The sequence below is a fragment of the Alligator mississippiensis genome, chromosome 4, assembly GCF_030867095.1.
Source record: "Alligator mississippiensis isolate rAllMis1 chromosome 4, rAllMis1, whole genome shotgun sequence".
NCBI classification, from domain to species: domain Eukaryota; kingdom Metazoa; phylum Chordata; order Crocodylia; family Alligatoridae; genus Alligator; species Alligator mississippiensis.
Window position 1 is genome coordinate 131435590 of NC_081827.1, and position 56149 is coordinate 131491738.

Genomic DNA, 56149 nt, shown 5'->3' on the forward strand with positions numbered 1-56149 from the left:
ACATCCTGGTATTGGGGCCTGCACTGCCTCTATCTGGCTCCAAACACTGGATCAGGTCTCACGCTGGCTGTGTGCCCAATCTAGTATATAGAGCCATGGCCTGTGGGGCTCACCACACAACTATGGGGAGCCCCATGAGCCAGTGGCACAGGGCCAGAGGATGAGCACCCCTATTCTAATAATTTCCAGTGTGGCAACCACCAGGGGTATGCAGTCACAGAAGGATTTTTTTTTGTATTGTAGCAGGGTATTGAAGGGTATTTGGGTAGCTGCTTCAAAGATACGGTTTATTTCTCTCCTGGAGTGTCTTATTGTATGAAGGCAGATCTTAAGGTGGGTATAACAAGTATTCTCTTCAGAGCTGATGTGGTGGTATCTGAGGGCCTGACTGTAGATTATAGCTTTTTTGGTATGCTTGGGATGATGCTCAGTGCAGATAATGAAAATATCATTTATGTAACATGGGTACAGTGCAGATTTGATGGTGTATTTTTTTTTTCTAGAAATTCCTCCTCCAGTTGCTCATGAAGAATTTGGGGCCATCTGTGTGCCCATAGCTGTGCCCATGGTTTGGAGGAAGTGCCAATTGTTGAAACTGAAGTTGTTGTGGGCAGGTGTGGATTAACACCAGGCCAGTGGTGATGCATAGGGGGTGCATGTGCACCCCCTGAGAGCGCTGATGCACCCCCTGACAACAGCATTCCCGGGCAGGTGGGGAAGGTGAGAGAACCGGCTGGAGAGTGCCCCAGGAGAAGTAGTCCCCCCGTGGCCAATCCCACTGACCTGGAAGTGCCAGTGGTGTGCCTGGAAGTGCCAGCACCGTGCCACTGCCAGTTTCAAGTTGGCAAGATCAACTGCGGGGACCCCCCACCACCCCAGCCTGTGGGATTGGCTGCAGGAGGACCTCCCCTCCAGTTGCTGACTGTCTTCTTGCGGGGGGGGAGGGGGCAAGTGCCCCTCCCACTCATGGGGCCCAGGGGCCTCTGCCAATCAGGGGTCCACAGGGGTGCCAGGAGCAGCATTGCTCAGGAGGGCATTCTGGCTGTGGGCATATGGGGTGGGCAGCAAGCACCTCCTCCTCTCCAGCCGAGCCAGGGCCAGAGGCTAGGGGCAGGCATAGGGCTCCCTGCAGGCAGTGGTGGTTTCCTGGGACCATCTGCTGCCAGCAGGCCCCATGGGCAGCCCCACTTCCACTCCCTGCCATCTGTGGGTGGCCAGCACCAGTGCCATGGGGATAGGATGGGACAGCCTCATCCCACCCTGTCCAGGCCAGCAGAGGGGTGGGTGGGCGGGCAGCCAGGGTTGGAGCTCATACCCCCTCTCCCCTACCCCCACAAGCTGGCCCTGGCCCAAGCCCATTCCATGGTGCTGGGGTACCACAGCTCCAACTGTGCAACACCCACCAGGGGGAGGGGGTGGGTTGGGGCTGGAGGTGCCTTCACCTCGGTGGTATTCGCACCCCCTGGTTCACCCCAGATATGCTAAGGAAGCCAGGTGGGCCCAGCCACAGCCCTCTGGCAGGCACAGAGGGAACCTGCCCTGCTTGGTAGGGGGCCTTTACTTTTCTGTTTGCCTAGGGCCCCAGTAATCTGCCACTGGTTGTGGGTGAGGATGAAGTGAATGATTTGTGCAACATGTTGCAAATCTGTGTGTACTCCATGTTCTTAAAGGTATTTCAGGCAGGCAGCTATAATTTTGTGGTGTGGAATGTTAGAGTACATGCTGGTAACATCCATCACTGGTGTGGGAATGATTTGTTAATGTATTTGTTATATGTGAGGTAAATTTACAATTTGCAATTGGTGTTGTGAAAGCCCAGAGTAAGCTGCTTTGTGCAGTGCACTGTGGAAGTGATGCCATAGGCAGAGGAAGAAAAAATTATTATTTGTGGGGGCTGAGCCAAGTGGTGGTGCCTGGGCTGGGCTTTGGTGCTGGCCAGGTCCGGTCAAGCCCCGTCAGCAAGGCGCCCCAGGAGCTGTGAGCCATTAAGCCGCCTGGCACCAGCACCTGCGGCTGCTGCTCAGAACAGCTGGTGCCCTGCTTCTGGAGCTGCACCTCCCTCGGGAGCAGTGCAATGCCATGTCAATGCAGTCAAGGGGGTCAGTACAGTCAGTGTCTTGGAACATATTCCTATTTGTTATATTGTCAACTGGGTTCCCTTTATGTGAATTCAAGTTATGCTCCATTTTCCAGGAACACATGTACAGCATAAAGCGAGGGAAACCTGTATTTGGTATCATAGACTTGTTTGTTGGCCTCATTGATTTAGTTTTGAAAGCTGAAGATGATTATAATAATGCTCCACTGTTGTTCACTGGTTTGCTTACTATTTCATTGTTGGATTTTAGGGATTGTATGGCTTTTTTCTCAGAGGGGGGGAGGTTATTGTAGTCCTGGCTTTAGTTGAGAATTTCACTGTTAGCTTTCTTTTTGAGCCTGTGTTGTATAATAGTGGTGCATGGGTTATTTGTTTGTTACTGCTGGTGCTGTGGGCATGGCAACCTCCTCTTGTATCCAAGAGAATCGAGAACTTTGGTCCAGCAACACGATCACTATAATCCTGATTCGAGTAAAGAAGAATGAGGAATCATGAGCAAAGAGAAATCACATGGTGTATGGAAGGGGGTACAGGACAAGGGGATGGTGCCACAACATGCAGATTTCATGCTATTTACTATCCATAAAAGCAAGGCACTACAGTTGGTGGCTGGTCTGGTCTCCCAGATTTCCAAGAATAAGATGGAAGGAGGAAGAATTGGAGCAGCATGTCTCCTGGGAGAGTAGCTTTGCAAAAGAACTGTGGGACAGAGTGTGAACCTTTATCTGTAAAGTAACAGGAGCAAAGACTTTAACCAAAGCCACTAGACTGTATGGCCAAAGGGCAAGGTAACAGACTGGTTTTGCTTTCAAATGACTCTAGTAGCTTTTGGATTGACTTATGGAAGACCAGAAACCTGCTGCCTTTTTAAAGTTTGGAATTGAGTTACAGAATGCTTGGGACTAGGCCCTCAATGAACTACACTCGTATTACGCCAGAGACTGCAAGCTTAGGGGAAGAGCAGGCTGAAAGTGTGTGGAAGCAGACAGACTGGTGTTTATTATTTAAGAATAATTAAGACTGTTTTGTGCTTTATTGCAACAGACTGAGGAAATGGTAGCAGACTGGAAAGCAAGAGCATTGTAAATTAAATTGTGCCTTGTCTGTATGAAGGGGAACAGACTAGAAGGAATGTTTAAGGGACAGGTTTGCATTAATACACAGAGCGGGGTGTGAAACAAAGTTTTTTTTTTTGTTTGTTTTTTTTTCAGTCATGTAATTGGTGGGGGATGACAAATACATGAAATGTTTTCTGTTTTTATACTTTTATAATAATAATAATAATAGGATGGTATTGCATCTCACCATCCAACCAAAAAGAGGTAAGACAAATCCCTTTAGTGGGTTCAGTTTGAGCCTTTTACTCAAGCCAAGGAGCAGATAAATTAAAATAAGAAATATACTTGTCTTATGGGAGGGAATACATTTCAGATCCATTCCTTCTAGCCAGCTTCCATATAGGATAAAACAATCTCTCTCCTGTCTTCTCTGAGAAGGAAGAACCAATCAATAGCAGAAGGTTTTGAATAAGTTGCCCAAACCTTGGGAGAAGAGGTGGAGCTGTGGCACCAGGCTTGCTGGGCTCCCCATGGATTCACAAATTTCAGTGTAAGTCCCAATGCAGGCATGCGGGGCTGGGCCCGAATGGTGCAGGGCCCAATTTGGGTGCCTGATCTGGGCACAGGGGGCCTAATCCAGTGCCAACCCCACAGGTGATGTGGCCCAGACTTGGCCCCGTGCCACTCACCAGGCCTGAGAGGCTGAGGAGTTGAGCACCACTGCTGGCAGCAATAAGTAATAATGAGTGACTTGCCACATGCAGATCTTGTCCTTTCTCTACCTCCGGAATTGTGGTGAAATGCTCTCCTTTCTTCCATGTTTTTGTTCTTAGATGGGGTCCAGGTGGTTTTTCCTCCCAGTCACAATCCAGCTTTTAAAAACATCCTAACTAATCCCTCACCACAGAATGTATTGGGTACAAAGGCATATGGAGCAGGATGAGTGTGAATGCAGAGTATGTATATGGAGCAGTGTGTGTGTGTGTGTGTGTGTGTGTGTGCATGCAAGTTTTCATGTGAATGCAGAGCGTGTATATGCAGCAGCGTCCGCGAATGCAGAGCATGTGAGAATGTAGCAGTGTGTGTGTGAATGCAGCGGTGTATGTATAGGTACATGGCTGGGTGCGGGACGAGATGCACAGCACAGACCATCTTGGCCGCCCCCGCCGGCCTGGCACTCCCCCGCCACCCGCATGCGCACTCTCCCCTCCCCCCGCCCCCCTTCCGCTGGCCTCTCGCTCTTGATGTTGATTTACATGTAGCTGACGATTGGCGGAGGCGGCTGGTGCCATCACAGTGTTGGGGGGGGGAACGCTCCGCCTTCGCTCCTCGGTGCTTGGGGCTACCTGAGCGGTGTCTTCGTTGTTGCCCGGCTGCTGGCCTCACCCGCCCGGCGCCGGGATGCTGGACTACGAGTGCGGCTGGAGCTTGTCCTTCGCGGGCTGTGGCTTCCTAGGCGTTTACCACATCGGGGCGGCCACCTGCTTGCAGGAGCGGGCCCCGCGCATCCTCCGCGACGCCCGCCGCATCTACGGCGCCTCTGCCGGGGCCCTCACCGGCGCAGTCCTGGTGGGCGGCGGCTCCCTCGGTGCGTCTCCCCTGGTGCCGCCCCTCCAGGACCTCGCGCCGGGCTGGGGGCTCCCGTGCGGGGGACCTGGTTGTTCGCCGACCCCACCCGAGTCCCCAAGGGCTGTCGGGGGCCCTGCAGACGCTTTCCTTGAAACCTTGCCTGCGCCTATGTGTTCAGAGCTGGGAAAAGCCTTAAGTTGGCTTTCATGGGTTCTTCTGCACTAGCCTCTGAGCCCGGTGGCTCAGGGCTTCCTGGAGGAGAAGCCAGGGTTGGATGTAAATGGCCCTGTTTACAGTTTTTTCCTTGCTGCTAGTCCTGTCCCCTGCTGCCATGGAGAAACGTGGCCTCCGTCCTCTTTGGAACAGGTAGGAACGCAGTCTCCATCCTCTCTGGAACTGGAACTGGCAGCGGCATCTGTGGATGGTCACCAACTGCTGGTCAGTACTCGCCACCCCCCCACTACCAACACCCCTGTGGCAGCCTGCAGGAACTTCCTGCTGACCGTCACCTGCAGGCAGTTGCCATGCCTCCCCCAGTCTCTGGGGGCACACATAATTTATGTCCCCAAGTCTTGCCTCCCAGGCTCTAAGCATTTTTGTTGTTCTGCTCTGGGCTCTTTCCAATGTGTTCATGTCTCTGAAGCATGGGGCCCAAAATTGGACACAGTGCTCCAGGTGGAGGCCTAACAAATGCTAACTAGAATGGAAGAATCGCTTCCCTTGATTGGCTGTTCATGCAACCCAGTATGTTACTGGATTCTTTTGCAACGAGCACAGTATTGGCTCATTCAGCTTATGGTAACTCCCGGGGGCCTTCTCTGCACTATTGCAGCCTAGCTGGTCACTCCTCAGTCTGTATTTGTGCATGCAATTATTCCATCCCAGGTGCAGGACTTTGCACTTGTCCTGGTTGGATCTCATCTGATTGATTGTGGATGATTTTTCCCTTATAGCTGGGTCATTCTGGATCCTAGCCCCCACCCTCTGGGGTGTCCTGTGGTCCCACTCAGTTTGGTGTCATCCAAAAATTTGTTAAGCGTGCACTCAGTCCCATAATCCAAATCATTAATGGGGACCTTATTTTATACCTCCTCCCAACTAGACATTGAGCCACTGATGGCTGCTTGTTGAGCATGGTGATCCAACCAGTTATGTATCCAACTTACACCGTATTTTTGTATACTCTATATTTCCTTTGCTTGTTAATGACAGTGTTGTAGGAGGCAGTGTTAGAGACTTTACTGAAGTCAAGTTATATCACATCCACTGCTCTCAGCTTGTCATCTCATCATTAGAAATCAGGTTGATCACGCATGACTTGATCTTGTTCTGCTTGTTCCTGATGATCTTGTTTTCTGGATGATTCATAGTGGATTCCTTGAGGACCTGCTCCGTGATCTTTCTGGATATTGAGGCCATTCTGACTAATTGCTAGGATCCTCCTTGTTTCCTTTCTTAAAGATGGGCACGATATTTGCCCTTTTCTCAAACATCTGGGACCTCACCTACCCTCTACAAGTTCTCAGAGAGGGTACGTCCCATTTGGCCCTGCCAAGCTGAAATCATCTGATTTCTCGAAGTAATTCCTTATTTGTTCTTTTGTTCTGGCTGTTTATTTCCTTCCTTGTTTTTGCTGCCAGCTGTGCTTGTCATCTGGTTGCTGTCCTTGTTTGTGGAGACTGGAGTAAAAAGCATTAAATACTGCAGACTTTCCTTCATCATCTGTATCTAAACTGCTTTTTCATTCCATAAGGGACCTATAGTTCCTCCTACTTCTTGCATACTTGTAGAATTCCCTCCTCCTTTTCTTTTGACTCTTATATCCCTTGTCAGTTGCATCTGAAATTGTGCTTCAGCCTTCTTAATTTTCTTCTTGCATACCTGTGTGATGCACTTATGCTCTTCCCTAGTAGTATGATCAAGTTTCCACTTTTTTTGATTGGATTCCATTTTGAGTTTTAGCTTATTGAAGTGATTGCTGTTTTGTCAAGCTGACCTCCTTTTGCACTTCCCATTCTTCTATTTCATCAGGATTGCTTGCTTTTATAACCTTAAAAGAGCCTCCTTAAAGTACAGCCAGCTCTCCTGGACTCCTTTGTCTCTTAGACTTGCTTCTTGGGGGACCCTGCCCAACAGTTAGTTCCCTGAATTTCCTGAAGTCTGCTTTTCTGAAATTCATTGTCTTTTTATTCTACTGCTGTGCTTTCTTCCTTCCCGTAGGATCTTGAACTCCATCAGTTTGTGGTCACTGTCACCTGAGTTGGCTTCCATCTTCACATTCTCAACCAATTCATCTCTGTTGGAGAGCAGCAAGTCAAGAAAAGCTTCCCTCTTAGTTGGCCTTTCTGCTATCTATATTAAAGTTATCCCTAACACACTCCAAGAATTTGCTGGACTGCTTGTGCATTGCTGTGTTTCCCTTCCAGCAAATGTCTTGGTTCTCATGGGGGACTTAAATTATCAAGTCCTGCCATCTGGAAACTTCCATCAGTTATTTAAAGAAGGACTCATCTACCTCCTTCTCATTTGGTGACCTGGAGCAAATGCCCACCATGACATCCCCCTGTTTCTCTCTCCTCTGACCTTTACCCAGAGGCTTTAAATAGGTCTAATCTTCCACTTCATACTGCACCTCTGAACACATGTATGTCACTTCTATGTCAGGCAGTATCTCCTCCTTTTCTCCTCTGCCCATCCTTCCTGAACAAGTACACTCATCCATTACTGTAATCTAGTTATCAGCAGTAAAAGAGGGGTGTACAACCAGTGGAAGGGAGGAGCTATCACCAAGGAGGAGTACTGCTTCTTAGCCCATGAGTGTAGGAGGGCTATTAGGAAGGCCAAGGTAGAGATGGAACTCAGACTAATGTCTAGGATTAAGGACAACAAAAAGTCCTTTTTCAAGTACATTGGGAGCAAGAAAAGGGCATCAGGCAATATAGGGCCCCTGCAAGATGCAAATGGTCATCTTGTGGGTATGCCAGATAAGAGAGCTGATATTTTTAACAGTTTCTTTGCCTCTGTTTTCTTGAACAGGGACCGGGACATCCCATCTACCAGAGGTAGGGACAATCTCGGGGATAGCTCTGTCAGGCCTTCAGTCAGTGCAGATGTAGTTACGGATCTTCTGGAAGGGCTAGACATTTTTAAATCTGCAGATCCAGATGCCCTCCACCCAAGGGTGTTGAGGGAGCTGGCAGGGGTCATTGCTGAGCTCTTGGCCCAGCTGTAGGAGCATTTGTGGTCATCTGGCCAGGTGCCAGGGGATTGAAAACTGGCTAATGTGGTCCCAGTTTTCAAGAAAGGGAGGAAGGAGGACCCAAGTAACTATAGGCTTGTAAGCCTTACCTCGGTACTCGGGAAGATCTTGGAGAGAATCATCAAGGAGCACATCTGTGGGGGGCCTGCAGGGGAGATCATGCTCAAGGGCAATCAGCATGGGTTCATCAAAGGCAGGTCCTGCCTGACCAACCTGACTGTCTTTTATGACCAAGTAACTAAATCCTTGGATTATAGTGTCACCGTGGACGTAGTCTTTCTAGACTTTAAGAAGGCCTTTGACACTGTCTCTCACCCCATCCTCATCAATAAATTAAGCGACTGCGGCATTGATGCCTGCACAGTTGGATGGATAAAAAATTGGCTGATGGGGCGCACCCAGAGAGTAGTGGTGGATGGGTTGTACTCAACCTGGCGAGATGTGAACAGTGGGGTACCCCAGGGCTTGGTCCTCGGAGGCCCGCATTGTTTAACATCTTCATCAGCGACTTGGACGAGGGGGTGGAAAGCATGCTGTCCAAATTTGCTGATGACACTAAGATGTGGGGTGAGGTGGACATACTTGAAGGGAGAGAGAGGCTGCAACTAGATTTAGACAGACTACAAAAGTGGGCAGATGAGAATAGGATGGGGTTCAACGTAGACAAATGTAGGGTACTGCACCTTGGGAGAAAGAATCCACAGCATACATACAGGCTGGGGAGTTCCCTTCTTGAAAGCAGAGAGGCAGAAAGGGATCTTGGAGTCTTTATTGACTCCAAGATGAACATGAGCTGCCAATGCCAGACTGCAGCCAGCAAGGCCAGCCATACCTTGTCATGCATCCAAAGGTGAATCTCAAGCCGGTCCAAAGAGGCGATACTCCCCCTCTATGTGACTTTGCTCAGGCTGCAGTTGGAGTACTGCATCCAGTACTGGGTGCTGCACTTCAAAAGGGATGTGGCCAGCCTGGAGAAGATTCAGAGGAGGGCCACCCACTTGGTGAGAGGGCAGCAGGACAGGGCCTATGAGGAGAGACTGAGGGACCTAAACCTGTTCAGCCTCACTCAGCAAGAGGAGGCTGAGGTGGGGACCTGGTGGCTACCTACAAACTCATCAGGAGAGATCAACAGCACATAGGCAGAGCCCTTTTCTCCCCAGCATCACCTGGGGTGACAAGGAACCATGGTAGTAAGCTGATGGTGAATAGGTTTAGGTTAGAGATCAGAAGGCAATATTTTACAGTTAGGGTGGCCAAAATCTGGAACCAACTTTCTAGGGAAGTGGTCCTCGCCCCTACCTTGGGCAAATTCAAGAGAAGGTTGGATGATCACCTGTCTGGGGTCTTGTGAACCCAGCATTCATTCCTGCCTGTGGCAGGGGTTCAGGCTAGATGATCTGTTCAGGTCCCTCCTGACCATAGCTACTATGAAACTATCCCACCATGTTTTTGTAATCTCAATTATGTCATAATTCTGTGCTTGTCCTAGGACCTCCAGTTTTTTTCTGTTTTGTTCCCTATGCTTCTTGCATTAGTTCATAAACACATATCTAATTGTTTCTTACATTTAAGCAGTTATGTATTTCAATAGGTATTAAGTCTCTTAGCTTTACATTATACTAGAAAATGTAGAAGTCACATTTCTAACTTAATAAATTAATACTGTATTTTCTCACATATTACCCACACCTTTTTCTCCAAACCCAGCTTCTGAAAATTGGGATGAGCATTATATGTGAGAAAATGGGTCCAGAGATTTGGTACTGTGAGTGGTGGCAGTGTTAATTGCTCATCCTTGGGGGAGACAGCTATCTGTTCTCTGCTGTCAAGTTTTCAGACTCATAGGGAGCTGGATGATATGGCTCTGCAGGCTGAATCAGATCAGGGTATGAGGTTGGTCCATTGTCAGACCTTGCATGTGGCCCCAGATCCAGCCTGCAAGGTCTGACCTGGCACATGGATCCAGAACCAAAGCATGGCCCTAGACCTGGCACACAGGGTCAAACTCAGCATGTGGCCCTGGACCTGGCATGTGGGGGGGGGGGGGGGGTCTGACTCTGCATGTGGTTATCATCCTACTGTGCCAAATCAGGCTGTGGCCCTGGATTTGCTGAATGTGTGGTTAGTCCACAGGCTCCATCTAGCATACAGGGCTGAAGCAGGCTCAAGAACAGCTGATGATACTTAGATCAGCAAGGTGACATCTTCCCCCCCCCCGTGCAAACTTTAAAAAACAGGGTTCTTGTAGACTGTGAATAATTTTGAGGGGAAAACTTTCAAAGAGTCCATTTTTCCAGGTGCCTGTTACTCTTGTGGAGTAGGATGGGAATTATACTTCTTGTATAGTACTGCAGCATGTTGGAAAGAAAGTGAGAAGCAGCTCAGGCTGGGAGCAAAATAGCATGTGGGGAATGATTGACAAGCAGGGTGGCAAGATCTGGCCTTAGAGTAAAGCAGCAAGTGGGGAAGGGAGTAATATCCTTATGTAAGAAGACCCAGTGAGGGTCCTCATTTACTCTTAAGATCTTTTTCTTCCACACAGCAAATAAGGCCTACATTTTATGCACAGTTTTTGTAGTCTAATATATTTAGTTTTTCACAAAACTGGGAGTTTTCACTCTTTTTCTTCATGATGTCTCCTGAAACTTTTTTTCCCCCTGTGAGCTTCCATAGATATTGGCCTATGGAAGATTCATAGGTTTGTTAGGCACTGTATTCCAGTTCTGCTTCCTGAAGATGATGGAGTGTTCTTAACTTCCATTAACTTCAAAGAAACTAGCATGCACAATTGGGAATCTAACGGATAAACAGCCCCTGTTGTGTCAGCCAAGTTAGATTTTCTGTATCTGTCCAATCACAAGAGCATATTATTCCTGCCCCGTTTTGATGCACAGGGTGAGGAGGTTTCGAGAGCTTTTTCCATTCCTTGTCTATTTTCATCACTCACACAAACTACTTTTTGAAATCTAGAGACTGATCTCTGATATTTCCTTTAAAAGAAGTAGAGAAAAGTAGGGCAATGACTAGCTAAGAAGGAAGCACGGCTAATACTGTACATGCTTAACTTTTCAGATACTTAATTACAGCATGGACCCTGTGTACCAGGAAGCTTTAGGAGTTCTTTTTTTTTCAAATCCAGTCTGTGACTGCCCCTGCGGTGCTCTGCATGAGGCTGATCTCCACCTGCTCCCACCTGGGGCAGCCTGCATCATGCTCCCACCTGTACCTGCCCTGCATCCACTGAAAGCACCATCCCAACCCCAGCCTTGGCCAGTGTGCACAACTTCCTGGCAGGGCTGCCTTCCACACAGTTGCCTGCAGGTGGCTGTTCATCATGCCGGGTGGGTGGAAGACAGCTGGAGCTGGAAGTCCATGTGCTGGGCCAGGAGCCACCCCTCCCTAGCTGGCTGGGCATGTGCCTGGCGTGCATCTCCACGGCTGCTGCTGCTGCTTCCCTGTGCTACCTGCAGCCCAGAGCAGCACAGCAGGGGCAGGAGAAGGAGGAGGAACCACTGGAGGTAGGGGGAGCTGAGCAGTACCCAGGTGGTTGCAGGAGCAGCCCTGCTGGGAAGCAGTGCGTGATGGCTGGGGTGGTGCTGTTGGGTGTGGGGTGGATATAGGTGGGAGTGGGTGGGGCTCAGCCCCATGCAGTGTGTCATGGGGGCAGCTGGATGGGTGGGCAGGCCACACCTGCACCTGCAGGACTGCAAGGGTGAGCTCTGTTGTACACGCCCCTGCCCCCAGCGGACTCCTCGAACCTAGCATGTGGGCAAGCCCTCCCTCCCCTTCCTGTCCATTTTCCCCACATATTTCTCAGAGACCCACTCACAATTGCTGGGTCTAACAGCTATATCATTATAGCTTAAGCTAACTAGCTCTCTCCCCAGCACCTGCCACTTACTCTGCATGTGTGTCCTGGGAGGGTGGGAGGTTTCTCCATCCACCTCTTCTCCTGCTCCTGGCTTGTCATACAGCTGCTGGTTCTCAACACTGCTCATGTCCTTTGACAAAGGTCTTCTGTAGAATTTTGAGCCCCTTCCCTGCCATGTCTGGAGAGGAGATATGCAATGAGGAGGCAGTTAGGAGATATGCAATGAGGTGGTTGTTTCTTGCTCAGCATATTCATCAGACAATCTCGAGAGAGAAACTTAAATTTGTTTTCGAGTTCTCTGTTTATAGCTAGCTTTTCTGCCTTGAAACCATGGAAGCCAAAGCAAGTTAGGAATCTTGAAGCCCACAAAGCTTTGTTGCTTAAAGTGTACCAGAACTTGCACAGTGAAGTAGGGGTGGGCAAAATACGGCCCACAGGCTGGATATGATCCATTAAGGGATTTTATCCAGCTTGCGGTGGGTCCTTCAGCCTAGGCACAGGGGACAGCCAAGGCCATGGTGCATGTAGCTGGTCCTGCCACCCCTGGCCGTGCAGCAAAGTGGGGGTGGTATGGTGGCCGGACTTGCTTTCTGGCAGCCCCTGCAGCAGCCAATCCTTCCAGCTGCCACTGCCAGTTTCTACTGCCACCATTGGACTCATCCCTCTTGCTCATGCACTCCAACCCGTCTGCCCGCCGGCGGTGACACAGGACAGAGCAGGTGGACAGAGTCTCCATGGAAGACGGCAGGGAGCAGCATCTGGGAGCAAGATGGGTGAGGGGCCAGGGTTGGGAGAGATTGTGGGACGGTGACAGCATGGGGCTGGGCCTGGACCTGGGGCAAAGCCATAATCTGCTGCCCACACGTCCCTGCAATGGGTGCTGGTTCTGTGGGTAGGGGTGTGCCAGGGAGCTGATTGCAGTTCTGACCCGGGCCCTGGTCCCGTGCTGTCACAGTTCTGCGATCCCAATCCTGGCCTCACCTGCCTGTCCTACTCCTGGTTGCTGCTCCCCACCTGCCCATGGCTCCATCCCATTCCTCTGACTGAGCGTGCCTTGCCTGCATGGGTCCCAAACTGGTCTCCACAGAGACTCCAGGATCGCACGGTGGTGACAGCGTGGGGCCAGGACCCAGGGCACAGCTGTGATCTGATCCCTGTATGTCCCTGCCCACCCTGCCTGTTGCTGGGGCATATGGGGATTGGATTGCACTTTGCCCTAGGCCCTAGCCCCACACTGTCACTGCCTCCCCATCACCCTGGCAGAGCATGGAGCAGAGCTACTTAGGGGGTTTTGGTGAGCTGTTGTGGGCCAGGAGGGGGGGAGGGAGAGGTGCTGACTCACTCCTCCAGCCCAAATAATTGCCCACCCCTTCTCTAAAGGTATATTAGCTGCATTATTCACTTACTGCAGAAATCCACAGGTTGACAGATTCACCTGTGGATGCAAAGGAAAAGTTGCTATGAAAGAAGTTTGCCATTGAGCATCAGCAATTTTTTTAGAAGCTGTTTTTTTAGAATGCCTTAATGGCTATTTTAATATCTTCCCTATAGAGTTATAGTTCCTTCATGAATACTTTTCACTGATCATATTATATTAAAAGAAACAGAATAAAGCACTAGTGATCAACCTTTCCTGCCCAGAGCAGGGGAGCTGGACCCAACTATCTCATGAGGTCCCTTCTAGCCCTAAACGTCTGTGAATCTGTCCACCTGTGGCACGGGCAGTCAGGGAGGAGAAGAGAATCAGAGTGATATTTGGGGTGGCTACATGTCTGCCGAAAAGGTTTGGCCACTACTGCCTTACATATTCTGTAGACTAAAACATGAGGTAAACATCTAGGTGACCAGAATAGAGCGTTGACAAGCATACTAGCCAATTTCAAAATTATTGCATGACTTACTGAAAGAAATTTGGGTTAAGCAAAAATGGAATGGTGGGGATTTTCAGAAGGTCTCAGTTGCTGTAACTTCTCTCCCATTTAAATTGATAATAAAAATACCTAATAACTTTATTAAGACTAAGCTTAGACCAATATTGAGTACTTTCAGAAATCTCTTATGAGCCTTATTACTCATTCTCCTCTAAGTAGTAACAGTTGCGTTGACTTTATTGTACTCAAATAAGAATAACTTTGTTCTTGAAGCAAGTACATTATAGTTTTAGCACAGTAAAAGGTGCATGAAAATCTCAGCTTTAAGTGTCTTAGAAGATTAAAGTTTTACCTGCTAAAAAGTTGTCTTCACTTTTTAATCAGTGTACCAACAAAGGAAGATCCTTTCCAAATGACAAAAATACATGTATACTCTGTCTTTAGACTAAAATTAGCTTCTTAAATTTCACTTTCTAAAATAAGAAATTGTAAATGTATGCAACCTGAGAGTGGTTTTGTTAAATTCTTTGTTTCACACTTAGAATTGGCCTTTCCTATGTTTTAGCCACATAAGCAACTTTAAAATGGTCTCTCCAATTTTTAATAAGTAAACTCTACCCACCTTAGCAGAAGTAATGAACCTTTACTCTCCTCCTTAAAGGCCTGGGAATATAAGAAATTTCTGTCTGCCTTGAGAGCTTAACCCCTTCCCCCCCCCCTTCCTCTCTTTCCTCACCCCCAAAAACTGCTGACCCATGTTTTTTAATTTTGAGCTGTGAGGCTACTTCTGTGTAATAGGGGTTTGCAAAACGGGCTGTATTTGATTCAGATTCGACCCAAATTGGGGACAGTGATTTGATTTGCTGATTCGGATCACTGTCCCCGATTCGGATTTGGCCAAATTGAATCTGAAGATTCGATGCTGATTCAGAGAATCAGCGATTTGGCCGTAGACACAGCTTTAGATGTTTTTTCTACATACTTTGAGGTACCAGACATGGCTCGTGAAAGCTGCGATGCTAGGGGTGGTTGGAGTGTCTCACAGGAGCTCAGGGAGGCCCCACCCCCCGTGTGCTTGGCAGCGAACCTGTAAGTGGACCGGAAGTACTTCTGGTCCACTTCTGGGTCTGCTGTTGAGCATACTGGGGGTTCCCCTGTACCCCAGTGATTGGCTATGGGGGGGCCTGGTTTCCCCCCAGACCCAGGAGGTACCAGTCACTGAGCCACGGGGGTTAGGGGACCCCCTGCATACTCCCTGGCGAACGCAGAAGTGCACAAGAAGTGCTTCTGGCCCACTTCTGGGTGTGCTGCTGAACATGCTGGGGAGCCCCCCTGCACTCCTGTAGGATGCTCCATCTGCCCCACCATCACAGCATTCACGAACCACCTGGTGCCTTGGAGTATGTAGAAAAAACATTTAAAGCTCTGTATGTGTCCGAATCGTCAAATCTCTCCGAATCGATTTCGAAGGTTCCAGTTCGATTTGGAGAAATTAAAGGGTCTCCTGATTTGATTCAGATTTGGAGATTTGGCTGCTGAATCAGGCCGAATCTCCACCAAATTGAATCAGGGACCAAAGCTTCACGCAGCCCTACTATTTAAACCAAGACATTTCTATGTTATGAGGTAATGCAACACTGCTGTAGGGGAATAATAAATGTCTGGGAAGTTGGTAGGGAGGGGGGCTAGAAAATAGTATAGGGGCCCAGTTACTTCAACCCAATGATTTTAACTCTGATTTAGAGTTAGAGAGCTCAGCCTTCTGATCCATTATGCCAGGAACAAATCCCACTTTCCAACAGAACAATCTATAGGAATGTCCATATTGCTTCTCTTTCTTAATCTTGGATGTTTTTTAGCTTAGAATAAGGGAAAAGGTAGAAACAACTTTGAAGACTTCTTTTAGTAGCAGGATCTTAGTGGTAAATAAATCGAAGTATTTGGAGTTTTTACAGGGAAAAGTTCATTGTCATTCTCTGAAACTGAAGGTATCTACCAAGGACTGCCAGGATTTAAAAAGAATATACAGAATTTTGAATTAACTCTTTGATTTTTTTCCACTTCAAAAACCTCTTTTTATCATGGGGCATAATTCATAAAATTAATCATAGTTTTTCATTTTGTACTACTGGGTGGAGAGGAGTGGCAGCAAAACACAATAGCCGGTATTAATGATTAAATGGTGAGATACTTGCTAATAGGTTTCCATTCTTCCTCTTCTGCATGGGACTCAGTTTTTACAAATTTCATGGAAGAGTTGAGTAAACTTTTGATTTACTTCTAGGTCAAATTCCTTTTTGATGAGAGATTTTTAGCTTCCTTTTTGGAAGTAAAGCAAGGGAGAAGGGCAAATTTCACATTGGTGTTGATAAACTTTGAAGTTATTAGCTTGAAGCCCTGTAATTGAGCAAGGAAGGTGAGCTGGTAGTCAGCCGCCTTGTGATAGGCTTAGTTATCTCCTGCAGTAGACAAGACGGGGTTACTGTAGGACATTAACCTGCTTCATCTTATCTCCTATACTAATAATGTGGTAACGGAGGCTAAAACCGAAGGTACTAGCAGATTTCAAAAGTAAGGATTTAAAAAAAAAAAAAGTTTTTTGAATAATGCCTTGATTAAAATAGTCCAGCAAGAATGCAACCAGAAATCAAACTTAAACTTGCTAATTGGCAGAGGCTCCCTTTGTTTTCTCCCTTTCATGCTACCTTCAAAATCTTATTTCTGTCACTGGAAAAACAGAATTTATTTTTTATAACCTCCAGATTGGATTTTCTTCTTGTATAAAACAATTCAATATTCAGTTAACTGAAAGAATGTTATTACTGGTTAAATGGGAAGTCTCGTGCACTTAGGATAAGATTTTCAGAAATAACTAGGCACTTTTGGTGCCCTAAAGTGGGTCTGCATTTCAGATAGTGCAGAAGACTCAATTTTTATCAAATTAGACTTCAGGAAAATTGAGGGGTCTGAAGTTGAGTGTACACAAAATGAGTTACCTAAAAAAAACTTTACTTTTGAAAAATCTCAGCCAGAACGCAAATCTTAGAGCTTTTAACTGCTTAATTTTCACTGTACTAATGTACAGAGAATGGGAGTAATGCTGTAGCATATGTTACATCTGCTGATGAAAGTAAAGTTGAATCACAGCTCTCTCTGTTCTGTTGCCAGTTTAGTTGTGGGTTCCTGTGTGCTCATTGACAGGTCATTTAGAATATAATTTTCATGGGCATTGAGCAGTACAAGTTCTATGAAATATGTGGAGCAGCATTTGACCAGCACCTCTGAAAAATCAGACCTCAACCTTATTGTATGTTTTTTTTCCTTTCTTGCAAAATGGTGTTTACTTTTCCCCCCCCTACCTTTAATGGGATAGTAGTTGATCAGTGTGCACATCCTGCTAATCAGACTAGTAGAAGGCAATTAATGTATTTGGATTGCAGCTTTTGTGATCAGAAACATCAGTCAAGTATTTCTTATAACATGGTTTCAAATCCTAATGTCTATTGGAGGAAAGTGTGCAATTGATTTTATATTAAAGTTTGTGTAATTTGTTTTTTCTTTATGGTCAAGAACGCTTTCAGTTGCTGAGAGAACTTTCTTCTTGTTTGTTTTGCTTAGGAGCCTACGTTTTATAGAGGCCATATAGGCAAAGTAGGCATTTACTGCCCTGAAACTATACTGTTTGACATTTGATGCAACTTCCTTGGTGGACAAAATGACTGGTCACACTTGTATTCATGTGACATTTATCAACTCGTTGTTTAGTTTGTAATATTGCAAGTAAAACTGTTTGCTAGAAACTTAAAAAAAGCATATTTCTTTGGCTTTGACATCTTTGTAATTTTACCTTAAAATAAGCACATAGAAATGCTTTTCTCAAGTATTTATTTCCTGAAAACAGTATTTTAAAATGACGGTGCCTCTTCATCTGAACTTGTATCAGACAGTTACTGCACCATGATTAGTATAACTGACACCTTACCATGATCAAAAATGAATAATTTATATTTTTTAAATAAAATTTATCTGCAACTGTATACATGACTCAGCAGTTCCTGGAACCCAACAGTAGAAGCAGGTACAATTATACTAAACATTTTGAGGTTAGAACTATTCAGATTTTAGTGATTGTTTAAGGATATCTTAAAATTTCATTTTATGTAGACAATCTTTGTAGAACGGCAGTCTTCTGTGACAGATGCATCAGAAGTGGTGTGAGCTGGTTGGTCCAAACTAACTTGTTACTGGTATTTGGCTTGTGAGCCAGAATAAATAGTTAAAATTGTTGCATTTCAGGCACAAAGAATATATATGAAAATTTGTAACTTTTTCTCATAAATTTACTTGATCATCAGGGTTGGGTGCAGAATGCCATCAGTGCCCATTTACTTCAGTGAGCCAAGGCTAATACAGTTTTGTAAGTTCTGAAAAATATTTTCAGATGACCTTGCATCCTATCAGTTTGAACACATCATGTTACTCAAATTTATCATTCTTCTTTTTTCCTTTTGAACAAATCTATCTTAAGCACTAGGAAGCTCCTTTACACAATTGAAGAACTTTAAACATTTACCATAAAGCATAGCTAAACTTGTTTGTCGTAGCTCCTAGCTAGTTTTATTTGTTAGGATTATTATGTTACTAAAGGGTAACTTTTTTGCTGTAGTTTGATCTAATTGATGTACCTGAATGTTGTCTTACACTTCTAGTATGGGGACATCAAAGTCAGTTGGCCCTGTGGGCTGAATCTGGACTCTGGGTTTTCACTGGGCCAGATGGCCTGTGTGCAGTGCTGGTGGTATTAATTCTTGCAGCAGCCAGAGCTGCTGTTTCAGCAAGTGTCAAAGTCAGTTAACTAGGGAGTTAATGCTGTGGCCACCCCCCTCCCTCCTTTCCCTTGCTGTTGATTTTTTTTTTTTTTTTTTTTTAGTTGGCAGGGGTGAGTAGAAATCTTGATTGATTGATTTTGGCAGCAGATTGGTGGGGGAGGCAAGTAGTGTTATCTGCCAGCCCTGGGTTCCAGGACCGTATTGAAACAGCAGCTCCAGCAGACTAAGCACATGGGCTGAATCTAACTTGTAGAGGTGCGTGGTCCAGCCCACAGGTGGCTCTGTGGGCGGAAGGGCCCACCTCCATGGGCCATACGTTTGACACCTCTGGTTTAGTATATATATGATTAGTGCTTGAAATTTTTGTGGGTGTAAGATTAATCAGCTGGAAGAAATTCAGAGTAAAAGAAATTGAATTTCAGTTGAATATTTGTGAACTACATCTTTTTTGGATATGAAGATTCTATACATAAATATTTCCCAAACGGATTAGCATACAGCTGCTCCTCCCATCTACCTGTTAAAGAAAATCAGGTTTCCTAAAATTCTGTAGTATAGACAAGCCCTTATTTTTGGTGCATCTCTTTCATCCATGAGGATGTGTGTGAACTAAAATAAATAGTTGCTAACACTTTTTAAAACTTTAGTGCATATAAGGCAAGTTGTATTTTAACAAGTGTTAGCTGCTTAAGGTGAACTCAGATTTCCTATTATTTTCAGCATCCCTAATATTGTAAACTGACATTAAAATGGGTGCCCAATCTGTGCTACAAACCTTCATTAATAATGCATAGCAGTACACAAACAGAAGGCTCTATTAATCACTTTTTCCTAATTGCTCAAAGATGAGTTAGAAATATTGACTGTCATAGATTTTTGTAATGAAAACATCCTAGCATTTAAGTACGCTCAGCATTTTTAAATGACTGAAAATAATTGCCAGTGGTTTCGAATGCAGTGATTTTTTTTGTTTTTATTTTTCAGCTGAATCTTGTGCAGATGTTTTGGCATTAGCCAAGGAAGCCAGAAAACGAAATCTTGGTCCTCTTCATCCTTCATTTAATATAATGAAGATTATAAGAGATGGGCTCATAAAAAACCTTCCAGAAAACACTCATCAGTTGGTGTCAGGCAAACTGTATATTTCCCTAACCAGAGTGTCAGATGGTAGCAATGTGCTGGTGTCTGATTTTAATTCTAAGGAAGAAATAATTCAGGTAAGTATTGCTGCAATTTAGCTTTCTAACTTTTTGAAATCTATTTTTACATTGAATTTCTGGTGCTTAGTCTTTTACTAGCTGTAGGATAACCTCAGTAATGGTCAGTCAAATTTCTTATGACCTGGTTTGTGCTATTGTTTGTTAGGGAAACTAATTGCAAAGTTGGGTATATGGTTTGCTTACGTACGTTGGTATGAAAATTAACATTGTAAGGGTGGCCATTACTTGAAAACGCTGCATATCCTATGAAGTTGCAGGCTGTTTCATTTTAAAACCTGTATGTTAATTATGTAATGAGCAAAATGACTGACAAATTATTAAGGAGTAATGCTTCTGTTTTGACCTCTTAATACTGTCCCCAGTGAGAGAGGACAAACATACAACAACTGGATTTTCAGGATTTGTACCTAATGCTGTAACTAAAGTGTGAACAGATGTCACATTTGAAGCCCTAGAAGTGCTTCCAAGGAGCCCTGATAATGGGACAAGACAGTGTGGAGGCCTGATGCCTGGCTCCAACCCCTACAGGCAGAGGCTAGCTTCTGCTGGTCCCACAGAGGATGCTAGGCAGAAGCAACCCTGCCCTCCCTGTGTCAAGTGGCAGCTGGAGCTGCCCAGGCCCAAGCACAGTTTGCCCAGGGCCTGTCACGTGGTGCTGGGCAAGCAGGAGGGGCTGCTTCTATCCAGCATCCCCTGCAGTTCCTGGGAGATGCAGTCTGAGCCTGTAGGCCTTGAGTGCCATCGGCCAGCAGGGGCCAAGGCCCAAGCCTAGCTCTCCTACAGCCTGCGAGTCCATACTGCATTTTCCAGGTGCCATGGGGAACACTTGGTGGAAGCAGCCCAGCCTACCTTCCTGGCATTTCTTGGTAGGTCCTAGCCAAGCCACTTTTGGACCCTAGCAGGGGCGATGCGTAGGGGGGGCATGGGGGGGGGGGCAGGCAGGAGCACCAGTGTCCTCCCTGCGAGCACTGGTCTGGGAGCGGGGCTACCAGCAAAAGCAGGAGTTCCGGAAGCGGCGCAGCAGCTCTTCGGTGAGAGAGATTGGGCGGGAGGACCCCCACCCTAGTATCCCCCCTGACTCAAGAGGCACCAAACAGCCATGGGCCCTAGCCTCTGCCGGCACCATGTGGTGCCGGGTGGGTGGGCAGGGCTGCTCTCTCCTAGCATCTCCCACAGCATCTGGGAGATGGAATCTAGCCCTGCAGCCCACTAGCAGAGGCTGGGGCCCAAGCATGCCTCACCCTGTGGCAACTCCTACCTGCAGGCCAGATAAAATCAGTTGTCAGGCCATATCTGACCTGCTGGCTGTATTTTGCCCACCTCTGCTCTACAGAGTGTGACAGAGGAGTGTAGAGTCCTCCAGCATCTCAGAATTCTTTGCTCTACACCTCCTTATAGATAGAAGGGAGATGAACCAAGGGAAGACTGTAAGTGAACACTATCCTGTGAGTGTTCCTTCGCTTGCCCAGGGACTTTTAAGAAAGAAAATATTACTATGAAAATTCAAATTTGGAAACAAACTGGGGGATTGGGTAGGGAGGTGATTGCCTAAAACCTTTTTTTTTTTTTTTTTTTTTTTTAAATGGACTGTGTTGCCAGAGTCCTTGAATATTGTCTCTCACTGTTGTAGTAGAGTATTGGTGCATCATCATACAATAGTTTTCAATACTAGAGAAACTGACACAATTTACCTGTATAATCTGCTTTCTTTCTCTAGGCTTTAGTTTGTAGTGCATTTGTCCCTATTTATTGTGGCCTAATTCCACCGTCATTTAGAGGTGTGGTAAGTCTGCATTGTTTTGTGCTAAATGCTAACAATACGTTTGATTGTGTAAAATGTTGAAAGACTGTGTATAAACTTTTTGAGAATCCAAATTTAAAATGAACAGAGCTTTCATCAGAGGTCATGTAATTGGAGCTATATTTGACTTCAACTTTTGAAATTAATAAGAAACATTACATATGAAATAGGAGACAATAGCTACAGAAAATACTTCCCTCTAAATTGAGTTAGGTGACAAGCTCTGGTGCCTAACCTAAAATGCCATGTAAGCCAGTGGTTCCCAATCTTAGATTCAAGACACCCCTCCCTAACTTTTTTGAATTGAATGGCACCCATTTCAAAAACAAATTTATTACAGTGCTTACCTCCATGCAGAGGGGCTGACCAGTGGGTGCAGGGGAAATGGCCAGACAGGAACTGAGCCTGAGCCTGCATTAACGACTTATTTCCTCACATCTTGGGGCATCCTTCAGAGGATCTTGCATCCCCCAAGGGCACCCCAGCACCCTGGTTGAGAATCCTTGACTTAAAGGTAGGAGGTTACGAAGGAAAATGTTTTACCGACAATGTCTACACTGAACTACCCGCTTGACTGGTGGAAGACTAGTCCCTTAGGCTCTTGCTTTGAAAAATATCTCCTAACAACAGACTACATTTCCACATCTGTATATTTTACAGCACATATGTCTCCTTTAAATGCAGATGAATTAACACAGGTTTAAACTGCATGTTTAAGAATATATGCATTGAAAAGACTCGATCCTGTTTCTCTTTGCACTTTAACGTTTTAATAGAGGGAGGTTTTTAGCCACTTTGAGCAAATCTTGAAAGTAAAGATTGCAAAGTGTTTGTCTTAAAACAGCATATTTTATTACGATAGTCTAGAAATGTGAGACTTCCCACTGAAGTATGTTTACACTAAAGCATTGTGAGTAACCATTATTTGGACTTCATAGGGAAACGTGCAGCTTTGTCAGGCTGTGGTTTGATAGAAATTGGAGGGTGTGGGTACATTCTGGCAGAGTTGATGCTACTACTTTATTTTTGTGTGTTAAACTATAATGATGCATTAGATTAGTTTTGTGTTCAGCTGCTTTTTTACTGGAAGTGGAGGGGTTGAGAAAAGGGGAAGACACTGAAAGAAAACTCAAGCCAGTCCAAGTAATGGTCCATTGCAACATTTGTAAACATATGTTTAATGGAAGATCTCTCATTTCTAAGAATGGCCTTGAAATATGTTGCCTTACAGTAGTTGTTCCTTGAAACTTGCTTAAAGGCTGAGGATACCTACCATTGAAACATTTTTTCCCTTTAATACTGAAGTTAAAATAGCAGAGAACGTTTGTGTTTATTTTGAATCACAGAAGCACATTCCAAAACTGTCTTATTTTTGTTTCTTAAACTCTTCTGTATCTTATCTTGAAAATATATCTGGAACAATGTATTATGAAAACAAGATAGACAAAATCCAAAATTTGGGTGGATCCAGGTTAGTTTGACTAATTAGTCCTTGTGCTGGGGCGCTACAGGTATTGAAAAGGGTCTAGTTTGGATTAGAAAACATGAGTGTAAGTGCTCTATTTGTATTATCTGCCCTATGTTCAAAAAGTTTGCCACCTTTTCACCTTCCCTGCCCAATAAACTGAACTAGTTCTAAAGTAGTACTAGATTTCTTGTTTGCAGGGAAACAATCGAGAAGTCATAGTAAATGACTCGGAATGAAAACTCTTGGGGGGTTGGCTTCAAATGTTTTCATTCTTTTTCTGTATATAGACTGAGATTAGTTTGTCTCTCTTTCCCCATGATGGAGGGGGACTAGCCAGATCACTTAGGAACCTGGATGTTATAAAAAGCCCCAATCCTGCAAATGCACACGTACCTCTGTGTTTGCAAGATTGGGCCCTGAGGCTTTAAATCAGGCTGGTTATATGGCTCATTTAACACAAAACCTGACATTCTTCTCTGCTTGGAACTTTATACATGTGCTTTCTTGTGGGAAGGTGCCTAAAAGAGATTAGGTGGGGGAGGTTTTCCATGTATTGAAGATCTGGGTAATAATTTATCAGCAAAATTTAAATGCTGTATACATTCCAGAATAATTCTAAAATTTTGTGCATTGGACTCTGTGAGAGGAGCTTAGTGGTTATTTGTGTTGCCATTTGTTATGAATATTTGGTTCTTAGTAGAAATAGTTAGATTTTGGCAGATCTTAAATATGAACACCATGGGCCTTGTATTGTCTTAGTTTTGCAGCATCATATATACCTGAAAGGCCAAACCAATACATAGAATTTATTTTTAAAATGATTAAGATAAAATTTTAGTATTTGTAATTAATGTATTCAGTAATTTGAAATAACACAATAATGTAATATTTTAGAAAATGTAAGTGTGAAGGTAGGTATTTACAGCAGTGTTTGCTTGAACATATTACACTTTCCATTAGTAATTTATTCTAAGTGTATTATGAATCTCCTTTTTCCACCTTAAATGTGTGCAACCTGGCTAAACAAAAGAATTTCACATCAATGTAATGTTATGTACCTCCTTCATGTAGAGGGCAGTCATCCTTTGATCACTCTCCAGCACAGATATTGGAGGTGGAGAATGAAAAGGCACTCCCTTAAACATCAGTCAAGTCATCCTTGGCACACATATCTAAGCTTGGCTGAATATAGTGGATATTGGTTACCGCAAATCTGGTGGGGATATTCCTCCTCAAGTAAAACTGCCAACAATGTCTAAAGAATTTGGGAGGGACAAAAGAAAAGAGATGAGACTTTAATAATGAAAAGTCTACTAACTTTTGGCAGAATGACAATGTGGAACTCCAAAAATTGGTGGTTGGGTTTACTGTGGATACAAGTGGAATCTGAAACTACTTAAATGCATTATGAAATTAGCTGGATCTCAGGTGTCTGATAAGCCTTTTCAAACTTCCAAGAGCAGCATTAAGGTTCACTTGTAAATGTTTGTGAGTTTTTATAATTAATATCTTGAAACAGACTTGCAGAAGAAACTAATGCCTCTTCCTTAGTTACAAAGACCAGGGAATTCAACTTAAGCTTCCAGTATGCACCATTTTTCTTCTATAGTTGGTTTTCATTTTGTGTTTCCTTTTGGGTATGACAGCCCCAGTAAGTAGCTTTTTAAGAATATTGTTTCCTCTTCAACACAGGGGAAACAAAGGAGAGAGAATATCATTAATAGTATCACACGTGGTCACAACATCTTATATCAAAATATTTGTCTTTGAGACACTTTAAAAAATGTAAATTCAAAAGTGTCGTTCTTAAGTGCATGTGCAGAGAAAAACTATTTTTATGTTCGGTGGTAATGTCTCAGATGGTTCTCAATAAGACAAGTCTTTTTTATAAATTGTCTGATGATGTACATCTCTCTCTCTCTCTTTTCAGCGATATGTGGATGGAGGAATCAGTGATAACCTACCTCACCATGCATCTAAGAATACCATCACAGTCTCTCCTTTCTCTGGGGAGTGTGATATCTGCCCAAAGAGTAACTCTGCAAATTTTCATGAAGTGAATCTTACTAACACAAGCATTCAGTTCAGCTTAGGGAACCTATATCGTTTAACACAAGCACTTTTTCCACCAGAACCCAAGGTAATGTGTTACCCTTGTGCATGGTTCTTAACGTAATGTTTTCTATGTAAATGCTAATTCTTGGAGAAGCAGTTGGGGTGACTTGGTTCTAGCCAAATAAACTTTTTTTCCTGATGGTATCTGGTGGTGGTTTCTTCATTTGGACAAATAGTTTTTTATTTTAGTCTTGAAGTACAAGATTAAAATAAAATGCATATTGTTCTGTTTTTGTGTTCCTATGACAATACCTTTAGCACTTTGAATTGTTTTGTGCAATCAGCACTAAAAACTGTATTCAAAATGTAGCTACTTTATGTCCCATCACTCTCCAGCACAGATTTTGGAGGTGGGGAGTGAAAAGGCACTCCCTTAATCATCAATCAAGTCATCCTTGGCACGCATATCTAAGATTGGCTGAATATAGTGGGTATTGGTTCCCACAAAACTGGTGGGGATATTCCTCCTCAAGTGAAACTGCCAACAGTGACTAAAGAATTTGGAAGGGACAAAAGGAAAGAGATGAGACTTTAATAATGAAATGCTTACTAACTTTGGCTGCTTCAGAGGGTTTTTTTTTCTTTTTGGTTTGTTGCAAACAATTTTGATGAGTGTTTTTACACTTTCATCCTGTATAAAAATTCTATTTCTTTTTTTGTTTGTTTGTCCAGGACTTTGAAAATGTACAATATTGGGTGACTTGGTGGTGTACCTGGTAACTCTGGTTGTCCTGTGGGAGACCCAAGTTTGGGATTAATATTGAATCAGCCTCCCTAGAAAAATGATACATTTGGTGCTGCTTAATTTTGGGAAGTGGCAAGGAAGAGGGGTCAGAATGCACTCAGCTAAACTTTCTGCTTCAGTGTTGCTCACTGATCTGTTTATCTGTGTCTGTTAAAAAGCCAGTTAGGGAAACAAATTCCTACAAGCTTACTATTGTTTGATCTTTGGTTTAGTTAGAAGAACATTATCCTAAGATTAGAGATAGCTCAGCAATAACTTGATGCACAGCATTTGTTTGAAAGATCTTCATTTAAGTATCATCACATTAAGACTGAGTTAATCACTTCAAAACTTTTACTCTTGGTAACAGCACTTTCTCCCTTAGAATTAGTGTAAGTGAATAAAGTGGTCATTCTTTCTGTAAACTTTGTTTTCAGTTAGAATCTTCCTCCTTGTGGCTTGCTGACACGCTGTCCCATATGTTTTCAGGTTTTAGGAGAGCTCTGTGAACAAGGATATTCAGATGCTCTTCGATTCTTGAAAGAAAATGGTATGTTGATATTTATTGTGACCTTAACTTGAAAAAGGGTGTAAGAATAAGCAAGGATCCATTGAGGCAAAGCATATGGAATCATGGACATCTGTAAGATTAGTTCTACATGTCAGTAGCTAGAAAACAGTACTTTAGTAACAACTTACTGTATTTGCTTGAAGATGAGATCTAACCCCCCATCAGGATGGGGAAAACAGGTCCTCGTCTTACATTTGCATACAAGGAAACCTCATTAAATACATTTGTCTATCATTAAACTGCTGCCAAAAGCAGCATATGCTCAGTAATGGAAACCAACCATGAAGTTGATTAAATGCAGTCAACAGTGAGCATGACTATAAAAACAAGTGGCCCATATTGAGCAAATATGCTGATGGGAACTGTTGTTGTTGGGGTTTTTTTTTTTTTGGGGGGGGGGGGGGTTGACCTTTAAAAAAAAAAAAAATCCAGGCGTGGGTGTTCCCTCCACAGGGAACTGGCACTGAGGCCTGGAGGTACTGCAATACTATGCTGGCACTGGGAAGGTTAGAGAATTTGGGAGGGACAAGAAAAAAGATGAGGCTTTAATAATGAAATGTCTCCTAACTGGCTGCTTCAGCCCTGTCACTCTCCCCTTAGTGCCAAAGATGCTTGTTCTTAGTTGAAAGGCCAAATTACTGATGGGAACCTCCCACTTCTTGCAAATATGTAACTGTACCTCTAACAACCTGTCAGGTGACTATTGTGTTTCACTTGGCAGATCAAAACATACTTTGATAGTTTAACTATTGTAATCCCGTGACACAGTTCACACCACGCATCTATCACCATTCGGGTGCTATCACTCATTGTTCTTTCAGAGGGCTTGCCTCTGAAAAAGTCTATGCCAGTCTCTTCTTCACCATTTGAGGTCTGCCATTTCTTTCCCATCTTCCTCTTCTGTCTTTCTGTAGTACCAGTACATTTTACTCAGCCCCATCTTAATGCAGTCCTTGACTGTGGGGTTCAAGTATCTGTTTATGAGCAGGTTCCTGGGTTTCCACAGGGCATACCAGAAGCAGACGGGAACTTCCCAAAAGGATAGATTACTATAGTCCCTCTGGATAAGATATGGTAGTGCCCATTGTACAGTCCCCCAGCTCCTCTCAGTTCCTCTCGACTCTCTCAGCTGAGCAGCACATTTTTTTTTTTTTCCCCCCCATTTCCATTCATTTCTATTTCTTTACCAGCCTTAAATGTCTGGCAAACATCACCAAATGGGTCCCAGAACAGTTCACCCATAATCCCTCTGTCAGCCCCTCTCTCAGCTTGGTGAATACAATTCGTGTAGCCCACCCTCTATGAAGTGAAGCTGGACAAGATTGCCCTGTGTGTTATCTGTATATACATTTTTGGAGGATCCCAGGACTCGTGACAAGAACACCTGGTTGCAGTCATGAGTTGGGGGCTAATTAGCACATGGATCCTTTGCGGTGTGTATCTGGAGTACACACACATGCTGAACAGTGCTGAACTGTGGGGTCACCATGGTTTGAAATGCTGCTGAGGCCCAGTCCAATGAACTATATGGTAAATTGTGAGTCCTTTGGCTTTGGAGACATCATGACTCTCACATAAAGTGTAGTCCCTATTTTTATGAGCCTTTTGGCTTTAGACTACCATGCAAAAGGCCTACTATAGCCATCCAATGGAAGGATCTCAGCTACATGCTTATTTTTTATGGAGATGAGGGTTTCCTTCCTAACTTGCTCCTTTGGCCTTTTGGCTAAGGGCAGGAGAGATTTGGGGGCATCCGAACTCCAAGCTCTCCTGGACTTGTACACCATGAAATGCAGTAATTATTGAGGGGTCATCTTATTTTGGGGTTGTCTTATATTTGAGTAAATGTAGTACCAGTTTCACTAACTAAAAATATTACCATGTGCAGGAATTTGGACTTCAGGTAGGACCTATGTAGATAGGGGTCTGGTTTCTCACTTTTGCTTGTGAGAAATGAGTGTATAAATGGTGTCAAACAAGACAGTAGATTTTTGCATCCACTTTACAGAGGGGTAAACAACAACCAGCATGTCTGTGGTAGAGCATTACCTTTCCAGGAGTCGGTTAAAATAACAGGAGCCTTTAATAGATTGTGTCTCCCTGAAAAAATGTCTCACTTTTTTGACTGAGTTATGGAATTGTTGGAATCTGTTTTTTTTGAAAGCTGGATTGAAATATTTGCATATAAAACCTTCTTATGCCCTTCTAGCAGGTGATTAAAAATGGGTGAGTGATCAGAAAGATTTAAAAGTTAATAGTATATGGAAATGGTTTGGAAGGCGGCTTTCACAAGTAAAAGTGCTGGGTGTTAAAACTGAATCTATACTGCACTTCAAGAATTGCTTAAGCACTCTTTTTTTAAAGCGGATATAACCCACCAGAGAGGCTTAACAGGGGCCAAAATATGATATAATAGTTGAGTTCAGGTTATAAAATAATTTAAGAAAATACCATGTTTTCTCATATACATCATGCCCCAGAATATAATTCATACCTCATTTTTTTTAAAGGCAGAATAAAGAAAATAAAATAGTTTTTTTTTTTGTATTATGGGTAGAGTTAATTGAGCAGGGAAGAGCCTAATCTTCAGCTGACTCCACCCTCCCTTTCCTGCTAAACTAAAGCTGAAGCCCTACCTGTTGCTGAACTCTGGTCTCCATAGATGGACTTACGATTTGAAGAGAGCTAAAGAGTCTCCAAGGCTGTGAGCTAGGAGAGAGAGGCCAGGAGCAGCTAGCAGACAGCAAAATTGCCATAAGATAGGTTAACGCCTCTAGAGTGAAGATCAATGAGCTGTTAAGTTAATTGACTTCTTCAGCTACTTGAATAGTAATGCAACAGATACTGTATTATTGAGTAGGTAAGACAACAAAACAAGCTGCTTCTGTTTTGGTCAGAAAATCAACTTCCATGCTTAATACACATACCCCAATTTTGGGGTGGGAAAGTGCATATTATATGTTGAAAAAATGTTATACAGTAGTCCTGAATGAATTATATACTTCCACACTTTCCATATCCCTTCCCTCTTTTCTACAGCTCTTGGGAGTTATGGAGGATAAAAAAAAAATCCCAGTATATGTTAGGGTACACTAGGGAGATCATTGAGTTATTGGGAGGCAGTAACAACAAAGGGATTGGCCTTTGTAGCTTTCAGGGGAATTTGAAGATGTATCTGAAGGTTGTAGAGTAGAGCTTGTGGTACTCCTCAAGGTGTAGGACAATGGGTTCACTATAATATTCTTATATTCATTTGTTATAGACTTAATTCTTGCAGTCTGCAGGATGAACAGTGTCACCTGGGAAAGGTTTTGTAACTGAATGGCCCAGATGAAGCCAAGTACAGTAAAATCTGTTGATTTCCATGTCATGTAGAGACTGTAAAGAATGGCATTTTTATTATGAAGAAAAAAATTACAAAAATTCAGTGTGTAAATTATACCCACTCTATCTTACTATATGAAGCTTGTGTGATTTTATAGATGAATGCTTAATACACAATTTCTACTTCAAAAATTCCAAGTGCTCACTCGGTAGTTACATGATTACACTGGAATGAAACGATTAGACAAAACTTTTGCTTTGTATTCTTATCCGCCCTCTTTTCCAACATAGAAGATACCGTACTTACCCAAATCTAAGTCAACTTTGAATTTAAGGTGCCCCTCCCCCAAGTGAAATTTTAGATTAAAAAAAAAATGATAAATTTTCTAATAATTTTCCATTTGGAGAATCAAATTATTGGAGGGTCATCTTCAATTAATTCCCCACACTGCTGCAGCAGGACAAGCAGTGGTAGGGGGGGCAGATGGTGGGGAAGTCAAGTGTCCTGACCTCTGCTCCCCAACTATGCCTGTACCCCATGGGGCCTGCCTCTCCCTTCCCTCCCCTCCCCCGCTGCTGCCTCTGCCCCACTGCCTCTACCTCTGTCCCTTACTTACCCCCCCCCACCCTACTGCTTGTCCCCTCCCCTCACCACTGCTTACCTTCTGGTCCTGGCCTCAGCTGTACAGGGCACAGAGCATGTGGTTGCTCCAGCCCTGGCCTGGTCATGTAGCAGTGGTTGCAGACCCCGGGCCAGGGCTGGAGTGAGAGCTACAGCAGTTGCTTGCCCTCCACTGCCTTGTTCATGAGTCTAAGATGTTAAATGGCAGGGGGGGGAGCTTTGTCTAGGACTGGAGTAAATCTGGTAATTCTGTAATATGATACAAATAATCCTCTATCTTGTTGAACCAAGAAAAGTTGAGGATTATCCAGTGCTTTATGCATCAGCTAGCTTGGCAAGTACAATAGACTGTGCACATTTAAACTAAGGGGTTAGCTTAATTAGTTAAGCCAATTACTTAGCAGAAACTTCCTGATTTTGGCCTCCCAGGGATTTTGCAGTTCCCTTTTCCCTAGGACAAATAGATATTCATTTGGACATGTTCACTTTCTTGTTACCTACTGTCCACCTTCAGGCACCTCTGGTACCATTTGGCTCGCACTTGATCGGAACAAGGATAAATAATCATATTATTAACTGGCATGACTGTTCTTTGCTGGTATGTCATTGACACACCTATCAGGAGTTAGTATACTTTCTGCACTAGTACAGCTGGATCTCCCCTTATAGTCTTGCAGAATTAAGCCAATGCAGTTCTGTAGCATAGACATAGCCCAATACACTTATGTATACTTGCAACTTGCTTATATGTAACTGTTCAGTTTCCTCGAATTGTTTTTAGTTCGCTGTTTCTGAAAGGCTTTAAATTGCTCTGCTTCCCATTGTTCTTTCAGTGATCCAATTATTTTATTACACACCTTCCCATAAAAAAAAAGAAAGAAAAACAAGACTGACTTCAAGAATCAGCACCCTCCACCCCAATCCCAAATCCCAGTTTATTAAAGCATGAGACTTCCTTTAATTTATTTTACTTTTTTTTTTCCCCCCACTTATTTTTATTTCATCCTTCAAGTGGCTCACTGACTTCATTTCACCACCCTCCCCACACCCCCACTTCCTTTCCACCTCCCAGCTTCATGTTCCTGTTCTATGCCCCCCTGCCACTCTCAACCCATTTCTTATGCATCTTCATCTAAAGCAGGGATAGAAGCCTGTCCTGGCTCACCAGCCCTGTGGTGGCAACTCACAACTACAGCTCCTAGTCAGCCAGCCCTCTAGTGGCAAGCCACAGCTGTGCAGCTAAGGGACATTCAGAAAAGGTTTGTTTTTTTTTTAGCCTTAAGGTACAGCTGCTTCAAACTTGAGCTAGCACTAGCACCAATCAGCATTTGAGTAGCTCAAAGTACAGCATGTAACAAGTCCCTTATGGTAACTCATCAGTTTTGTAAGATGAAGTTGGGCTGGCAAAATACTTGGATACCTCTTAGAAACACTCTCCTCCAAGTGTTTGTTTGCCACTCGATGCTTTGAGCCAGCATGCCAAAACAAAATTGACTTGCTTTAGCTGTTTTCTTTTAGATGACATGTTAAATTTAAGTCTTGTCTCCTCACTAGTGACTGCTTCACATGATAGTTACTCTAAGCTCAAATTGTACAGGTATATTTTGGAGAGCTAAAGCTCCAGAAATCAAACCACTTAAGTACACAGGAACTCTCAGCCCCACCATTTACTTGGTAATATAACTATGCTCACTTTAACTGGGCCAGAAACAGTGAAGGGGAAGCAACTGTCCAAGCGTTGCTGGTAGAACCCTTGAAAATGGGGGGAACTGCATCCATAAAAACATTAAAACAGTCTTTTAAAAAGTATAATATACTTAGTCTTATACCCCTTGCCAGGTTACAGCTTTTCAGGAGCAAATCCTTGTTTATTGTCTATCTATAGTTTGGTTCTTTATGAAGTGTGAATAACATTTTCGTTGCTTGTGGACCAATTATTAAAGAACTTGGAGTTCTGTTATAAAAGTTGTCAGAAATCTAAAGTCTTGGTTTCCCCCCCTCAGGTATTCTAAATGAGTCAATTTATGTTGACTTACCATTATTAGCAAAGAGAAACCCTCAGGATCTTATAAAGTACCCTAAATGCACAAAGAAGAAAAATATGCCAGGTAATAATACTGAAGAGAAGATGGCAAACATGGAAACATTTAATGACCAGCTGAAGCAAAACATATGGCCACTGGATGAAAGAATTGTTGAGACCCTACCCCCTAAACTTCGCAAAGGTATAGTCTCAAGCAGACTTGCTGTTAATCAAATATACCAGTTGTGTTTTATAAATGACCTCAGGTATATTTCACCTATCAGTAAGTTCTGGTAAGAGAAAATATCAAATTTTCATGTCACACAAATATTTTAGTATAAAATCTAAAGTATATTTTCCAGTTGAAATAACCCATAGAAGCATTTTAAATTAAATTAGAAGGCACACTTATTGCTGCAGAAATTGGCCTTCCCAAGTACCCCCAGGGGTATGCGTACCCCCATTTGACAACCCCTATCCTATGGATTAAATCTTTAATCATAAATATGGTGAATTATAATTTACTAACAAAACCTCAGCAAATATGAGTTTGGTTGAATCATCAGAACAAACCTTTTTATTCAGTAATTAAAACACTGTTGTAAAAGAAAACACGTTTTCAGGTTTATAGAAAAGGTTTTAGGAAAGCTTTCTAAATTTACCTTCTTTTAGCTAGGTGCTTATAAATCACAAATGGTATTTCAAAGGCTTAAGATTTACTACAATACAGGCAAATAAGTTACATTAAGAAGCATGGGAATTGTGAAAGGCAATACAGCTGGATTTTTTAGAAATCTGGGTTTTATTCCCAGCTCTGCTGTGGACTTCAGGTCACCTGCCCAAGGTCACGTAACCTCTCACAGAAGACAAAAAACTTAACTTTGTTTTGTAGGATGATGGGGAATAAGACGGTGGTCACCTACCTCTGGAAAGTATTTTGTTATCTGGTGTGAAAATCATTGGGGAGGGCTATAGTGCAGTGTTTCTTTATAATGCAGTAGTGCAGTATTTCTTTATAATGTGGAAAACTACTAGCTATATTTGATTATGGAAAGGGTTTGTTCTACTATTATTGTTTTGTGACTTAATATCGCTAGTCAATTCTGTTTCTGTTTTTGGCACTGTAACAGAAGCCAAGAAAGACCGTGTATCCTTATTATGTCAAAGTTTTGTAACGGGCATCTGTGTGTCCTCTAACAAAGGCTCTGTTGTTTCACCTTTAGCAGTTTGATATTCAATGACTCTTCCTTCATTGTCATACTGTATAGGTGCATCTACATGTGCAGTCAATGCAAAACAATAAACTTTGCTAGAGTTTGTTGCTTCCAGGTGCCACATTTACATGTGTGCCTGGGACCACAGCACGTTGAGCCAGGTGGGAGCAGCCCTGGATAGCAGGGGCCCCAGAAAGGTCAGCCTGCTAGCCCATGGCTGTGCCAACCCGGCTCAGTGTGCTGCAGAGGTACTGGCTTGGGCATGAGGGTGCTTCAGTGTAGGGCTAGCCAGCAGGCAGCCCCTGTACTGAAGCACCCTTCATGCCCCAGCCAGCTCTGTCAGCATCTGAGTTATTTATAGCAGCGGCACTAAATAATGCTGCTGCAGGATTGTACTTGTATTTTTATGAGAGAAGGCATGTGAGGAAGTTTTGGAAGCTGAGGTGGAGGGTATTAGACCTCAAATACACCAAAACAACAATGGGAAGATGACATAAAAACTGATCTGGAAGGGATAGGGAAAGATGCAACATGGTGGAAGCAGTTTGCATAACATAGGAAGAGATGGAGGGCTTTAGTTAAGGTGGCTACAGGCCATTGAAGCCTGTGAAACTAGACAGATAGAGAAAAGAAACTAAGGATGTTATCAACCCTAGGTGACTCTTAGGGGTTTTTTTCAGTTTAATCTGCAAATAAACATAAGACTGTTTACAAAGTATGTTTATTTTTCAGCATTACAGGAAGCTTGTAAAGAGAAGTGTGGGTTCTATGCTCAGCTCTCTAAACTCTTACCAATGCGAGTGATGTCTTACCTGATGCTGCCGTATACATTGCCAGTGGAGTCTGCCTATTCTGTTGCTGTGAGGTAAGGTTCTGTTTTGGACCTCTGTAGAAGTCTTATTTCTGAATAATTAAGTATTTTCTTTATTCTTTTTGATGAGTTCTTTTTGAGATGATGTGCTTGCTGGGTGTGTGCTTAGTTTAAATGATTTTAAGATTACTAGACCTTGGGACCAAGGGTATCACTAGCACAGTGAGTCTCAACCACATTAGACTCAAGGCACCCGTCATTAGACTTGAGGCATGGCTCAGAACATGCCAGCTTTTAGCTTTCACTAATTTTTTCCTCTTATTATTTTCCATAGTCAGTATTTTGTTGCAAAGAACTGAGAAAGACTACAACAGGACACAGTTGTTTTGACACTATGGATTCCTTTTTTAAATCTTTGGGTTTATTTTGTGAGTCATGTTCACAGCTAACAGTGCTAGCATTGCACGGTACTGCGCAGTAGCCCTAAAAAGAAAATCATGACACTAGCACATATTCAAATGATGTAGGTTCCCAGCTAAACTGTTGCTTCATGTTGCAAACTGACACACCCTTCTAAAAAACTCTTAGCTGATCCACCCTTTTTAAAAAGCTTCCAGATTGAAAGCTGGATTGATTAGGAGAAATTTTGCCAAAATTCCATTCAGTTTAAGTTGATGTGACATTGGTTTCTAATAAACAGCATCATAAAAAGATTGAGATCTGTAATTATATGCATCTTTTTTCCAGTGTTTATTTGTAGATAGTCAGTTCCTCTCTAAAACCAAAAATAGTAGTTGACGTTTTGATGGTGGTAATCTTGTCTGTTATAAGTAACCATAACTTCTTGAGGCAAGTAATCATAACACTTCAAAGACAATCCTTTTAGCATGCTATCCATAAACAGTCTCATATATGTAGCTTCATTCTCTGGTAATGTTTCACCAGTTGGTAGGTATCATCTTTTTTTTTTTTCAAGTGATTACAATATAAAGAATGTTAACTTTATAGTGACTTCACACTAGATTCTGCATCAGTTTACTTACCTGCAATCTGCATTCTTGCTTTGCTTCTGGGGAGAATAAAGGGCACAATTCTATCCTTGAGAATCAAAATGGGTTCTATAACTTACAGTATTAGACTAACTTGAAGTATGTACCACTTCATGAACAGCTAAATGTAGTCATAATAATGCTGTACGCAAAATTTGGGAAGGAAAAATATCACCCCTAACATAACTAGCTTTCATAAACAAAGAAAGGAATTATTTTTAGTTTGCATTCTAGAACTCTCAACAGAAAACCAGTTCCATTTTATAACTCATGTTAGATCTTTTATTTTTCCTGATTGCAGAGTAGTAGACTGGTTTCCTGATATTCCCCATGATGTTCGATGGATGCGGGGACAGGTATATCGGATTGTTGGTACAGTTTGTTCTCAAGCAAGAAATAAGCTGCTCCATGCATGCAGGTAAATTTTTGTACAAACAGATGCATCTTTTCTACGTCTGTTATTATCAGTCAAAACCTAATCCATTTTTTCAAAAGGATGCAGTTATCTTGAGGATGAGTTCTAGTAGTGAAAACAAGTATCAAGCCTTCCATCTGCCTCTCTGTTTATATACTGGTTAAAAGGTAGTTGTCCTACTCCTAATCATACCTGATATAGTAAAAGCTCTGGTATTCCCCAGGAATGGGGGATGCCGGATAACAAAATATGCCAGTTAATTGAACAGCCTGAACAGGCATCCTTGCCTGTTTGGGCTGCCACTTCTTCCGCTGCGTTGGGGCATTGCCGCCCCTCCCACAGCATCACTGGCCCCACGCAACATGTTATGCCCCCAGGCCATGGGGGCTCAGCAGCACAAGCTGCTTTGCCCCGGGCCGTGGGGGCTCAGAGAAACCGGAAGTGCCACGGTGGGCACTTCCAGTTTCACTTTACCTTATAAGCTGGCATGCTGGTTAACAGAGCATGCTGGCTTGTAAGGTGCCGGATAGTGGAGCTTTTCCTGTAGTAAGCACAATTTTAAGTAAGAGGTTTGTTTTGTAAACTGGTTCATGCTGTGTTTTCAAGATTGATAGTAACTCAGACAGTTGCAGCTGAAACATTGTGCGCCTTTCTCCTCCCCCTTTTCTCCCATCTTTTTATCCCCAGTCTTTGCTCTGTTTCTGAATATAGAGTCCTTCAGAAGACATTCATTCCATTTTTTTTCTTGTACTCTGCAGGTACTATTGTAATGCAGGGAGTATTTTGAACTCTTCTTCATATTGTCTTTAGTAGGGTAGAAATTTCTGTCTGGTTGGCTCTCCTATGGAGAGCTACATGGAGAGCTGTTCTCAGTCCTTTTCCCAGAAGAACTAGAATCTACCTAGAAATTAACAACTGAAGTAGTAAAATGCATTCTAATGTTTGGTATCCAGGTTGTAGCTGTATTGGTCTCGAGGCAAAAGAAATCAGAACTTGTGGTAGAGGTGATATCTTTTATTAGACCAACTAGATTTTTGCAAAAAATATATATTTAATTGCAAGCTTTTGGGCACAAGCACCCTTCCTCGGGCATAGGAGAAAACATTGGAAAAGTTCTCACAGGTAGAAATGAAAGTTCATATTTCATAGCGGAGCTAAAGGTGTGGTAAAATTTCCTGTTTGGCACAGTTCATTTTATGCGTGTTAGGCTCAGAGAAAAGTTGGAATAGTCTATTTACCTTGAAGTTGTTTGGTGACAAGCGGGATGTAGTCACATTTCCTTCTGGTTATGATGTTTCGTATTTCACAGAAGAGAAAACAAAGGATGGAATCCTCTTCTGGGCAGGAATTGCTTATGTAGTGTGGCTGAGCTTTGTGGTGATGCAAATTACCTCAAACAAAGGCAGGAGCAGGGTCTCAGGTTTCAGATGGTAAAACTTGCTTTCTCCTTGTAAAATTATGAAGATTTCATGTAAAAAATCAGCTGAAATTTGATATCTTCCATATGTCAGGTTTTACCACCTGAGAGCCCTGTTCCTGCCTTTGTCCGAGGTAATTTGCATCATCACAGAGCCCGGAGATACCTCACCACATAAGAAATTACTGCCCAGAAGAGCATTCCATCTTTTTACTCTTCTGTGAAATATGAAACATCATAACCAGAAGGAAATATGACTCTATATCCTGCTTGCCACCAAACAACTTTGAGGTGAATAGACTATTCCATCTTTTTTGAGCCTAACCTGCATAAAATTAACTGTGCCAAACAGGAGATTTTACCACACCTTTAACTCTCCTGTGAAATATGAACTTTCATTTCTACTTGGGTGAACTTTTACAATCTTTTTTCCTATGCCTGAGGAAGGGTACTTGTGCCCAAAAGCATGCAATTAAAGATGGTTTTTGCAAAAATCTAGTCAGTCTAATAAAAGATCTCACCTCTACCATGAGTTCTAATGTTTGGAGCTTTCTTGTAAGGCAGCCCATGGCAGACCATCTTCAGAGCTGTTGGTCATGACAATTTGAGGCTGTTTTGAAGGATTTACTTACAAATAACTTGCTTGTTGTTTTGACACGCCTGCAAACAGAACAGCAGCTTAGGCAGGGAGCATAAAGCCCTGCTTTGGGCATGGAAAAAGGATCAGAGTGGCACTTGGCTATCAGAGTGCAGGGCTAATTTGTGGCACATCTGCCAAAATGGTTACTCTCCACCGATCTATCCAAGTAAAGGTTGCAAGGGTGGGCTGACAAAAACGGGATGCGTTTCAATACGGACAAGTGCAGGGTGCTGCACTTGGGCAGTAGTAACCGGCAACACACTTATAAGATGGGAAACTCCCTTCTTGAGAGCACAGAGGCAGAAAGGGATCTTGGAGTCATCATTGACTCCAAGATGAACATGGGCCGGCAATGCGAGGTCACGGTCGGCAAGGCTAACCGGACCCTATTGTGCATCCACACATGCATCTTGAGTAGGGCCAAGGAGGTGATCCTCCCCCTCTACGCGACGCTGGTCAGGCCACAGCTAGAGTACTGTGTCCAGTTCTGGGCACCCCACTTCAAGAGGGATGTGGACAACATTGAGAGGGTCCAGAGGAAGGCCATCCGCATGATCCAGGGACAGCAGGGCAGACCCTACAGTGAGAGGCTACGGGACCTGAACCTGTTCAGCCTTCACAAGAGAAGGTTGAGGGGGGACCTTGTGACCGTCTATAAACTCACTAGGGGGGACCAGAAGGGTTTGGGGGAGACCTTGTTTCCCCTAGTGCCCCCTGGGATAACAAGGAATAATGGCCACAAGTTGTTGGAGAGTAGGTTTAGATTAGACATCCATAGGAACTACTTCACAGTTAGGGCGGCTAGGATCTGGAACCAACTTCCAAGGGAAGTGGTGCTGGCTCCTACCCTGGGGGTCTTTAAGAAGCGGCTTGATGCCTACCTGGCTGGGGTCACTTGAGCCCAGTTTCTCTCCTGCCCAGGCAGGGGGTCGGACTTGAAGATCTACAAGGTCCCTTCCGACCTTACTTCTATGAAAAAAGATTTGTATATTCATTCACTGTTGCCTTGGCTAGAATCTTTAGTTTGCCTTCCCACCGTTCCCACTCTTGCACAGATCCGAAGGAAGATTGGGAGGGTGACTTTGGTTATGCTGTGGCTTGGTTTAGAATACACGTTGCCCCACCTCTTCCAGCTAACTTCATGCCTAAATTTGCAGGTTTTCTCCCAGCATCAGAATTTGTGCACACCAGACCTCTGATATAAGGATTTTTAATTAATGGGGTTGTTCCAGAAAGCAGCTGGTAGCACTGGCACTTTTTGGACTAAAGAGGACCAAATTTATCATTAGTTTGGTTTAAAACCTACATCCTAATATTTGTGGGAGTTCCAAAAAGATGTCTAGACATCTCTCTTGTGAGGAATTAACTAAAGGGACACTTCATTTTTCCCATCCTACCAATAGTGGGTCCTAAAAAAAAATAATTTCTTCATGTCTGTTCCCTTCATTTTATCCTTCTTGAAACAGTTTTTTTTAGGATCTCTGTCCGTTATTAACTTTGGAGAGTCACTTAGGGGTAGCTCTTACTTCAGTCAGGAGAAAAAGAACTGGCCCCAAGATCTAACTCTTTTTTTTCCTTTTTTTTTGGAGAAGCATTGTCCGAACTCTCCCTTTCCCTATATAAAGGTTTCTAACTCCTTTCTTAGTAAGTAGTCACAGTCCTCTTCAGCTTCTGCTTTTGTCTAGAGGACTGTACCAATATCCTCAAATTCTAACGTGTCAAAAGATTCTAAGAATACGCTTGCTGAGGAAGGAAAAAAAGGATGCATAATCAGAAAGTTATGTCAACTTTCTGTTATGTTTTTTTCTACAGCTTCATAAGGGGATTATCCTGTCATTGGACTCCGTTTTCTGGTCGCTTTTTCTTCCTAGGTAGAAAAGGACAAAATGTTAAATCTAAATCTGTATGGCGCCACTGATACTGTAACTGAAGTGGAAACCTCATTGAAAAATTGCTAACCTTTTTTTTGTTTTCTTCACAGCAAAGAGGGCTTTGGTTCACTAAGAAAATGTTACGCTGTCCTACCTATTGCAGAGTTGCATTCCACTTGCTGCTATCCTAAAATCCCACACTCTTCTGCAGACCTAGAAAGTTGGCTTTGGGATTTTCCATTTTGCACAGACTTAACTGGGAAGCAAGTTTCTGGCAGCAAAGAGAAGCTTTCAGAGTCAGATTCCCATCTTAATTGTTTCACAAATTCTGAAGAATCTGGACTGGAAATGGATTTTGACTCTTCCTCAGAAAACAGTTTCCAGACTGCCTCAGAAGACTAATTCTGAAGATGAAAATCTTGAATGTTCTGGATTCTCTGTCAAAGAAACTTGAAACCTGAGGAATTAATTTTCCTCACCTCCTGCCAACAAATATAGAAAGATTTTTATTTTGTTTACATCAGAATGACAGATTTGCCTTTGCGGACTATACAGTGTTAAGGATTAAAAAAAAAAAGTTACTGTACAAAGTAACTATCCAGATCCTGGTTAATGAGTTAAATCACCAGTTTAATGCACTGTGGTTAAGATATAGCTAAAAAGAGATTTAACTTCAATCTACTTGTACATACCAATTTAAAATAAAATGAACACCAATAAATGGCTTGTATGCTATTGAAACAAGCCTTTAAAGCAAACATGGCGTTTAAAAACCCAGTCTTTTTATAAATAGTTCTTACATTTTTAGCACTTGGGTGGAATCAAGCAGCTTGTACTTTGTAAGGGGAAAATGTTATGTAGGACTTTTTTAAGGACCTCCAATGTCTGTGTGTTTGCTTTATGTTTAAATGTATTACTGAAATTGTGGGGAAATGTTACCAATAGGGGTGTGTGAAACAGGCCATATTCGATTTGGATTCGGCCCAAATCAGGGACCGTGATTAGATTTATTGATTCAGATTACTGCCCCAATTTTGGATTTGGCTGAATCCGAATCTGAAGACTCGGTGCTGATTCAGAGAATCAGTGATTGGGCCATAGACACAGCTTTAAATGGTTTTTTTTCTACATACCTCAAGGAACCAGGCACAGCTTGTACCAACAGTACTTCCGGGTGCACCACCGAGCACATGGCCGCCCCCCCCCCCCCCCCCCCAACGCTCCTGTGGGATGCTCCATCCACCCCACCATCTCGGCATTTATGACCCACCTTGAGGCATGTAGAAAAAACATTTAAAGCTGTGTCTATGTCCAAATCGTCGAATCTTTCTGAATCTCTCCAAATCAATTTGGAGGGTTCTGATTTGATTCGGAGAGATTAAAGGGTCTCCTGATTTTGATTCAGAGATTTGGCCACCGAATTGGACTGAATCTCCGCCAAATCGAATTAGTGACCAAAGCTTTGCATAGCCCTAGTTGCCAGCTTGGATTACAGTACATACTATAACAGAGTTTATACTATAATCGGGTTCTACATTATCCCTGATGATTATCTAGAGATGATTCATTGTGAAGGTGCATCTTTTTCCTTAATTATCAAGAAGAAAATTGGATAACTGGGCAAAATTTACCCAAAATGTAAACAGGCATAACTTTATTGACTTTGATGGAGCAAGGCACATTTTGCAAGGGTTTGATTCAGGCCCTTCATCTTTAAACAGATTATTTAAAAATGACTAATAGTTGCAGAAGTTGTTTTGAAGAGTTGCACTGAATGGTGCTAAAGAGAGCAACTTAATATCATCTCAGAACTTTGTGCTGTGTTAATATGCCATAAAATAGAACAGTGTTGTGTCTTTGCACTGTGATTTGTTACTCAGTGACTCTTGCTTACTGTATCTTCTGTATAATGAAAGGGAAGCATGTTTTGTTTTTTGTTTTTTGTTTTTTTTTTTCTTCCTTGTTGTGTAAGGGACCATTGGGGTGGGATAATTTCTTCAGACATGCTTTTTTCCAGGTCAGAAAGAACAAAGCAGAGCTCTAGACAAATGCATCTTGGACACTAACCTGTCTCTCTCTTTTTTTGTGCTAAAGAGCTGCATGCGTGTCTAACTGCGTTGTATTTAAAGATATGGGGATGGAGAGTAAGTCCTCTCTACTTTGACATTCTGTAACTGTTCTCCATAAGGGTGTCAGTGCGGTTTCAAATCTTAGATAGACAGCTTATGAGCACATCTGATAAAACTGATAAGATAATAAAGCCATGTATTATGGCACAAATCCTTACTTTAGCAATATACTTTGGACAAGTAAAAAATCAGCAATCAGATGGATGTAACCTCTTGAGACTTTTGAGAGACAAAGTTTGTTTGGGAAAGATTTGGCAGCAAAGAGGCACTGTAGTAGTGTTTGAATTTGGGGTAGCTCGGCTGAACATCCAGGAGATTGTAACCCTAGAACTCTGAAAAATGTTTGCTGGGAGAAAATTAATAGTGTAGGTCAAAGATTGACTGAAAATGTTTTCGAGATGGAAAAGAAGAAAGGTTCTACAGATTGGTAAAAGTATAGTGTAAACTTTAAATGTGTGTAGGTCTTTTGAGAAGGCAAAACCTTCACTTGCCTGATTTGGATTAAATGTTAAGCTGTTCCCCTTCCCCCCTCCCCTGAAAATCTAAACATGTGCTATATTTTTATTCTTCAAATTAATTTAAGATGCTTTAAAAACATTATTTAAAATGAAAAAATTATAATTCACTAGGATATTGAAGGACTTTTATATTGTAATTACTCTTTGGTGCTATTTCACTTCAAATGGTACTTAACTTTTTTATTGGGGTCTTTACATGTATGCCTTTCGATTCTGCAGAATAAACAGGTAAAAGAAAAATACTGAGAACTACTAATTTTTAAATAAAAGGTACAAAATATGATTTTAAGCTGTCTTCATTTGTAAGGTACAAATTAACGTTATACGGGGCCTGAGCTCTCATGCAAGGAAAAATACTGCTGTGGTGTGGCTTTATGTCCTCATGAAAGGATATATATTTAGGCCACAATCTCGCTCTCTCTCACCCCCCTCCCCCCCCCCCCCCCCCCCCCCGGCCCCCTGCTTATTTTTTATACATCTGAGTAGTCTAATTGAATTCAGTGGGATTAATTCACATTCACAAGTCTGCAGGAATATTGTCTGAATTTCCTATAAATCACTTTCTATCACAAGTATTTGCCTCATTCTATGAACTTCCTTTTCATAATCATAATGCAGGCTTCAAATTGGCAAGGATGGAATTTACACTTGTGTAAAATCCAGCAATTTGAAATTAGTCACACTCGTTAGGTTTAAGTCGGGTGTCTTGTATTGTGAGAGATGCTAAATAATAACTCCCTACTTCTTTTCCCTTTGCCACTTAGTATTTTGTAAACCCTTATCATTACCCTCAAGCATCTCTCTTCTGAACCAAATAGACCTAGCCTCTTTGGTCTTTCCTTATATGAAAGCCCTTCTATACCACTAATCATCCTTGTTGCCCACTTCTGTACCTTCTCTAGTTCTATATATTTTTTGAGGTGGGGGAAAAGAACTGGGCACAGTATTCAAGGTGTGGACGTATCATGGATTTATAAAGGAGCATGATGATACTTTCCATTTTGTTCACAATTCCCTTCTTAATTGTCCCTAACGTTTGTTTGCTTTTTGACAGCTGCTGAGCTCTGAGCTGCCCACAGTGACTCCCAGAGCTACATCATTGTTATTTACTGCTAAGCATTCAAGGTCCCTCACCTTTGATCTTAGACTTCTAGCATTAGTATAAAAAGGTGTACTTTTTATAGAAGTAATGAACCAGGCAACAATGTGATGGTTTACTCAGTAAAGGTATTTGTTCGTGCTTGTCTTCACCCTTGTTCTTATCCCCATTTTTTTTCAGTTTCATCCCTATAAGGTGTCAATCTGAACTGTGTACTATTCTGCACCTGTCAGCTTTCCCTCTGTTTTTAGTTTAAAAGCTGCTCTACCACCTTTTTAATGTTACATGCCAGCAATTTGGTACCATTTTCGCTGAGGTAGAGCCCATGCTTTCTGTACAGGCTCCCCATTCTAAAAGGTCCCCCAGTTCCTAATAAACTTAAATCCCTGTACCATTATGAGCTAGCTTCAATCCTTATATAAACCACACACAGTACAGACATCCAAAAGAAGTGCTGCGTTTGATGTATTTGTTACTTGGTCTTGGTATTGGCTCTCTATGGTCAATAACCTGCTATGAACATTAAGCTACATATTTGGACTACTTAGGTAGTAAATCCTCACTTTTGCAAAAGGGTGAAGGTGGCTAGTACATAGTTTTTGTCTCACCAAAAGTTCAGAAATCCTAGAACAGAGCCCAGAAGAGAATCTGCCTGCCTTAATTTCAGTCTCAGAAACTCCTTTTCTTTGATACATATTGTAGCACAGATCTTGTGGGGATGCTTCAGAAAACAAATTAAGGGTACTAGTTTGTAAGCTTTTGCGGAACTTCCAGGATAGCATTTTTAGGCTGTTATGAGAACTTTTAAGTTTGTAAGACTGGCACCCTAACAGCTTTTTTAGCCAGTTAAAAAACATGTCATCCTATACAGCAGGGGTTGACAACCCCCAGCATGCATGGCACACGAAGCCATTTTGCTTGGCACACCATGGCCAACCCCGGCTCTGGGTAGCTGCTGCTAGCGACGGAGCCCAGGCTGCTCCCAGCAGGGCTTGCAGTGTCCCAGCTGCCTGCTGTGAGCAGCCCGGGCTCCCGGCTGGCAGCAGCTCCCCAGAGCCAGGAGGCTCGAAACAGCTGTGCCGGGCTCCAGCATCAGCTCTGCACTGGCTTGTGCACCCGCACGTCAGAGTGGGTGATGAAGGAGGGGCCTGAGGCAGCGCAGCCCCAGTCTCTCCCCTGCTCCCAGCACAGAGGTGATATCAGGGTTCCAGAGCTCAGCGCAGCTGTTTGTAGCCAGCCTGTGCTCTGGGCAGCTGCAACAAGCAGCAGGTAGGCTGCAAACAGCTGCGCCGGGCTCTACAGCTCCGGTATCAGCTCCGTGCTGGCGGCAACTGCAGCGCACCTCAGGGTGGGCTGCGCTGCCCCGCTGTCTGCCCCAAGGTGCCCATGCAGTTGCCACCAGCATGGAGCTGATGCCGGAGCTGTAGAGCCTGGCGCAGCTGTTTGCAGCCTGCTTGCTGCAGGTGCCCAGAGCCCGGGCTGGCTACAAACAGCTGTGCCAAGCTCTGGAACCCTGATATCACCTCCATGCCAGGAGCAGGGGAGAGACCGGGGCTGCGCTGCCTCAGGCCCCTCCCTCACCGCCTGCTGTGATGCTCAGGTGCACAAGCCGGTGCAGAGCTGATGCCAGAGCCCAGCACAACTGTTTGGAGCCTCCTGGCTCTGAGGAGCTGCTACCAGGATCTGTTGGCTTGGTTGAGTCACCTTATTTTCTCCCATAATGTATGTTACTTAACCTTACTCCAAGTAAAATTGATTTGATATGAACTTATTGGATCATTTTACAACCTGAAAAATTATGATTGCGTAAAGCTCTAAATGTGTGCTCCCCTAAAGCATCTGCTTGGCTACAATGCAGCATATACTACAAGAGCAGAATCCTGTTCCTATTACTTCTTTCTGACTTCTGTTTTGTATTACCTTAGGTTGTAATATTCCAATCTAGTCCATTCTACTGTAAGACTAAATGATTTGAGAAGCACTGGTACAGCACTGGTTTCTGATGAGTGGAAATATTTTCTGTGCTCGAAGTTCAAAATTTGTAAGTTGAATTCAAGTTTCTTAGGTAACTAGATTGGAAGTACTGTTTTTACATGAATCCAAGACAAGTTTTTTTCCCCCCTCAGTTGACATGGAGAAAAACAAGCCTTATCTTGGATATATGTACCAGTGCTCTGTTGTCTTCCCAGGGCAGCAGCTAAAGCTGCTGATGGTTGGAGTTAGAAGCCATTGAGTCCATGAATGATGTGTGCCTCCAGCGCTTGGTAGGGCACAGTAGCGGCTGGAGCATGGCAGTGGCAGTGGGAACACAGCAGAGGTAACTGGGAGCTCCCGCAGACAGCGGAGGTATTTGGCAGCGTTGGCGGCAGCCGCAGATGCTGCTGGCAGTCTCAGCAGCAGGAGGTGGTGAGCTGCGACCGCCCACAGGCACTGCTGACTGTTGGCACTGCCTTTTTGTAGGGAGTGCACCCGCCTGCACCTCCTACACATCGCCACATGCCTGGCCATGTGGGGCAGGCAGCGTGCCAGCCGCAGGGAGCTGGACCTGGGCTCCTGCTGGTAAGAAGTGGGTAGGGGGGGCTGGGGGAGGGGACTATGGGGGGACCCCTGCTGGCCCTGTCTGCTCCCTCAGTCCCCTGATCATTGCCCCACCCAGCCCCAGCCCCCACCTGCCCCCTGAACCCTCTGATTGCTTCTCCACCTGGCTTCATCCCCTGTCTGCCCCCTGATGGCTGTCCCGCCCGTTCCCATCCTCTGCCTGTCCCCTGAGCCCCCCAGCAGTTAAAAAAAAAGCATGCACTCACTGGCAGTAGCAGCTGCTGTTGGGGTCATTGGAGTCTTGTGGCAGAGCCTCCCCCCCCCCCCCCCCCCGCACAGTGTGGGGCCTGGGTGACGGCCGCAACAGCTGCAGCTGCCCGACAGTGCATGGAGCTGCATGATGCCCTGCTAATCCCGGCCGCACCCACCTGATGGGGCAGTGGCAGTGCAGGTGCCATGCAGCTGGGGCTGGGCCCTGCTGCCCCCCACTATGCTGTGAAGGGGGGCTCTGCCATGAGGCCCCATAGCCCCTGCTACTGCCAGTGAGTATAAGGCTTTTTTTTTTTTTTTTTTTTTTTTTTTAAGTGCTGGGAGGCTGGGGCCAGGGGGGCAGCCATCAGGGGGCTGGGGGTGCAAGTGGGGGTTGGGGCTGGGTGGGGCAGCCATGAGGGAGCTGCAGGAACTGGCAGGGGATGGGGCCAAGTGGAGCAGCCATTAGGGCTGCTGCAGGAGCTGGCAGGGGATGGGGCCAGGCAGGGCAGCCATCGGAGGGGGCTGGGGGAGCAAGCAGGGGTGCGGCATGTGGCCCCTGCAGGGTGGCTGTGGCCCCTGTTGGGGGGGCTGTAACCCCTGTTGAGGGCAGTCCTTGAGCTGTGCAAGGGGGCTGCGCCCTGCAGGGGGCAGGGGACCCGCTCTTCCTGAGCAGCCCCCCTTCACAGTCCCTTCACAATCCACCCACATTCCCCACATCCCCCCAGCACACACCCTGCATGCCCAGCTGCCAGACAGCATGAGACCTGCTGGCAGGAGCTGTGGCTGCAGGGGCAGATGTCCCCACATCCTAGTTATTGAAGGGGTCACAGGGAGCTCTAACTGCTCTATGTTAAGAAAACAAAAGGCAAACAGTGTCGTGGGAGAAAACTCCCTGGAGTCCATTGTCTAGCTGCATAGAAACCAGGGAACATGGGTAAAGGGTTAACTGCAGTTTATTTGCTTGAGCAAAGACCATAAACCAGCAAAGAGGCAAAATGGCCCCAACTTAAGGGTGGGGCTGTATTTTATACCTTTTCTAACACAGAAAACTACAAGGTCATTAAATATGCAATACTTATGGTCATCATCTCCTTATATGGTGCATTACAAATTTCCATAGTAACACTACATTAATCTATTATAGCTAGTACTTTTCCAAAAGCAGAAATTAAGTAATGGTTACATGTTATCTTTTGCATTTCAATCTGTTCTCTGTTCCCAGCGGTGTCATCTTCCCTCCTTCTGGCCCCTCTAATCTTATCTCGCACCATGCTGTAGCTGGTCCTCAGTGCAAAGACCTAGACAGATTTACGTTCGTTGTCTTTTCTCTCAGAAAATGGTTGACACAGTTAAAATAATTACTTAACATAAACAAAGGCTTAGCTATCATTCTGCCTTGCGGTCAGCAGCATTGCTAGGCCACAGGTCATGCCTTGTATTCAGCTGCAAAGCTAATACTTCTTAATAATCTAAATTATTGTTAAACTAACAGCATGCTATCAAAAAACTATTATTTCAGGGTAATAACAAACTTGCTAATCACAACAGCAAAACATATAGATATTTAGAATTAATTTTATTATGATGATAGAGACACTGGTAGGCTTCCAAATTTCTTTAACACTGTAGATATATCAATAAAACATTGCCCAACTGATCATTGTCTCTCTGTCTCTCCATATATAGTGGTCTTTTGTTTTAATTGTGGAAGAACATGGATCTCAGGGTATTTTACACAGTGCTTTGGAATTTTTTTATCAGAGATTTTTTAGTTTTCAAGTAAGGAACACCAGCATTCCTGCTAGGGAGGCAAGTGGCAGGACCCAGGCAGAGGAGCCTGCTCAGAGCTGACACCTTGAACCCAGCTGGAGGTGGCTGACATCCTGGCCAACTGGGGCCAGGAGAACATGCTTTGACAGTTCAAAGCAGGCCACCGCACCCAGAACATCTTCCAGGCGATAGCTACTCAGATAGCTGGGCAGGGGGCACACATGGCAGTACTGCTGCACAAAAGCCAACTCTGCAGCCACAGCCCATTGGCGGCTGGCCCAGAGGGGCAGATGCCTCTACTGGCTGTGCAGTCCCCATCTGGGTCTGGCAGGTGCACAGCAGGTCACAGCCAGACAGCATCCCTCACTGCCAGACTGTTGCAGTGGGTAGAGCGTGCAGGGAACTCTCAGGGCTGCTTCAGCAGTCCAGCTGGCACAAGGGGTAGTGTCCCCAGGTACCAATTGGTTGGGGCCCAGAAGCTCCTGAGAGCTAGTAGCCCTGAGCTACTTGACAGGGCAGCTTTTTGTACTGATGGGGCCAGCACAGGGCAGCTTTTTACACTGCTGGAGACAGCACAGGTGCTGGCCTCAGGCTCTAGCTCCTGGTTGCAGATCCAGGAGGAGCCAGGTAGGGTTATTTTGCCCCAAGTGCCACAACTTGCCCCACACCAAAGAGCACGTCTGGGCACATGTGCTGAGGCAAAAAGCCCCCGCTTAAATTTGCACTGCTTCTATTTGAGCTTCTACAAGCACACATGCTTGCATGTGTGGATGCGCCCAGGGGGGCAAGTGGTACAGGGGGACAGGTGTAAGACCAGAACTTAGTTGTCCTTTAAGTGACCCTGCAGCCGGTAAAGTAGGTCAGCAGCAGGCAGTGTTAATAATTTTGAGTCACTGCGTGCAGTGATAAGTGCCACATGCAAAGAAGGAATATGAGGAACTGTGTGGGTGGAGTTCTGTGTGTGTGTGTATGTGTGTGCGTGTGTGACTGGGAGTCTGTGTGAGGCACAGGAAAGGAGAGGTGTGAAGGAGAGTATGTGCATGTGTGTGTGGTGAATCCTTACGTGTCTATGTGCCTGGAAGGTAGTGAGATTGGTAGATGTTTTAATGTGTGATAGAGGAAGATTTGTTTGTGAACTCTGTGGACTGAGACGGATTGAGTTGATTTGTGGTTGCATTCTGATTGTATGGTCTACATTATGCCTTTTGGTATATATATTGTCTGTGGATCAGCCAAACGCTGAATGAGAGTGAAGTCTGAGAAGTGAACAATGTGCTTCAGTGCCTAGGAGGCAGTTATTGGAGATCTCTCCCCACTGATACATACATAGGATTTTGGAAGACAGATTACTGAGCGGAACCCAGGGTCAGAGTCTCCACTGACTTGTTGCCTTACCCAGTGTGCGATTCTGCAGGTGTTCTGAGGTGAATATTGCCCCCCTTTCCTTTTGTGTCAGTCTGTGTACCCCTGTCATTGTGCATTGTATATAGTATAGTATAGAGTTGTAGTATAAGAGAGTATACTATAGAGCAGGGGTGTCCAACCTTTTTGAATGTAGGGCCGGATCATGAATTTTTTTATCACCCAGTGAGCCGGCAGGAGCGGACGCTCACGCAGCCTGTCCAGTCCAGCTGCGGCCTGGGGGTGCAGGGGTCAAGGGGTGCTGCCTGACCCTGCCGTGTCCTCCCTGCCACCTGGCCGGCCTCGAGGATGCTCCCACACCTGCATACCTGGGCTCAGCAGCCAGGGGGACATGTGGGGACTCCATAGGGGGGTGGGGAATGTGCAGGGACACCCCCCATCTCCCTCTTCCCCAGAGCAGACTGAGCCCAAGTGGCAGGGGTCCCTCCCTCCCCAGGCCCCACGACTCACCACCCCCAGTGTGCTGTTTGCAGGCACGGGGGGATGCGGGGAGGTGGGAGTGATGGGAGTGGCATCAGCTTCCCGCGCTGACAGCCACAGCAGCAGCGGCAGCAGCATCCCTCTGAGCCGGCATCCACACCCCCTGCACCTGCCCGTCTGCTGTTGCGCGACCTGCTCCAGCCCATGTGGCTGGCAGGGACTGGCGCAGGGTGGAGCTGGCATGCAAATGAGGAAGGGAAGGGTGGGGCGAGGAAGGGACACTGAAATGAGGGAGGAGGGGAGGAGCCGCACTGCGTTGGCAACATCAAGCTGACGCGGTGCATGTGGGAACCTTGTCCCTTCCCCAGTCCTTCAGCAGCCATTAGGAAGCTGCTGAGGGGCTGGGGGAGGGACAAGGGGTGGGACTAAAAGTAAACAGTGTTTAGTTTAGTTTCCCGTCACAGCACCACGGGCCTCAGAAAATGGCTTGGCGGCCCACGGGCTGTATGTTGGACAAGCCTGCTATAGAATTATAGTATAGGATTATAGGATCATAAGATAGGATAATAGATAGCTGATAGTGTTATGGTTGGTTGTTGTTATTAATTAACTGAGCATTTGTAAATTTAATTTGTGTGTCTCGTCTCAGGATTATTCAGGGTCCAGGTGCTGTATGATAGACAACAGTGTCTGGGTCCTTCCTCACTCTCTGCCTGCCCATCGTCTGGCGTGGTGTCACTAATTATTGAGTGGTTTATTAATTTGGCCCCAACACAAGACTGGCAGCAGGAGCAGAGGCATGAGGCACCAAGTGACCAGGGAGCAAGTCACGGGGATCAGCCTGCCTTTCCCACCCTTCAATGATTAGGTTCTATACATAGAAAACTATAATACCTTTATCATTTGCCATGTATCGAATTTAATTATTGTTGGGAGGTCATCTTAAATTCAAATCTGTGTTGGATTTTGGTAAATATGTTAAATTCTCCTTGAGACATTTTTTGTGTTTCCAGCATTTAACAATGTTAAGTGTTTATAACATGTGGAGAGTCGCTCTTATCAGTTGTGAAGAGCATGTCATGGTAACCTTTTGAATAGAGAATGTTCAGTAACTTGCTAATTTAAAAAAAACTGCTCTAGGAATGTTTCAGCATGTTATTTTGGGAAAAGCTTACAAGGTTAAAATGAACAACCCTGGGACAAATTAGTAGAACTCAGGATACCAAGACTGACAATAGATGCTACTAGCAAAATGGGAGCATCCTAAGTGGCTTGGTGGTCCTCAAGTGGAACTGATTAGGTAGTCTATGACTTCTGCAATCTGCGTGCATATAATATTGTGAATAAATTGGAGAGGAACAATTGAAGATGAAAGCCATATTTGGCTCCAATTGTCCTTGAAATAAAAAGGTTGCCAAGATTGTGAAATGACTGGTTTTCATGCAACCATTTCTTTGAAGAACACTATTAGCACTATTTTTAGAATGTTTTGGAAGAATAACACCCCTCCCCCCCACCAGCCCACCCAGATATACTCTCTGCTGTTTCATCCAAAAGCGCAGAATGGAATTACCCTATCATATGTATTCAGCCAAAAATAGAAAACAACAAAGTTTACAAGGTTCTTGGAACATCATAAACTGTTACGTCAATGAATCTCACTGAAGCCATTTTTCCCTGATTTTTAGAGGATGCCTGGTTAAAATATGGGTATACATCTTGCAAAGGGTGAGATTAGTATGGAACAAGGCCTTTTTCTTTTCTCTTTTTTGCTTAACATCAGATATAATTATATCTTTGATCACAGCAGGTGTGGATACCTGTAGACATGGTGGGATATGAAGCAATGAAATACCAAACTGCAGTCTAAAACCCCTGCTCAGCAGCAGGTTAACCCAGAAAGTGCCTAAAACGCACTGGGCACCATAAGTCTTGCTTCTGTGCATGCCTGGAACTTGCTCCATCTGAACAGTGAGGCACCTGTCTCTTTGAAAACCTAATTAGGATCCAGAAACAAGGCTGTCCCCTGCTGATCTCCCTTGCGGAATCTGATGTGGAAGGTGTACTAAAAGGTCAACGGTGACCACTTTGTAGAGGTGCTGGTGGTGTACTTCTCTGATGGAACAACTATGGGTTAGTGCATTTATCAAGGAAGTGGGAGTGCTGGATGTAAGACTTTCATGAGGGCATTCAAACCCACATCTCCCATGCCTTGAGGGTTTGTCCTAACAACCAAATCTGTAGCTAGTGGCAGGGTACTCACCTGGGAAGGTGTGGATGGAAAATCTTAGTCTTAGTCCCCACATTGTGCAATGACTGTATTAAAGAACAACAGGAAGAGGGACCTCAGACCTAACCCCACTTCTTCCAGGTGAGCCCCCAACCACTAAGCAGCGTAGTCACATTCCTTCTTGCACTCCCTTTCTGCTTTCATGAATCTTACCTTTATTTCTGAATAGTGGGCATAGCTTCAGCAGGAGAGGTGAAGGGTGTCCTTCACCCAGCCTAGTGATTAGTCTGATGGTTTTAATCCCTCAGGCAGGGGAAAGGCATTCAATCAGCCTCTTAGCTAATGCTCGTATTAAAAAGCTATTGCCAGTACCACCAATACCACTTGCAGTCATTCTTTAAAACAGTGAGCCCTGTTCTGTTTTTTCAAAGAGTAGAGGTAGGTACTAGGGCTGTGCAAAACGGCACTGTTCCATTTTGACCAACGTTTCAATGGAACAGCATTTCATTTTGATTTGAAACTGCAGTTCTGTTTCGTTTTGTGGAAACAGTTTCGCTGTTTCGACATTTCACCCATAGGCTATAATGGGGAAGCTCAAAACAGCCTATAACTTTGTCATTTCTAGCCTGATTTGGATGAAATTTGCAGGAACAGTAGCCCCTTGAGGGCATGAAGCCTGCCAAGTTTCAAGGAGATAGGTGCAGGGGTTTCAGGGAAACTGCACCTCAAAGTCTTGAAAGCAAAACTTATGACACGTGTACGTATTAAGGTGCAGCAGGGTGAAAGCTGCAGGCTTGCTAGCCCCTGCTGAGGCCACAAAGCCTGCCAGCTTTCAAGGAGATAAGTGCAGGGCTTCTGGGTTCTGGGGCCCTGTACCTCTGGCTGCTGACAGGCAAAACTCGTGACATGGGTGCTTGTGGAACTGTGTCTGTCTTGGGGCACAGGGGGTGAAAACTGCCGCCTGCTAGGCCCTGCTGTGGCCACAAAGCCTGCCAACTGTCAAGGAGATAGGTGCAGGGGGAGTCTGGGTTCTGGGGCCCTGCACCTCTAGCTACTGACAGGCAAAACTCGTGACATGGGTGTGTGACTGTTGTGGAAGAAGAAAACCCCAGGCCTTAATTTCTACCGACTTCTTGAGTTAGTGCACTATTTGCTAATGATTGCTTTTTCCCTGCCTATTTTTCAATCTGCTCTTTCTCCCGCCATTTTTCCCTTGTTGAGTTGAGTAGACCTATGAGGTCAATAGGTCAAACCACAGTCTATGCCCTCTTGCAACTTTCTGGTCCAAAACACTTTTTCTTTTACTTGTTATATCTTGTGTCATGTGACCTGAATTGAAACACATAAAAGGCTTGCTTCAATTGTCTATTGGGGGGGGCCACAACATGCAGGACTGATAAGAGGAAGTTCTGTCTGTCCGGTACTCTCCCCAGTAGCTACTTGTAAATAAAGGTCTCTGACAACTTCGTGACCAAACAATAGAGTGAAGCCTGTTTCTTCCACAATTCTTGGTGCCGTGACTTGGATGGCAACGCCCGGCTGAGAGTACCGACGGGCTTGCGGACCGTTCCCCTCCGAAACCCCAGGCGCCAAATCAAGGTAAGAGACCTTTTGAAATCTCTAAAGGGGTTATCGGTGGAGGACTGCCCATGTGGGTCGGGGAAACCAGTTCGAGCTTATGCCATCCGAACTTTTGAAATACAAACTTGTCAGACACTCTAAAGGGTTTGTATGAAACCGGTTTACAATTAAAAGGGTAAAAGGAAAAGTCTAGACTAAGGAATATAGAAACCTGGGGAATAATGTGAGTGTTTTCCACGGTGTCGCTGACCAAGGCTGGGACTAAAGAAATATTCTTGAACCCCGTGCCTCAGTGCAAAAGTTCCCTTGTGTGAAAGGAAAGAATATGAGCCACTGACCAGGTCTGAGACTAAGGTTGGGTCTAGCTGCCCCAAGGCTGTCTAGAAAGGCAGACTTGAAAGCAAGGGGGCCCAACTGGAACCTCATGACTCAGCAGACAGGTTTATCCTTTCCCCATCCACGGAAACTGTCCAGGTAACTGGCAGTTGATGTGACCAAATAATTGTTAGGACGCTGCTTCATGCGCTGCTCTCGGTTCAAAATTGGCACATCAAGTCCCTTACCCTCTTCCCTGTGTGAATGCCCTGTGTGAATTGAAGGATGGGGGGCTCTGGGTCAAAGGATGTCCCAACCTCACCAAAAGGAACCCCAGCAGGTTATATGTATGTGCATTATGGTCAAAACTCATGTAAGTTTTTAAATAAATGGAATTGGTATACCAGGGATAACCCTCCAAAACAGTTTCCTTCAGAAGGAACCTTTGATCTTGATAAACTGATCCACCTCTGAAAAGTTCTAGAGTCAAGAGGTAGCAAGACCCCTCAAACTCAATGGGATGTCTATTTTGACTGGTATGAAGAAGGTAGTAAGAGGCAACAAGAATCCCGGGTAAGGAGTCTTAAAGACTCCCAAGAAAAACTAAAAGCAGAAATTAAGCAATTGAAAAATGGATATAGCCCTGGGATTGGAAGAGACCTCAGGGAAGGATGACAGTCACTGGCCAGCTACACGGTCAATAATGAGAGCCCTCCTTCTGCCTCCCTCTCCTTACTTTCTGTTCCTGTTTCCCTGCAGGCAAGCCCAGCTTGAGCTTTGAAACTCGAAACGTTTCAAAATTTTCAAAACGTTTTGACTTACCTCGTTTCATTCCGAGGCTGTTTTGAAGCTCTTTGTTTCATTTTGATTTTGCTGTTTCAAGCTTGAAACGAGTCAAAACAGCGTCAAAATGAAACTGACGGAGAAATTTTGCACAGCCCTAGTAAGTATCTTGCCTTAGAGCAGGACTCTTGGTGAATCCTGAGTGGACAGAGGTACCTTACCATGTGCAGCACTGCTTCTGATATCTAGCTCCAGAGAGGGACAGGAGTTCAGGCATCCCACTCTGTTTGGTGTTTTCTCTTACCTAACCTTTAGTGACCCTCTGCTTAGTGTCCCGGCTGGTTTGGTTTCTATTCTGAGGCAACTGACTTTCTTCACACTATATGTGTGTGTGTGTGTGTGTGGGAGCCTAGATATCTCCCGAAATAGAAAAGTTGTCAAACAAATACAAGCAGTGCCAAAAGCAGAGTGGAGCTGAGAAGACTATTTTAGAGTTCTGTTTCTGAGAAATTAGGTTTCTCACATCTTAGTTGCGCAAAATTCTAGATTGCAGTTTGCATTTGGAATAAAGGTCTGCTAACAAAACACAGGTCCTGAACCATATAAAAAACGTGTGCAGGGTCTGTTTTTAATGAAAGTTTGTCATTGACTGGACTCTGTATGGGCTGATCCCAAAATTGACATAACAATTTGCCTCCCTTAAATTAATATATCAAACTGAGAGAAGAGACCAAAGTGTATGTGTGATTATATTTCATTGGCTTTATATACCTTGTAATAATACATAACAGAATGGCAAGAGGATTGCAAATATGACCTCTATGTCATAACTAAAAGTTTCTTGTTTCAGTCCTTTGCTTCTCTTTGTCCTCCATTCTGATTTCTTTTCTTTCCCTTTCCTTTCTGTTTTTTTGGGTTTTTCCATCTGGTTTCTTTCCTACACCAAATCCCAGCTCCTAATCTAGCATCCAACATTTTTCTCATTTGATTCATTCAGATGAGGAGCAGTTAAAGAGTTAATTCTTTTTACCATCCAGTCAGATTAATAGGAGTTGGGAATTTACACTTTGGAGTCATTGCTTCAGGCTTCTGCATCAACTGTACTGTGTTCATGTTGGGAAGGGTATTGCTATACCAGCCCTGTAACTTTTTGTGACATGAAATCTCCCACTCAAGATAAACAATAAACATGGGACAGGCCACTTATGTGAGTTGTGTTTCCCTCTGTTTTGTCACATAATACTGATTTGCT

General features: G+C 44.1%; 1 protein-coding gene across 6 annotated transcripts; it reads left to right on the forward strand.

The window, feature by feature from the left end:
• Positions 1-4470: 4470 nt before the first annotated feature.
• LOC102563962 (patatin-like phospholipase domain-containing protein 2) lies at positions 4471-42770 on the forward strand. Of its 6 annotated transcripts, none has more exons than XM_059726644.1 (9): positions 4471-4744; positions 19540-19772; positions 21493-21558; positions 24975-25184; positions 26373-26433; positions 32404-32625; positions 34370-34502; positions 35799-35915; positions 37424-37614. In XM_059726644.1, the coding sequence occupies exons 1-9, from the start codon at positions 4558-4560 to the stop codon at positions 37551-37553; spliced, it is 1359 nt and encodes a 452-aa protein (XP_059582627.1). In that variant the 5' UTR covers positions 4471-4557; the 3' UTR covers positions 37554-37614. The 6 variants fall into 6 exon arrangements, with proteins under 6 accessions (XP_059582627.1, XP_019348723.1, XP_019348724.1 ...); XM_019493178.2 differs by lacking the exon at positions 37424-37614 and adding an exon at positions 39951-42770 and having other exon boundaries at positions 4474-4744; positions 32404-32508; XM_006264669.4 differs by lacking the exon at positions 37424-37614 and adding an exon at positions 39951-42770 and having other exon boundaries at positions 4476-4744.
• The last annotated feature ends 13379 nt before the right edge of the window (positions 42771-56149 follow it).

Coding starts and splice junctions, on each gene's coding strand:
- LOC102563962 (XM_006264669.4), top strand. CDS start 4,558: ATGCTGGACTACGAGTGCGGCTGGAGCTTGTCCTTCGCGGGCTGTGGC. Junction 19,773..21,492: donor CTAAGGAAGAAATAATTCAG/GTAAGTATTGCT, acceptor TTCTTTCTCTAG/GCTTTAGTTTGTAGTGCATT. Junction 21,559..24,974: donor CACCGTCATTTAGAGGTGTG/GTAAGTCTGCAT, acceptor CTCTCTTTTCAG/CGATATGTGGATGGAGGAAT.